The sequence below is a fragment of the Pituophis catenifer genome, unplaced genomic scaffold (genome assembly GCF_029215685.1).
Source record: "Pituophis catenifer annectens isolate HBS135680 unplaced genomic scaffold, rPitCat1.0.hap2 SCAF_15, whole genome shotgun sequence".
Classification (NCBI taxonomy): domain Eukaryota; kingdom Metazoa; phylum Chordata; class Lepidosauria; order Squamata; family Colubridae; genus Pituophis; species Pituophis catenifer.
Genome location: NW_027256895.1, coordinates 15555964 through 15627500, shown reverse-complemented (window position 1 = coordinate 15627500; position 71537 = coordinate 15555964). Strand labels below are relative to the sequence as shown.

The 71537-nt window shown below is 41.7% G+C and overlaps 5 protein-coding genes across 5 annotated transcripts in view; all 5 read left to right on the top strand.

Moving 5' to 3' along the window:
- Positions 1-380, top strand: part of LOC139324430 (vomeronasal type-2 receptor 26-like) — an 8160-nt gene extending 7780 nt beyond the window's left edge. Inside the window, exon 4 of the mRNA XM_070954142.1 lies at positions 1-380. This exon is cut by the window's left edge and continues 516 nt beyond it. Within this exon, the coding sequence (XP_070810243.1) occupies positions 1-380 (380 nt within the window).
- Positions 381-9727: 9347 nt separating this feature from the next.
- On the top strand, positions 9728-15927 carry LOC139324429 (vomeronasal type-2 receptor 26-like). Its single transcript, XM_070954141.1, has 2 exons — positions 9728-9920; positions 15176-15927. The coding sequence occupies exons 1-2, from the start codon at positions 9728-9730 to the stop codon at positions 15925-15927; spliced, it is 945 nt and encodes a 314-aa protein (XP_070810242.1).
- Positions 15928-34371: 18444 nt separating this feature from the next.
- On the top strand, positions 34372-37199 carry LOC139324427 (vomeronasal type-2 receptor 26-like). The gene is made up of 2 exons (XM_070954140.1): positions 34372-34420; positions 36298-37199. The coding sequence occupies exons 1-2, from the start codon at positions 34372-34374 to the stop codon at positions 37197-37199; spliced, it is 951 nt and encodes a 316-aa protein (XP_070810241.1).
- Positions 37200-51027: 13828 nt separating this feature from the next.
- LOC139324426 (vomeronasal type-2 receptor 26-like) lies at positions 51028-56322 on the top strand. Its single transcript, XM_070954139.1, has 4 exons — positions 51028-51630; positions 52590-52817; positions 53556-53682; positions 55421-56322. The coding sequence occupies exons 1-4, from the start codon at positions 51028-51030 to the stop codon at positions 56320-56322; spliced, it is 1860 nt and encodes a 619-aa protein (XP_070810240.1).
- Positions 56323-57029: 707 nt separating this feature from the next.
- LOC139324425 (vomeronasal type-2 receptor 26-like) lies at positions 57030-70847 on the top strand. Its single transcript, XM_070954138.1, has 6 exons — positions 57030-57193; positions 58547-58664; positions 62135-62995; positions 67147-67374; positions 68771-68897; positions 69946-70847. The coding sequence occupies exons 1-6, from the start codon at positions 57030-57032 to the stop codon at positions 70845-70847; spliced, it is 2400 nt and encodes a 799-aa protein (XP_070810239.1).
- Positions 70848-71537: the final 690 nt, after the last annotated feature.

Sequence of the window (71537 nt, the reverse complement as noted above, 5' to 3'; positions counted from 1 at the left end):
CAGATTCAGACACAAATTCTGTATCTGAAGAAATTGTTCTGGAATGTAATGAAGGTTCATCGATAATGTTTTATACTGTCCTTGGTTTTATGGGTTTCTTGACTCTTATCAGTTTTACAGTGGCTTTCCTTGCTAGGAAGCTGCCTGATAGTTTCAATGAAGCCAAATTTATCACTTTTAGCATGTTGGTGTTTTGTAGTGTCTGGATATCATTTGTTCCCACCTATTTGAGTACCAAGGGGAAATATATGGTGGCTGTGGAGATCTTCTCCATTTTGGCTTCTGCAGCTGGATTACTGGTTTGCATTTTTGCCCCTAAATGCTACATTATTGTTCTGAGGCCTGATTTGAACAGAAAGGAGCAGCTGATAAAGAAGTAAAACTGACTCTTTTAGTCCACTGCACTATAATGTCTCCACATTATGACAGAAACTTAATTTGTCTCATTAAGAGTCACTCACTAATAACTCACATAGATCATAGAAAAACTTTTGGTAAAAGGTAAACATCTAAAATGGAATGGAATGAGAAGAGGTTACATATTTGACTATTTATAAGGATAGCTTTAAGGATTGTGTTTAAACAGAGACTGAATACAATCAATTCAATGTAAGAATACAAAGAAATGCAACTAATAAACAGGAAAGTTCCAAAAAGCGTGTTTATGTACATATATTTATACACATATATCTGTGCACACATAAAATGTATGTCTTTCTGTGAAAGTATACACACACACACACATGCAAATAAAATGATAGCTCAAATGTAGAAAAGTGTTTATTAGTAGTATATGTTGGCCAATCTGTACTGAATTAATAAAAACCCTTTCCAACTCTACTTCAATACTTTTTTTTCTGTTATTTTTGTTTGTTATTATTTCTTCTTAATTAGTTGCTTTTTAATCCTGTGCTTATCAAAACTGTGAGACGGGCTCCTATAAATAAAATAAATAATGAATATATGAATAATGAATAGTGAAATAAATTATAAATAATGAAAAATAAATAAATAACTGAATTGTCTGGTTATTTTTGGAAGCATGGAAACATACCCTCAGAATTTCATCCCCAAATTTCTAATATATATCACATTTAATCTTCATTATGGATAGTATGCATTCCATTTCAGTAACTTTTACTGATGTGTAATGTTTTTGTTACGCAGAAGAAAGTAACAGAATGGGAAATAAAATAAAATAAATAAATAAATAAAATAAAATCAAAATTAGCCATTCTTCCCTCTTGACTTCCAAAATCATTGAGTTTTTCCACAATCATTGAGCTTTTCCAAATAATAATATGTTTCTAACTCTTTATCACATCTCCAAGGGATATTGATGTAATTGGCATTCAATTTGCCAATCATACCTGGGATAATCTAGTAATAGATACCACTGTTATCTACTTTTGAAATGTTACAGTAAAACTCATTCATTGATAATCCCCTTGCTGCATATCAATTATCACAGGGGTGGGTTCTAATTTTTTTTACTACTGGTTCTGTGGGCATGGCTTATTTTGTGGGTGTGGCTTGATGGTCATGTGACAATTCTTTAGGATTTAGCAGAGGTACTGGTCTACCAGGCTTTTAACTGCTTGCAGAGCTGTACCGGTCTACTCATTCATTTTTGGAGGCACTGGTCTACCCATTTATTTTTGCAGGCACCAGTCTACTCATTTATTTTTGCAGGCACCAGTCTACCCATTTATTTTTGCAGGCACCGATCTACCCATTTATTTTTGCAGGCATCGGTCTACTCATTTGTTTTCTTTTAACACTGATCACCTGTAGGGCGGCCCTTTGAAGCCCCGCGGCAAGAGTTTAAACAGTTTTTTTCCCTCTAGCTGATCAGCTGGGACTCAGGAGGCAGCAGTAGATTGAGGGTGGGGGCCAAATAAAAGGTAAGAATAATGCAGGGGGGCGGGGAATAATGCAGGGGGGGCAGAACTGGTTCGGTGATGTCATATTGTCACCGCTACCGGCTCGGCGGAACCGGGAGGAACCCACCACTGAATTGTCAGTTGTATCCTAGGTATCAAACATACACTTTTGATGAGACTTGATGAAACATACATTTCTGTTTCAGAGTAGAATTCATAAATAAAGTCTAATGAATGTCTACAGTTCTGCTTCACAATATTTTCAAATTCTGCTAAGGCTCCTATGTGCAAGATAGCTGCTCCACTCAATAAAATAATGTCTTCTTTATTGAAATACCTGCCTTCCAGAACAAAGATCCTAGTAGAGATCCATCCAGATTCGAGAACAAAGATCCTTTTAGAGATCCATTCAGGCCTACTTTGTGGCAATAAGTGTGTGAAAACATGGGGCCATTGTTTTGAGTAACTAATGTCCCTCCTGGTTAGCCAAGGCTTCTTGGGATACAACATGCGATTAGGTTCAGACAGTGGCAAATGTAATATTTAGAACATGGATGGTCCCATTGATGCAGGAAACCAAGAATAGATCCAATTGTATTTGATAATTTTTTGCCCTGTATCCAATTTTCCTTTTTAGGAAAAGGTTGTGGTGAAAACAACCAAGCTGTAACCTCAGGGAATTCTAAAAGAAATAGATTAGTTAGAATATTTTAGTGAAGTTTCAGACTTTAGTATGGAATTGAAACATTGATTATGTCTTTGGATACTCTCTGGTGGGAGCAGGATAGAGGTGGTACACCCATTCCATCTTTCCTTGATGCCTTACAAACTTTTAATACCAAGAATCATGGTATCTTTCTGGACTAGCTCAGGGGGTTTGGAATAAAGGATCCAATGACTCTATGGTTGTCACTGAAATCACAAGTGACCAGAGTCAAACTATCATAAAAAGGTAAAGGTTCCCCTCACACATATTGCTAGTCGTTCCCGACTCTAGGGGGCAGTGGTCATCTCTGTTTCAAAGCTGAAGAGCCAGTGCTGTCCAAAGATGTCTCCGTGGTCATGTGGCCAGCATGACTAAACACCAAAGGCACACGGAACACTGTTCCTTCCCACCAAAGGTGGTCCCTATTTTTCTACTTGCATTTTTTTCGTGCTCTTGAACTGCTAGGTTGGCAGAAGCCGGGACAAGTAATGGGAGCTCACCCCGTTACGCAGCACTAGGGATTCGAACCACTGAACTGCCGACCTTTCAATCGACAAACTTAGCATCTTAGCCACTGAGCCACCACATCCCAAATTAATTAAGTAAAGAGCCAACTCTCTGTAGAAGTGTTTAATGCTGGGAAAGGTAGAAGGAAAAATAAGAAGAGGACAATCAGTAGTAAAATGGATGGATACACATACAATGCTGATGAGTGCTGTATTGGGAGACTGGGAAAGAACAGTTTTGAGAAATATTGTCATGGGCAAGATCTATCAGTCCCATTGTTTCACAAAAATAGCCACTGTTGGGTTTTTGAAAACATGCCAAGTATTCTTCAACTAGATCCTAGCAACACCTTCCCCTAGCATATAATGATTATCTTTCTGCCATTATGAAAATTTCCATAATTACTTCAAGTCCCTCTGGAGACATAAGTAACAGAACAAAACAATGACATAAAACGGTAGGATATTAATATTATCTTTTTCCCCCCTGTCTTGCAATGCAAGTGGAGCTTTTTCAGTCTGATTCTTTACATGGTACATTTCACCTCAAAAAAACATCTGTTGTCTAACATGATTTTGTTCTTTGCAACTTTATTAATGTTGTTGCCTCGGATGACACATTATATTCCTCTCAGTAAATGCAATGTGGGAGACCCAGTCCTTATTAAGCATAAGAAATATCATTCAGAAGATCTGGTTATTGGTGGAATTACTTCTCAAATTTCTATGTTTTCCAGCTCCATGACGTTCATAAGGAATCCTTCAGAAGAAAAAGTTGATGATTTCATGTAATTATTACTTAATAATTTTTATTGCAAAAAAGAAAAAGAAACAAGAAGTAACATAAAGAAAAGAGGTAAAGTGGAACAAAGAATAAAGACAAAGCAAAGGGGAAAAATAAAAAAAGAAATAGAAAGAAGAAGCTTCCAAATTTTCTTACAGCAAATATAAATATACAAATATAAAATTACCTCTTGATTCATGTAGTTATTTTTTAAAGGAGTAAGATGGGGAAAAAACCCAAGGTATTTATTCTGGCAAGATATTTGTTTGGGAGATTCTCCAGAGTGAAGGCAATATATATATATATATTTAATTTGATTTATATGCCGCCCTTCTCCGGAGACTCAGGGCGGCTTACAATGTGCTAAGCAATAGCCTTCATCCTTTTATATATTTATACAAAGTCAGCTTATTGCCCCCACAACTGGGTCCTCAATTTACCTACCTTAGAAAGGATGGAAGGCTGAGTCAACCTTGAGCCTGGCGAGATTCGAACCTGCAGTAATTGCAGGCAGCTGGTCTTAATAACAGGGTGCTTTAGACCACTGTACTACCAAGGCTCTTTTTAAAATATGTATTGTGTGTTTGCATTTGTGATCATTATTTATATCATTTTTGTTTTTATTATTTGAGTTACAATCAAGTAGGTTCTCTTTCCCTATTGTAGCATCATTACATAGATATTCAAAGAGACAGATTATTTATCCTAGCTGTAAGTAGGAAATTACTCCTTCTCATCCTTCTCCTTCTCCTTCTCCTTCTCCTTCTCCTTCTCCTTCTCCTTCTCCTTCTCCTTCTCCTTCTCCTTCTCTCACCATGACCCCTGAGCTAGGATGGTTCCTCTACTCTTGCATAAAACTTCAGTTCTTTTAGTGGTGTGAAGAATCCAATTATACCTAATTTCAGGATTGGCATTCTACTGGTTCAGACCGGTTTGAGCGAACTGGTATCTCCAACGATCATCTGGGAGCGAACCGGTAGCTCCGTCAATCATCTGGGAGCAAACCGGTTCGCTCCAATGATCAGGTGGGCCCGCCCGCCCCTGCCCTTTAGTGACCAAAGCTTCCCAGCTGATACACATGGCAGACGTGATTGCCACACCTCAGCTGTGTTACTCTCCAGCAGTAACGCGGAAGGTAAATTTTCATAAAATTGTGCACATGCCCGCAGCGCGCAATCACCGAGCCGGTTATTAAATCAGCAGGATCCCACCACTGCCTAATTTGTATTTCTCTAATTTACAAAAGGGAAATATTAAACATAGGAACAAGGGTAGGAAATTCCATTTCATCGTTAAGAATCTTTGAGACAAGTTGATTCCAAACATCTGCCCTACATGATTTTCTGCTCTCAGAAAAATCTTTGGTTGGATTATTAATCTATTTAGATTTTTTTTTCTCTATTCTAGAGTGGTGAAATCATGTCTTCCAAAGTACAAGTAAAAAAATATAAATGACCATGCAGCAATATTGCTGTTCTAAACCAGAAGAAATGTAACAAAGTTTCTAACGCTTCATTTCAGAATTCATCTTCAGAATTTTCAGCATATCCTGGCCTTGGAATTTGCAATCAAAGAAATCAATGAAAATCTTTGCATTTTGCCTAATATCACACTGGGCATACATGATTTCAATAGCTATTCTCTGGCAAGGTGGATTTATGTTGCTTCCATGGAACTTCTTTCTTCAAAGGGAACATTCATCCCAAACTACAAGTGTGATCTCAAAGACAATGTAGTAACTGTTCTTGCAGGACACAATGCTTTCATTTGTCAGTTTATGTCAAACATTCTGAGCATTTACAAAATCCCACAGGTAACATCTTCTATTCCAAAAGAAGGGCATGTAAAAAATTTCGACATAGACACTAGTAAAAACAAATATAAATCTCAATTAACAATGTGAGGCTTCCCGGATTTCTTTTGTTTTCCCATAGTAATATAACTTAATTGATGAAATATTATTTCTTTTATTCATTAAACATGAAACTCAGTCAATTGAACATTTAAAAATGTATCACAAATATCATTGACTGGCGCTGATGGTTGATATGGGTTGCTGCCAGCATCTTAGGTATCAACCAAGTATCTTCTTAAAATTATTATTATTATTATTATTATTATTATTATTATTATTATTATTATTATTATTATTATTTATTGGTTAATCTTTAGTGAGATTCACAGCCTTTGAGGCTGGTTAATAGCTCAGCAGCTCGAGTCCTAACCAAGGACCTAGGAACTGTTAAGGTATCGTCGGAGGATGTAAGCTGTTCCGAGTAAGGTGGTTTTTTGTAGAGTCAAAATGTTCAAGTCCGGCAAATTTAGAATTTCTAAATAGCGGGGTAGCCCTTTGGGTATTGCTCCGAGGGCTCCAATTACAATCGGGACAACACACGATTTCTTTTTCCACAGTCGCTCAACTTCAATTTGTAAGTCCCGGTACTTTGTGATTTTTTTCTTGCTGCTTATCTTCAATTCGTGCATCACCAGGTATTGCAATGTCAATGAACCATACTTTTTTCTTTTCAACTATTGTTATGTCAGGTGTGTTGTGGACCAAGTGCCTGTCAGTCTGAATCCTAAAGTCCCACAATATGATATTATTATTATTATTATTATTATTATTATTATTATTATTATTATTATTATTATTGTTATTATTATTATTATTATTATTATTATTATTATTATTATATTAATTAATTTTAATTTAAGTATATTTCTTTGTTCCTTCTGTTACTCACTGATATAAATATAAGGACTGTCTGTACAAGATCCTATTCCACTTTGCAAATATAGCAAAAGACTACATTCATACATTCTAATTATCAAATAAAAATGCTTTCCCAGATTTCAACCTGCAAAAGTTGGTAATTCTCAGATTCTGCAAAAGCCTCCTTGTTTTTTGTGTTCAATGAATAATTCAATAAATTCTGAAAATAAAATGGATAAACCTTGAATAACAATAAAAGTAAGACCAAGATGTATTGAAAAAATTTATTTTATTGAAAATGTTCTCTACCACTATTGGAGAAGTAACCATTTATTTTCTAGTCTGATTTTTGGCTGCTTTTGGAATCCAGAAAGTTTCAGAGAACATTTCTGTGGTGTAAATCTTGCCCTCCCCTCATTTATCCTATTTGTATTTTATTTCTATTTTTCCTCTGTTTTAATGGTTGTTTTGTTGTTACCGTAGATATTTTAATCTGTATCTGTTTTGTGTAAGTCAGCAAGATTTTTTTTTTTTAATTATGGTAGCATGGAAATATGTTTGTGTGTGACAGAGAAAGGTGGGGGGGAGAAAATAAGTAAATTTTAAAACTTCTTTTAATGAATTAATTGATGGGAATTAATTCAAAGCTTTCAAGGCTATATAGCACAAACTCCTAGTGAAAATCAGATCACTAAGAAACATTTGTTTGAAAACTTCATCAGCCAATCCTAAAACAGGTATCATTCAATGCACACACATGTTCTCTAGAAAAGGCACACTGGCTAATGACATTGGAGATGGTCTCAGCTCCAGTGGCTTGAACTCTAGCTCTGCATGGCATCAGAGGTGGAATTCAGCCAGTTTGGACCAGTACAGGCGAACCGGTAGCGCCGACAATAAGTTGGCCCTTCCCACCTGCTCCCGCTCTATCCTGTTCTTTATTTCCTGCTTTATAGCTCATCTCAATCATGTGGCACAGCTGGTTTTCCCCCCCTCGCTGTTCTACTTACCATTGCTGACTTGGAAGGTAAACAGCTGAGCTTCTAAATGCTCCATTTTTAGTGCTGCGCGCAAGCCTGGATAGCTCAACAGACAGAAGCACTGTAATTTAACACCAGCTGTCTGCAATTAAAGTAAGATCGAATCTCGCCAGGCTCAAGGTTGACTCAGCCTTCCATCCTTTCTAAGGTAGGTAAATTGAGGACCCAGTTTGTGGGGGCAATAAGCTGACTTTGTATAAATATACAAAAGTATGAAGGCTATTGCTTAACACATTGTAAGCCGCCCTGAGTCTCCGGAAAAGGGCGGCATATAAATCAAATTTAAAAAAAAAAAAAAAGCTCCTTAGGCATGCTCACTGAACCAGTTGTTAAACCAGCAGCATTCCACCACTGCATCGCAGGGTCAGCTCTTGTCAGTCATTTCAGCTACTATCCACCAACTTCTATCCAATTTTTGTTCAATTCGAAAGTATGTTTTATGCAAATAGATAGCTAGGTATCACTTTGGTGGAGAGACAAGTTGGTTCTCTGTGCAGTTCAGAGCCAGATTCCTGATGGCTCTGAACTTTCCCACTTGCAATGCCCATTTGTGAGGCAGCTCCATGAATGGAGGGGGCCTTGGGTGATGCTGCAGGAAGAACCACTCATCTTTCTCTCTGGTGCAAAGCCAGCTCACCGTTTTATGGCACATCTTGGGAAGTGCGCAAGTATTTTTATACCAGGGCTGTTACTTTGGCAAGCCAAACTCTTACTCTGCAGTAGCATTGTGGTCTCCTGGCTACCGCAACAACAGCATGTTCTCTATGCTTTCCCAGACATTTAATAAACTTATAGTTTTAAAACCATTGGGACATCTGAAAGACCAGGTTAGAGAAATATTGTTACAGAGTAAATCTGTGTAATAACTAAGAGTCCATGATTTAATGACATTTATTTAGCAATCAATAGTCTTATAACACAGTCATACAAAAAAAATAAAAAAAATAAAGAAAAAGACATTCCTTTCCTTTCCTTTCCTTCCTTCTTCCTCCTTTCCTTTCCTTTCTTTTCCTTCCCTTCCCTTCTTCTATCTTCTTTTCCTCTTTTCTTCGGGTCCCGTTAGCTAAACAATGCCAGTTGATGGGCCCGTGAGGGAGGGCCTTCTCTGTGGCTGCCCCAGCTCTCTGGAACCAGTTACCTCCTGAGATCCGGAGTACCCCCACCCTATTGGCCTTCTGGAAAGCGGTGAAGACCTGGCTTTTCCAGCAGGCCTGGGGCCGTTGATCTCGCTGTTACACTCTTGCAAGATCCGGACATGAATGGTGTGTATGGACTTTTAATGTTTTTAAAATGTTTTTATAATGTTTTTTAATAATTTTCCTATGTTCTTTGTTGTATTATTTTTTGCTGTAAGCCGCCCAGAGTCCCTTGGGAGTTGGGCAGCATAGAAATTTGATAAATTAAATAAAATAAATTAAATTAATTCATTTTATATTCTGTTTTTAGAATGCGAACAGAAACGAAAGTTTTGTTTTCTTGGTGTTTTGGACAATATCTCAATATAGCAGTTGATTCTGCAGAAATCTTTATTCTTAGACACATGTTCTGTTTTAACCTTCTTTTTAAAATATTTCTTATAATTTATAATTCTTATCATTATTTTAAATTATATTAGGTGACATATGGCTCTGCTCCAGTTTTGGATGTCAGCACACAGGATATTTTCTTGCATCGGGCATTTCCAAATGAAGATCTTCAAATTAAGGCAATGATCCAATTGTTGCTCTATTTTCAATGGACATGGATTGGATTAATTGTCCAAAGTGATGAGAAACGAGACAGGTTTCTACAGAATAACCTTGCCTTGTTTTCTCAGAAAGGGATTTGCTTTGACTTTGTGGAAGAGTTACCAAAGTCATCAGTTTCCAATGAAATATATAATCTTGTGACAAATTATATAAAAGTTTACAATGTTATTATGACCAGTACTGCCAATGCTTTGATTGTCCATAGTGAAAACCAGGAGATAGTCGTTCTGAGGATGTTGCCCTATATTTCAGACTATGAGAATGTGACAGTGAAGAAAAAAGACAAAATTTGGATAATGCCAGCCCAGATGGAGTTCTCATCACTCCCTTTTCAAAGATATCGAACTATGGATTTTATTCATGGGTCCCTGTCTTTTGAAGTTTCCTCAAAGGATGTCTTGGGTTTCCAGAGGTTTCTTCAGATGAGAAAATTTACTTCTGCAGAGGAAGACAGTTTGATCAGAGTGTTTTGGGAAAATGCATTTGAGTGTTCTTTCTCCAAAGCCATGTTAGAGGAGGATGCTGTGAATGAATGCACAGGTGAGGAGCAGCTGGAAACCCTTCCTCAGTCAGTGTTTGACACCAGGATGACTGGTCAGAGTTACAGTGTCTATAATGCAGTCCATGCTGTGGCACATGCTTTGCAAGCTCTGCTTTCATCAAAATACCAGCTCAAGACAAAAGGAAATGGCTCAGAACTTAAGAGGTGGAATCGATATGCGTGGCAGGTAAGAGTAAGAGGTTTAATGCCCTTTATACATTAAGTAGGAATGATTAATACAATAGATAGATGTTCTGACCTAGGCTCCCTCACTGTTGTGGCCCACCAGCGGTCTGCACGGATCGTGGCTGATTCCGATGAGGAGGAGGCTGGTATGGTGTCGCACCAGCAGCCAGCGTGGAGGCTAAACAGGATGTGGTGCCAGAGGCAGAGACTCAGCCAGGTCCTTCAGAACCTCCAGAGGCTCCTTCAAGTGGAGAGAGTGAAGTGGAGGAGCCTCTCCTCAATGCTTGAGCACTCAGGGCTGCCAAAAGGCAGGAGTGGCTACTCAGGAGGAGGAGGAGGAGGTCTCCTCGAGAGTAAAGCTTGAGGATAATTGGCCACTGCCTTAACCTATTTAAATCACACACCATTAGTAAGTTTCTTGCTGGAAACAACTTGTAATTATCATCTGAGCATTTTTGGAAAAGTCTTATCGTATCTTGTTTTCTGGGCTGGTTGCCAACCTTTGCCAGACTTTGGTTTATTCTTACTACTTAATAAATTTGATAAGGACCATTGGTGTGTGTCAATATCCTCGGGAATCCGGAGCTGAGTGGGGCAGAACATTAACAAGCAGGAGGCAAAACTGATTCCGGCAAAACCTCTTTTATTTACACAACTGTGAACTACGTTCATTCAGTCAGCAAGGTTTGTCCAAACAGTTTTTTAAAGGAATATTTCTCAACACATCTTATCTCGTTTGGCAAGCTGCCACATAATTTGTTTCCAACCACAGTAGAAAGCAAAACCTGGCACAGAGTCTCTCAGAGTCATGGAACGAATGAGTTGTTTACTGCAAAAGCCCACTCCCTGTTTACTTCTCTTTTATTTCTTATGGGAGGGCCCAATCATCTCCAAGGTGTGGCTTTACTCCTGAGTCAATCTTGCTTTCTGAGTCGTTCTTGTTTTCTTGCAGCTCTGTGTATGCATGCACTGGGAACGGGTTCCAGCTGTTCCTCTGCCTCACTGCCATCTACCTCCCTTTTTGCCTCTGATGCAGAGCCCTCATCCAAGCTTTCCCCAGCCCTCAGAACTGGCCCAAGTTCTGCCTCACTGTCTGACTCTGCTGCCAGTTCTGCTGGCCGCCAGCAGGAGACAACAATAGCATCTTTTGCTAATATTTTTGTATGTCTTAAGCGTGACCCCCACTGATATGGGAGATGTAGAAACAATAAAGGATTTATTTCCTTAAATTTGAAGGAAATGCAGAAAGAAGAAGAAAAAAAACAAGAAAACCATGACCTGGATAACTGAGAATCTCCATAGAAACCTACCTACCTTCCTTCCTTCCTTCCTTCCTTCCTTCCTTCCTTCCTTCCTTCCTTCCTTCCTTCCTTTTATACTTATTTATGAAGTTTGTTTTCAGCCCATCACACAAGGCAACTCTGGGTAGGCAGCTTACAACATTAAAATTAAATGTATAAATATATAAAATCACATTAAAAATTACAATAAGACACATGTTATAACTAAAGATGGGGAGGAAGGGACAAGAATACAGTATATGCCTTCCTTCCTTCCTTTCTTCTTTCCTTCCAGCCTATTAACATACATGGGGATTCTGATGTACTATTTATCCATAGTTGCCAAAAAATATAAATCCTTAGTTGTTCATGATCACATTTTTTTATTACTTTTTTCCATTACTTCTCTAGCTTCATAAGCACCTGAGAACTGTTTCATTTAATAATAGTGCTGGAGAAAGGATATTCTTTGATCAAAAGGGAGAGCTAGCAATTGGCTTCGATGTGATCAACTGGGTCATTTTGCCCAACCAATCCTTTCATCGAGTCAAAGTTGGGAAGGTAGATCCATTTGGTCCCCCAAACAAGCTGCTCAAGATTTCTGCAGAGAGTATTATCTGGCCCACCATGTTTAACCAAGTAAGTTCTATGTTAATTTCAAAATTGGTGAAATCAGCATCCCATTATTTAAATAGATTCATGAGAATATTTGGTATATGTGCTTAAGTAATCGATGATATAAAGGCTGCGGTGGCTCAGTGGCTATGACATTAAGCTTGTCGATTGAAAGGTCAGCAGTTCGGCGGTTTGAATCCCTAGTGCCATGCTGCGTAACGGGGTGAGCTCCCGTTACTTGTCCCAGCTTCTGCCAACCTAGCAGCTCAAAAGCACGTAAAAAATGCAAGTAGAAAAATGTATAAAAGTAAAATCTTTGTTTAATGTCCCATCCAGAAATTGATTTCACCAACCAATCAAGCTAGATTCTGCATCAACTGAAATATCCTAAACTTCCTATGTCTAGGAAGACTAAGTGCTTTACTTCTCAGAGAATCTGGCTATTCTCTAGCTTGGTTTCTTCATCCTGGTGTAATCAGCAACTTTTTGAATATTTGTCCAAAATCATAAGGGTCTCTACAAGTTTCATGGTTCCAAATGAATGTCAATCTTGGATTAGGAATCTTACAAATGGATTGACCTGACAATCAATTTTCAGTCTATATATACCGTATTTTTCAGACTTTAAGACATTTCGGACTATAAGACGCACTTAGCTTTTGGGGAGGAAAACAAGAAAACAGCCTGGTCAGCTTCAGCACAGCCTGGTTTAGCATGAGCAGCTGATTGGTGGCTGGATCAGCCTCCTGGAATACCAACTATCAGCTGTTCCAGGCTGCGGGGATTGCACCACTTATTGCCGCTGAATGGGATATGCAGAAAATAGGATGTGTGGGGGCTGAAAATGGGGCACACAGAAGTGGCAATAGGCAACTGCAATCCCCGCAGCCTGGAACATCTGATCATTGGTATTCTGGGAGGCCAATTCAACTGCCAATCAGCTGCTCATGCTAAATCAGAGTATGCTGAAGCTTACCAGGCTGTTTGCTGTTTGCTGCAAGGAGGCAAATTGCTGGGATGCAGAGGCTGAAGCGTGGGGCCCGGCGGGTGGGTGGGGCTTCAACAACATTTGCTCTATAAGATGCATAGACATTTCCACCTACTTTTGAGGGGGGGAGTGTGTCTTATAGTCCAAAAAATATGGTATATTAGCCTATAGACCATATCAACGTACAGGTTCAAACACATATTACCAATAAAATTCTAAACCAACAATTTAAATTAAAGTAGGGTAAAATACAATAATTATAGGATAAAATACAATAATTTAATACCTAAACATGTACAATAGAATAAAACAACATAAAATTATATTTCTTTATCACCCCTGCAATCTAACCTAATCAGGCCTACATATGCCAATATTATATCCAGATAGAAATATTCAATATGAATATCAGAGCCAGGGGAATACAAAATCTTCAACTGTAACAATTCTGACTATTAAGGACAAATTCACAGATATCCCATTATTAATTATCAACAGGCACAGCCTTTTTCTGTATGCAACTACCATTGCTTTTCAGGGTATAGCAAGATAAAAAGAGAAGGAAAGCCATTTTGCTGCTATGATTGCCTTCGGTGTCCAGCAGGGGGAATTTCTAACAAGACAGGTAAGGGTAATAATAATACTATACAGAACATACCTGATATATTTCATGGAATCTCAATTGATACTTTGAGATAGTTGTTGATTACTGATAAAAGAGTTTTTTGAACTATACCAACATAGGATTCAGGGTGCAATGGAAAATCATGATTATGTCTTCCAAAGGATACAGCAATGAATATGTAGCATCCCCACTGGATGGTTTTGTTTATAAACTTCCTTTGCTATATGAAATGAAGCAACTTCCAATCTGGAACAAAATGGAGATCCATGCTAAATGCTTCCAGATAGAATAGAATAGAATAGAATAGAATAGAATAGAATAGAATAGAATAGAATAGAATAGAATAGAATAGAATAGAATAGAATAACAGAGTTGGAAGGGACCTTGGGGATCTTCTAGTCCAACCCCCTGCTTAGGGAGGAAACCCTACACCGCTTCAGACAAATGGTTATCCAACATCCAGAAAAGTGAAGAACCAATGATTAAGGAAGTAAATAAAGGTGGCCTTTTAAAGACAACTAAAACAAAAGCAGAATATAAGAAAGAAGTAATTGGACCATTCACAACTTCTGGAGGCAAGTTGTTCCATTGGTTAATTATTCTAACTGCCAGGAAATTTCTCCTTAGTTTTAAGTTGTTTCTCTCCTTGATTAGTTTCCAGCCATTGCTTCTTGTCCTACCCTAAGGTGCTTTGGAGAATAGCTTGACTCCCTCTTCTTTGGGGCAGCCCCTGAGAATAGCTTATAGTGCCATGTACATACAATCCTGCAGAATGGAATAAAAAATTTCAGTAGCAAAATTATATCAGACTTGTGACATCTGCCTCTGACTGAGCAAGAGGAATGGGGGAAAAAAAGGATTTGATTAAATGGAAGAGCTATGGGAGCAGTAGGCTGAGATGAAAAGATCTAGTCTAAACAAATGTAGTCGGATCCGGCTCTGGGGCAGTCCTGGCCTACCCAATGCAAAGAGGAAAGATCGGGCCAGTGTGGCTTCAGCCCAGTTTACCCAGTACAATGAAAGATCAGGCCAGTGTAGCGTCAGCCTGGTTTACCTGGTGTGAAGAAGAAATATCAGGCCAATATAGCTTTGGCCCAGGTTACCCAATGCGAAGAGGAAAGATCAGGCCAACATAGCTTTGGCCCGATTTACCCAGTGTGAAGAGGAAAGTTTGGGCCAGGGTGGGTGTTGGCTTGGTGGAAACATGCTAGCAGTTTTCGGAGTAGCATCAAGCTGGCTACACCAAACCAGTTGGCCATGCCCACCCAGTGTCCCGAGGTCAACCACAGCCCTGATGCAACCCTCAATAAAATTGAGTTTGACACCCCTGGTCTGTACCATATTTATCCATTCAGCAAACAACTTTGGCCATTCAAAATATATTTATCATTGTAAATATTTATTTTTCAGATGCGGATGACTGTTTTCAATGCCCAGAAGGCCAATATCCAAATGAAAGTCACAATCTTTGCATTCCCAAACGCATCATATTTTTGTCTTACAAAGAACCACTGGGTCTCACACTGACAACTGTTGCTTTATTTTTTTCCATCACTTCAGCTTTCGTGCTTAAGATCTTTATCAGTCACTGGGACACTCCTATAGTAAAAGCCAACAATAGGAATTTCACTTTTGTTCTTCTCATAGTACTTCTGCTCTCTTTTCTCTGCACTCTGCTGTTCCCTGGGCAGCCCAACCAACTGAAATGTCTCACACGATATACTTCTTTTGGCATCATCTTCTCTGTAGCCATTTCTTGTATATTAGGGAAAACAACCATTGTTGTTCTTGCCTTCATGGCCATCAAGCCAGGCTCCAAAATGAGGAGATGGGTGGGGAAAAACCTTGCTATCTCTATTGTCCTATCTTGCTCCCTGATGCAGATCACTATTTGTATAGTCTGGGTGGCTATTTCACCCCCATTCCCAGATTCTGACATGGACTCCATGCCTGAAGAAATTGTCCTGGAATGCAATGAAGGTTCAACCACAATGTTTTACCTAGTCCTTGGTTTCCTGGGTTTCCTGGCTGCTGTTAGCTTTATAGTGGCCTTCCTTGCTAGGAAGCTACCTGACAGCTTTAACGAGGCTAAATTTATCACCTTCAGCATGTTAATCTTTTGCAGTGTCTGGATATTATTTGTTCCCACTTATCTGAGCACCAAGGGAAAATACATGGTGGTTGTGGAGATCTTCTCCATTTTGGCTTCTGCAGCTGGATTACTGGGCTGCATCTTTTCCCCCAAATGCTACATTATTGTTCTGAGGCCTGATTTAAACAGAAAGGAACAACTGATAAAGAAACAAAATTGATTTCTTCCCTTCATTATACTATAATTTATCTAAGCTGTGACTGCAGACATATTTCTGTGTTTAAAACATTGTGTTCATTTTGTTTTGCTTTAATCATAAATAAAGTTGTGAAACATGCAGTTACTTTATAAGTAAGATATATTATAGGTGAATTTTTCTGAGAAATAGATAAGTGCAATGCAGCTACCATAAGAGTTATTGAAGGTTACGCTAGAGAAAAAGATTTCTACAGGAAAACAAAAAAAGCGATAAGCTAGTATGAAGAAGAAGACAATTAAAAGAAAGAAGAGGAAGAAGAGATATAAAACTTAATATATAAGACTTGAAACTTTTTCTCATGTTGCATCAAAATCTATTTATTTGCTTCAAATTCATAGACCAAAACAGGAAAAAAAAAAGATAGAAAATTAAATCTTATAAAAACCGTTGACAACAATTTCTAAGTTTAAAAGAGAACTGTGAAGTGAGGAAAAAAAGGGTGTATATGCACATATTAATTATGTGATGGGAGCAATATACCCAGATGCCATCAAGGTCTTTCATTTAAAGAATTGTCTTCTAACTAAAATTGCAGTAGTACATAACTTTATGAATTTTGTAGCAAAAATATTGGCCTGATCTTCCAGTAGAAATAACTATGATTACAGACATCGAGACGCCAGGCAGTGAGAGGCGATATCTCTAAGTATCCATATAAATTACAGATCTAACTCAGGAAAACACCTGAATAGAATCTCAACTTCTGTATTTGAACAGATTGAAAGGTTTTCTTCAAAATCGATGTTATTAAATTTCACTTCTAATAAGTGGGAAAATAGAATCTCAGACCTTCCTAATTACTTTAACAGTCTTATATTTGGGGCATGGAAATTATTAATTGTCTACTTAATTCTTCTAGCAATTTTGAAATTTACCAAATCTTCCTTGTCCATCAACAGGCATTTCATAAACAAAATAACAATAGCTAATGAATAAAAAGAGAGTTTAAAAGCAAAAAGTGGCCCAGAAGAGCCTTGGTGGTGCAGCAGACTAAAGTGCTGTTAAATAGCACCAGCTGCCTGCAATTATTACAAGTTCAAATCTCACCAGGCTCACCAGGCTCAAGGTTGACTCAGCCTTCCATCCTTTCGAGGTAGGTAAAATGAGGACCCGGATTGTGGGGGCAATAAACTGACTTTGTATTTAAAAAAAGAACACCGCTTTCGGGGGGTGAAGCCCTACTAAGCAGGTACATACAAAGTATGAAGGCTATTGCTTAACGCATTATAAGCCGCTCTGAGTCTCCAGAGAAGGGCAGCATATAAATCGAACCAATAAATAAATAAATAAATAAGTGTATGTATGAAAATACATAGTAAAACACATGAATCCATGATTTGAATGTGATAATTTTCCTGAATATTATAATCAAGAAATGTCAAGCTCTATTGAACTATTAAAGCTGTGTTATTTTTTATACTGAATAACATTATCACAATATCAGTTGCCAGACTTCAAAGAAAGGCCTCCAAGGTTCTTTCCAGCTCTATTCTGATTGATTGATCAATAGCCAGGAGCCCAGGAAAAATCTCAACTTAAAGACTCCCACACCCTCAAAGAGAAGGTCATTTCACCCAGGTTAAGATCGCAGCAGAAAAACTAAACAGCAAGTCAGACCTTCTAAGATTTACCTTCATTACTTTTCATATCCAGTTTCTCATAGTCATAGGCCACAACCAAATGACAACCACACTTGTGTTTGACATAAACATCACCTGGATAAGTTTGATCCAGTTGAGAAAGTGGGAAGGATAAAACATCATCTATCTCCAGTCTACAACATAGTCCTTTTAACAATTCCAAGAAAGGTCCACCCCATTTGCCCTACTCAGTTGACCCTGATAACACAGATAAACCTCCAGGTGGCCTTAACGACTCTCTAAAAGAATGCAAATGAACAGCTGTCTGCAAGGAGTATAAATCCTTCCATTCCCCACCTTCAGTCAGAAGCTTCTTGGATGAGAAGCAAAATCAGAGATGGTATTCAGCAGGTACTGACCAGTTCCAGAGAACCGGTAGCAAAAATTTTGAGTAGTTCAGAGAACCAGTAAATACCACCTCTGACTGGCCCCACACCCATCTATTCTCTGCCTCCTGAGTCCCAGCTGATCAGGAGGAAATGGAGATTTTACAGTATCCTTCCCCTGGAGTGGGGTGGGAATGGAGATTTTACAGTATACTTCACCTACTATGACCAGCAACCCACACCCACAGAACTGGTAGTAAAAAAATTTTAATCCCACCAATGAATGTCTTCAAAGAAAAACCAGAAAATCCAGTTGCCTCTTGAAAAAAGCATCTTTGGGACAACCATGAACTGGATGACTGAGAATCTCCATAGACATTTGATCCAGTCATTCCCTCTTGGCCCTAAGAAGAATAGAATGGAAAACCATTTCTGAAAGTATCAATACAAATTTATGGACTTCTTCCTGTAAGCACCACAAATCAAGGTTGAGTCAATCAACCATAACAACAGTATTGTCCATACATTTTGTAAAACAAATCAAGTTTACTGCCGTATTTTTCCGAGTATAAGACACACCTTTTTACCCCCCAAAAGGGGGTGAAAATCTGGGTGCATATTATAGTCTGAATGTAGCTCCACCCACCCACCGGCCCCCACCTTTGGGAGGTTGTCGGCCTCCGTGCGTCGCATTTTCCAGTGGTTTCAGGCGGTGGGAATCCTCACATTGCCAAAAATGAGCATCGCATTTTCGGTCTCCGCACGCTAGGAAATGGGTGGCGGAAACAGTTAGGGTGCTGCTTGGAATCAACTGAAAACTGCCACTGTCGCATTTTCATGAGGGCGTGCAGCTCTGCGATTTGCATCGGGGAATCGGGGAGGAAAATGCCAGAAAACACGATGCATGGAGGCTATGCTCTTGCGAAGTAGGTGCTTCTGCGTGAGAGGTGTAAGGCAAAATGGCTCCTCCCCAATTCCCCAACGCAATTCGCAAAGCCACGCACCCTCCTCCTCCTTTTCTCCAGTCTCACTTTCTCTTCCCTCCTGGCCAGATCTGTCTCCCGTGCCAGAAGCAGAAGCTGACTGCCCTCAGCCTGGGTAGTCTGGAGAAGGGGCAGACTGGGCGGCGAGCACCTTGCCTTACGCTTCTCCATGCAGAAGCGCCTATTTTGCAAGAGCATTCCCTCCATGCATCACATTTTCCGGCGTTTTCCTCCCCAATTCTCCAATGTAATTTGCAGAACCATGCATCCTCCTCCTTCTTGGTGGCTAAAGGGGAAGAAGAAAACTCTGGGCACGTTGAGAAAGCACACTCGCCTGTTGCTGGAAGGAGGTCAAAGTTGGTTCCCCCCCCTCCCTTTGCTCTCTTAAACTGAACTGCACTGCTTTTCTGACTCATTGATAAATGATCCTGGGAGAAAGCAGCAGCCGGCCACTGCAGAGGCGGCCATAATCCATTTCGGGTGGTCAAAATGCCAAGCAGCTGTGGGGATCTGAGATATTTCTCCTTCACACAGCCCCCCTCCAGCTGCTCAGTGCAGTTCAGTTTAAGAGACCAAGGGGGGGGAGCCAACCTCGACTGCGGATGGAGCCCCTCTGGGCACGAAGACCATTTGGGAGGAGAAGGTGGCTGAGGAGGGAGGAGTGTAGGCACAAGGCGCAAGGACGGGGGTGGGGGAGACTGCAGGAGAAGCAGCCCTTCTCCCCTTTTTCCAGCAACAAGAGTGTGTGTGTCCTCAACATGCCCAGAGTTTTCTTCTTCCCCTTTAGCCACCGAGAGCTCTGAGTTCCCCCAGGGTCTGCCTGGAAGCCACTCCAGCAGTTCTGACCGCTGCCTTCACAACTTGTGTGAGGACTGGAGATCCCCACTCCCTACAGCAGCAGACTTCTCCTTAACCTCCTGAGATTTCTGCCCCCATGAAAATCATCCCCCACCTCACCCTATTCACTCCAGTTAAATAGATAGGATTTGTTTTAAACTGATAAAAAGATCTGTGCTACTTGTTATCAAAATCCAAATGGAAGTGTGGATGCCGGTGATCCTGATGCTGGTAGGCAGAGGCAGATTTTTTTTTTCTTATTTTCCTCCCCCAAAATTAAGGTGCGTCTTATACTCCGGTGCATCTTATAGTCTGAAAAATATGGTATATTTCAAGGATTTTTTGCCGGAGAAGAGTAATTAACTTTTGGTCATCTAAGACTAAAACAGCTATATTCAATCAAAAAGTTTCATTATCTGGCAGAAATATTTTTGATTGAATATGGCTGCTTTCTCATTTTGGAAGCCTACTGCAAGTGCAAAACTGAATTCTAAGTCATTCCATATATACCAGTGCAAAGCTGGAAAGATTGTTCTTTTTCCTTTTAATGTTATTTATTTGAGTATTTATTTCCTTTGGTTCTCTTTATTTTTGATTGTGATCTTTTTTCCCCCTTATTACTGCTACACAGAAAGCAACAAACTACACCAAGATTAGATCAATTATTATTGCTGCAATTTCATGAAACCGTTGATCAACAGTGGTTGTGCCCTTTAATTGGCCATGTTTAATTCTACACTCCTGAACCCTAGGGAGTTACAAACAGCACAATGAATTGGAATCCAAATATGACTGATGTTATTAATAGTCTTTGTTGCTAAACATATTCAAAGATGAGGCATGAAGAGCAAGGCTGTGTGAGTCTATTTTTCCTACACTTTTCTGCCTTCAGATCATCCAAGAGAAAAAGCCAGAATGTTAGATTAACCTATATTCAGAAGCCATATCAATTATCATTTGGGCTGAGATTTGCTCTGTTGCTCTTCAGACTGTGGCTATTAATGTGGCTTCCCCAAGTTATGTGCCATGATGCTAAATGCACCAACAACCCTAGCATTAAATATAAATCTTATCATTCAGGTGATCTCATCATTGGTGGCATTATTTCGCTGATTTACGTGATATCTAACCTGATCACCTTCCAAAAAAATCCATCTGAAGAATTACTTGATGATCCTTTGTAAGTAAAAAAAAAAAAAAATTCTTAACTATACTAGCTCTGAAATGTGGTTGATTAATGGGTCAATGTATTTGGAGAAGGGCATAAATGACAACTTTCACCTCCTTTCAGTTAAACTTTCTCTACTCAGAGATTCTACTATATCACTTACATATTTTATAATAAATGGCTAGAAGCAAGTCCGTACTTGGCTTCAACTTTATAACATTTCCCAGTTGTCTTGGTCTCATTTAACAGATATATGACTTTCTCCAACCTCTCTGCTTTCTAGATTCCTTTAGCCTGGGTGCCAAACTTCAATGGCATAAAAAATCTAGCATAGCATATACCATCAGCTTTTGTCTAATTAAATCCCCTTGACAATAAAGAATTAATTTTTGAAGCTGCACATTCTTTTTATGTTTTTGATACTACTAAGTACAATAGTGGACATTTAAAAATCAGGTACTATACAAATATAAAACACTATAAAAATGTTATCTGCCAAATATCTAACTCACTATTTCACTCACTATGAAACTGAGGACAAGTATTTTCTACGCACTTTCTTTGAGGGCATAGAGCTTATTTTTGGACCTTGCTGTTAACAAATATTATTCATTTTAAATTCTATGTGTGGAAATGCAACTGTTGTGAGAGAGGCATTACCCTCCTTTGAAGTTTGTTTCTACAGAATTATCTACATATCTTATCCTTGATCTTTGCTGTGAATGAGATCAACGCAACTCCTCAGATCTTGCCAAATATCACTCTGGGCTTTGGTGTATCTAACAGCAATTTCATGGCAACATGGACGTATCTTGCTTCTATGGAGCTTCTTTCTTCACATGACAGTTTCATTCCCAACTACAGATGTAACATCCACCTAAATTTAGCATGTGTTATTGCGGGACCCAATTCTCACAGCTCTCGAGTTATGGCAGACATATTGAGCATTTACAAGATTCCACAGGTAAGACCTGCTCAAGACACCAAGTGATGTATGCCTTCCTCTTTAATGAAATTTCCTCTATTGATTGTAATTAATGAAAATCTGAACGTAAGTAAAATTTAGTCACACAACACTTTCAAATTTTCTTATCCTAATTTACAGAAAATACTCAAAGCATTTTGTGAAAAGATATCTTGTCTCCACTTTGCCTCAAAGGTGCCTTTCCAAAAGGTAACTGGACTGTTTTTTCCTTGAGGAAGAAAAAGACATCTCACTTCTCATCCAAGAAACTTCATTAGTTATAGGAAGATGGTGGGGTTGATCCGATGAGAAGCAAAACATCTTCATTTTCTTTTTCATTCCCAGTTGCCTTTTGAAAAGCACTGTGGAGACAACTATAACCTCCATAGACACTTGTTTCCACTTTACAAAATAGGAAATAGGACAAATCCTCTTGATCTTACAACAGATTTTTCAGATTTAATTTGAAATATTTCTCTGTTGGTTTCCATGAAAGTTTCATATATGGTAGAAAAACAAACTGTCTCTTGGAGTTAGGGGCATTCCATCACTGTTTTTAAGGAAAGTTGGACAACTATGTGTTTGATTTCTATCCTTGGGAAGGGATTAGAATATATCATCTCTGGGGTTCCTTCAAACCTATATTCCATGGTTCTATAAAAACAGTTTACCTAATCTAGTTGCTACTGGCTATGTAAAATGGTTATGCTTGTTTCTCAAATTTGTTTTCTTCAACCTGCATTTTTGAATGATGAATTGAAAATGATGGTGTCTCTTACCATTATTATACAGTTATGGTGGGGGGGTCTACTCTTATATAATAAACTTTGTGAAATCATGAGAGAATGAGATCTTGCAAGATATTATTAATGTAATCTTCAATATAGCTAGAGCTATCATTCATTGTTTTGCTTCTTGTATGGACTACATCAAAGGGCTAACATCAAATTAACAATTCTACAAGTATTGGTCTCGCTCCTTTCCTTTGACTCTTCTGAAAACTAGGCAGGGTCTATGGTTCTTCTAAAACACTCCGCACACTGCCTCTGCTTCAGGGGTGGATTCTACTTACTTTTACTACCGGTTCACAATGGGGCCACGCGCATGCATGCGCAGAAGCTTCCTGATGACATTGGGGTTGGTGGGCGGAGCCTCACGCCGGTTTTACTACCAGTTCTACAGAACCGGTCCAAACCGGGGGCAACCCACTACTACTCTGCTTTTGTGGATTTTGTGAAATAACATGCAAAGGTTTGCTCCCAAACGACCCTTGAAAAAAAATGCATTTCAATTTCAATTTTCTTTTTCTTCTTAGCTTACATATGGCTCTGCTCCAGTGATTGATAACATAATTCATGAAGTTTTCTTCCATCATATGTTTCCAAATGAACATCTCCAAATTATGGGAATTCTCCAATTGCTGCTGCATTTTAGGTGGATTTGGATTGGGATAGTTTTTCAGGAAAATGAGATTAGTGAAAGATTTCTGAGGGAAGAGCTCATTATGTTTTCACAGAATGGAATCTGTTTTGATTACGTTAAAGAGTTTCCAACAGAATTTTTTTCAGATGAGATGGGAGAACTACTGGATAATTTTATTGAAATATACAAAGTCATTAAGACAAGTACCTCCAATGTTGTCCTTTTATATTCAGAAAATCAATTGATGGCATTTTTCAGAATGGTCTCCTCTGTTTCAGAAATTGCAGATACAGCTGTGGAGAAAAAAGACAAAGTTTGGATTTTGCCAGCCCAAATGGAATACACTTCTGTTCCATTTCAAAGAGACAGAAGTATGGACTTCATCCATGGTGCTCTTTCCTTTGCAGTTTCATCAAAAGAATTATTGGGATTCAATAGATTTCTTCAGATGAGAAAAAATGTTCCAGAAGAGAAAGACAGTCTTTCAAGGATCTTTTGGGAACAAGCCTTTGAATGTTCTTTCTCAAAATCTATTTTGAACCGAGAGTCGGTGAAAAGCTGCACTGGGGAAGAGAAGCTGGAGACTCTTCCAGACTCTGTTTTTGAATTGAGCATGACAGGGCAAAGCTACAGTATCTACAATGCAATCTACGTTGTGGCACATGCTCTCCAAGACATGCTTACTTCCTACTCCAAACACAGAGCAATGGCTAGTACCGGTATTAGGAAAAGGAAGTTTCTCAATCATCAAGTATGGCAGGTAATCTCCTGCATTTCTTAATTTAGGAAGTGATTTTGCTTCCATATTTACAAATCAGTGGTGGGTTTCTACTAGTTCGCCCCGGTTCGGACAACCCGGTAGTGGAGGTGGCGGGAGGCTCCACCCACCCACCCGGATATCATCACAGACCCTGTGCATGTGCTCCCGGTTCTGAACCGGTAGCAAAGGTAAGAGGAACCCACTACTGCTACCACTGTACACAGAGTATTTACATATAAGGTGGAAAAATGACCTAGATGGATCAGAATGTGCACATCTCCCCATCTTATATCAAGTGGTTGATTTCTCCCAGAATGTTTCTTTATGTGTGACCAGATATTTTATTACTGTTACATTCATGTTTTCATGTGGTCTTTCTATAATATTATAAATACAGTAAGTGGTACTAGTTCTGGTTTATAAATTTACAATTACTGTAATATCTGCTGATCAAAATGGGTATGCCTTCTCCCTGGCATTGTTTAATTATATTCTAATTAATCAACTTAATTGTAATTTAATGTAATTAAGTTTATTGATTACAATGCATTGAAGTAAAAAAGGATTCCTAAATTTTAGGAACAGCGGGAGAAGTTCTCCCTCCTTGGAAAAATTAAGGGAAATGATACACACACTTTTTCTCTTAAAACATAGAGAATTTTGAAAAGACATCACTAACCCTGCAATATTGCAAGCTAACTCATTGCTCATAGCCAGGAGTTCAATCCTAACCAACTCAAGGTTGACTAAACCTTCCATCCTTCCAAGGTCGGTAAAATGAGGATCCAGATTGTTTGGCGCAATATATCTCATATTAAGAATTACCTAGTGGCGATAAGAGTAGAGAAGAGTAACTACTTTTCTACTCTTATTGCATCATCAGATAATCGCCCAGCCGCCCTGTTTAGGGTGACCCGCTCTCTGTTCCATCAAGAGACGCGGGAAGACCCCTTGGAGGGTAGAGCTGAGGATTTTGTACAATATCTGTATGACAAAATTGCTCAGATTCGTGAACAGCTAGACTCTGACTGGATTGATCCAGAGGAGATGACAGGGGCAGGTCCTGAGAATATTATTTGGGAAGAGTTTGATCCTGTGACTCCCGAAAGCGTGGACAGGATACTGAACAGACTAAAGGCGACCACATGTTTATTGGACCCGTGTCCATCCTGGTTGGTACTGGCCTCCCGGGAGGTGACACGAGGCTGGCTCCAGGAGATTATAAATGCTTCTTTGAGTGAGGGTGTCTTTCCCACCGTCTTGAAAGAGGCGGTGGTGAGGCCCCTCCTCAAGAAGCCCTCCCTGGATCCAGCTGTATTAGCAAATTATCGTCCTGTCTCCAACCTTCGCTTTGTTGCAAAGGTTGTTGAGAGTGTGGTTGCATGACAACTGCCTCAGTACCTGGATGAATCGAATTATCTAGATCCGTTCCAGTCGGGATTCAGGCCCGGGTACAGCACAGAGACAGCATTGGTCGCATTGGTTGATGATCTCTGGAGGGCTCGGGACAGGGGTTGCTCCTCAGTCCTTGTCCTATTAGACTTCTCAGCGGCTTTTGATACCATCGATCATGATATCATGCTGCACCGGTTGGAAGGGTTGGGGGTGGGGGGCACTGTTCTACAGTGGTTCTCCTCCTTTCTCTCTAACCGGTCGCAGTCTGTGTTGACAGGGGGGCAGAGGTCGACCCCGAGGCCCCTTATATGTGGGGTGCCACAAGGATCGGTCCTCTTGCCCCGTCTATTCAACATTTATGTGAAGCCGCTGGGTGAGATCATCCGTGGTTTTGGGGTGAAGTACCATCAGTACGCTGATGACACCCAGCTGTACATCTCCACCCCAGACCACCCCAATGATGCCCTCGAGGTGATGTCCCGGTGCCTGGAGGCCGTATGGATCTGGATGGGGAGGAACAAACTCAGACTCAACCCATCCAAGACCGAGTGGCTGTGGTTTCCGTCATCCCGATATAGTCAGTTGGCGCCATCTCTGACTATTGGGGGCGAGTCGTTGGCCCCCATAGATGGGGTTCGCAACTTGGGCATCCTCCTGGACTCACGGCTGTCTTTTGAAGAGCATATGACAGCCGTAGCCAGGAGGACTTTTTATCAGGTTTGCCTGATTCGCCAGTTGCAACCCTTTCTGGATCGGGACTCATTACGCACAGTCACTCATGCCCTTGTCACCTCACGCCTGGATTATTGTAATGCTCTCTACATGGGGCTCCCCTTGAGAAGCACCCGAAGGCTCCAACTGGTCCAGAATGCGGCCGCGCGGGTGGTAATGGGAGCAATGTGGTGCTCTCATGTAACCCCCCTCCTGCGCGAGCTGCACTGGCTCCCAGTGGTCTTCCGGGTGCGCTTCAAGGTTTTGGTTACTATCTTTAGAGCGCTCCATGGCTCAGGACCAGGGTACTTACGAGACCGCCTCCTGCCACCAATAGCCTCTCACCGACCAGTTCGCTCCCATAGAGAGGGACTCCTCAGGGTGCCGTCGGCCAAACAATGTCGACTGACGGCCCCCAGGGGGAGAGCCTTTTCTGTGGGGGCACCTACCATCTGGAACGGGCTTCCCCCGGAGTTACAAAACATCCAAGACTTACGCATATTCCGCCGTGCCCTGAAAACATTTCTATTCCAACAAGCTGGTCTGGCCTAACTCTCCCTTTTTAATTGGCTTTTAAACTGGCTTTTAAATTGGGTTTTAAACCTCTTTAGATAAATTTGGATGTTTTTTAATCTTTGAGCCTAAATTACTTAATCTGTTTCTTAATAGTTTTTAACTTCTATATGTATTTGTATTTATTATGGCTGTTCACCGCCCTGAATCCTTCGGGAGTAGGGCGGTATACAAATATGAAAAATAAATAAATAAATAAATAAAATATTGACCCTGTAAATCACTTAGAGAGTGCTGTAAAGCACTATGAAGTGGTATACAAGTCTAAGTGCTAGTTGAAGTTAGAGGCATAATTATGAGAGAGAAGAACAAGACAAAATGTTGGCAGTTTCAGCCTCTGAGAATGAAAATTGCGGGTAATGGATGCATGTATCTTTAGCTGATTTTTTAAAAAATGAAACTAGGGTTGTTAATACTTCCCTGACTCTTTTGATACTTCTTCCGGCTGCTGTGGATGGAGCTGATGGATCAGCACCATCATTTAAGAGTGCAACAATATCTTTTGAAATAGCATTGCTGTTTATTTTTGCCATTCCTGCATATTAACTTCAGTGATGTTCTTCCCTTGAGCTTCATCACCACCTAAGAAAAGTCTCATTTAACAACAGTGCTGGAGAAAACATTTTCTTTGACCAGAATGGGAAGGTTGCAACTGGCTTTGACATTATCAACTGGGTCACCTTCCCAAATCAATCCTTTCTTAGGATCAAAGTTGGAAAAGTAAATCCATCAGCTCAACTGGAAAGCCTCCTCTCTCTATCAGCAGAGAACATTGTCTGGGCCAACCTTTTTAATCAGGTATGTTCTATTCATTTTTCAAGGGTTGCATTGATGCTGCATCTATGTCTGAATAGTTTTTTGAATACTTGAACAAATCAATAAATAAGCTAAATTAAAAGCAATATTTTTGATGCAGAGGACTTTGAAGAGAATTTTTTGTAAGAAATAATAACTCAATGAACTCCAAACTCTGTGCTAGGTAGGCCTAATCTTTGGGAGCTATGTGCAGAATAAGATAATTTTCCATTTACATGACTCATTATGCTAGTATGATATTCTATGAAATAAAAGCAGTCCTGCACTCTAGAATGTAAGGTTTCAAAACTCTTAATACAAAAATGAAAGGGCAGATTCCTTGAAGGTTATAATTTCTTAGATTAATGCTTACATTCTAAATGTATTTTACTTTCTTTTAGAATTTAGAATAAATGAGTTGGAAGGGACCTTGGAGGTCTTCTAGTTCAACCCCCTGCTTAGGCAGGGAACCCTAGACCATTTCAGACAAAATGGTTATCCAATCTCTTCTTAAAAACTTCCAGTGTTGGAGCATTTACAACTTCTGGAGGCAAGTTGTTCCACTGATCAATTGTTCTAACTGTCAGGAAATTTCTCCTTAGTTCTAAGTTGCTTCTCTCCTTGATCAGTTTCTACCCACTGCTTCTTGTCCTTCAGGTACTTTGGAGAATAGCTTGACTCTTTCATTTATTAACAGACTCAACCTCTTTCTTCGTGCAATGATCATTGCTCCTTGGGGTACAGCAAGATCACAATAGAAGGGAAGCCATTTTGCTGTTATAAATGCCTTCGTTGCCCAGAAGGGAAAATTGCCAACCAGACAGGTAAAAGATACCATGCAAGAATTGTTGATGTCTATTAACTCTGAACAGGGATGTGGTGGCTCAGTGGCTAAGATGCTGAGCTTGTTGATCAAAAGATCAGTGGTTCAAATCCCTAGTGCCGCGTAATGGGGTGAGCTTGTCCCAGCTTCTGCCAACCTTGCAGTTCAAAAGCACATAAAAAATGCAAGTAGAAAAATAGGGACCACCTTTGGTGGGAAGGTAACAGCGTTCCATGTGCAATTGGTGTTTAGTCATGACAGCCGCATGACCATGGAGACGTCTTCGGACAGTGTTGGCTCTTCAGCTTTGAAACGGAGATGAGTCAGGAACGACTAGCACATATGTGTGAGGGGAACCTTTACCTTATTAACTCTGAAGGTCAATATTTTTCTTTTAGGATGGAAAATTCAACAGCAAAACTAAGAAATAACTTTGAAAACTCATTTTGTAATAGGAAATATCAAAAATGTGTAAATTTATTTTTTAAAAGATGATTCTATTTCCATATTTTTTTCAATGAATGTGAAAGACTGTGGATCATATGGCACCTTTTGTACAAGAAACTTAAATGAGTCACATAAAAGGACATAAGTCAGTTTTTCAAAAATAAATAAATATAAAGGCATTTTTTTTTGGAAATAAAGGACTGCCCTTTATACTAAAGTATTCATAATCACTGTATATATATATACATATATACATATATACATATATATATATATATTGCTTTGATACACTGTACAAGTAGTCCTCAATTTACAGTCATTTGTTTAGTCACAATTGAAAGTAACAACACTGAAAAAAGTGACTTATGACCATTTTTCACACTTATGACCCCATGGTCACATTATCAAAATTTGGATGCTTGACGACTGGCATGTATTTATGGTGGTTGCAATGTCCCAGGGTCAGGTGACCATGTTTTCAGACCTTCTGACAAGCAAAGACTACAGGGAAGTCAGATACATTTAACAACTGTGTTACTAATTTAACAACTACAATGACTCACTTAACAACTATGGCAAGAAGGTCATAAAATGGGCAAAACTCACTTGACAATTATCTGTAATATGCTTTACATAGGGCCTTCTCTTGAAAAGTATCTGGTTTGTTCATAGGAAGAGCTGAGTCTTAAATATGATGGTCCACATGGTTTTATGGAAGTCTACATTCACACATGTGTCAGTCCTTTTTGGGAGATCCATTGATTACCAATTTGCTTCCAGATCCAAGGTGCTGGTTATCACTTTAAAACCCTAGTCAGTTAAAAAAAAAAAAAAAAGACTGGAAGGCAGGATTTGTTATGGCTTCCCCACCTATTAAGGATGTCCATCCAGTTGGATGAAAATAAAGAGCCTTTCTATAGTGGCTCATTCCTTGAGGAACATCATTATGGTATAGGTATGATTGGTTCCCATTGTGATGCTTTCTTGAAATGCTGTGAAGACACTTCTTTTCAGAAACCCTAGGGATCCAGGCTGATGCAGAGGACATCAAGTGGTTTGTCTGAATATTTTCCCCAGGGGGATGGAATGGAATGACTTTTTTATATGGGGCCTTATCTTTGGAAGATACCCAGCATCACCATGTTCTGACCAAGGCTTCCTGAGACAGTAACAATCACATACTTAGTCCCAAAAACCCTCTTTTTATTTCAATGGCTGTGAATTATGTTCATTTACAGGCCGTAATGAGTCCCAAGCAGTTTGTGAATAGTCTAACCGAAGTCTGCCACAGTCTTTCGAGATAAGGCTGATAAGCACCCACCTTTATCTCTCTTGAAACACTGCCAAATACCTAATTGCCAATTAACTTTGCAAGGCCAAACGGAGCACAAAGTCAAAATGGAGCTTCAGAGTTTAAACCAACCAGAAAGAACAAAGTTGCTTCCTACAAAGCCTCATGTCCCTTTGCTCCACCTTTATGTCTTATGGGAGGGGCAATCATCTCCAAGCCTTACTCCCAAGTCGACCCTTTTGTCTTAACTGTTCTTGCCTTCTGGAAGCTCTGCGCATGCACGCACTGGGAACAGGCTCCCACTTTTCCTCTGCCTCACTGATGTCAGAATCTGGAGGCTCCAGAGTCAGCACATAACTCCCAGATGGCCCTGACCCAATCTCTGCCTCCAATGCAGAACCCTTGTCTGAGCCTTCCCCAGGCTCCAGGACTGGCCCATGTTCCTCCACAGCCTCCTCACTGTCCGACTCTGCGGCCAGCTCTGCAGGCCGGTGGCAGACCACAACACACCATGAGTTAGGCAGCAATATGAATCTTTGATCAATAACTTACTAAGTAAAGTCAGAGTAATTACTATGCTACTTTTCTTACCCAATTTAGTTATAGAAATTTCCTGGTCTACAACCTTTCATATAGATATCAAATCCAAAGTTTGGAAATTCTAGGCACTGAAATTGATCTGTCCCTGTCCACACACACACACAAACACAGCCAGCTGAGGGTTAAGGAAACACTTTGGAACGCACCCAGGTCTTATCTCTAACTTGGCAGCGATTTACACACTGTCTGCCAAGTGCCTTTATTTTTACAGAAAAACAGAAAGACAAATACTCAGCTTCCAAATGTCCGACAACAATAAATCTTTCTCTCTGCAGTTCCGAATGAGGCTTTAGTGACTATCCAAGGTTAGTTTTGTTCGTCACAAGGATCACTGACCACTACCCTCTATTATATAGTCTCTGGGGTGTGATCCAGTGACTCAGTTCTAATCCCTAGCACGCCTTCTGAGCTGCTGCAATCGTTTATCACACATTCGGAGGCGTGCGTCCAGGAATGATGTTTCTCCGTCACTCTGATCCAAGCCACCTGTCTCCCTGCTAATCTCCTCTCCCTCGGCCGGCACCTGAGACAATGCCAGAGGGGAGGGGCCTGGAGAGGGAGGCCTGGCTGACTCCTCTTCCTCATGCTTGGAGCTTTCTTCCTCCGATGGGACAGGCTCAGAGGGCGGGGCCACAACACTATTCTCCACCGCAGGGCCCTACCCCCGGGTCTGACGGTCGGGACGGGAACTGTTCGTGGAAAGCCCGCACCAGATCAGGGGCCTGAACAGCAGACGCGTCCACCCAGGTGAAATCCTCGGGCCCGTACCCCTTCCAGGCAATGAGGTTTTGGAAGCGCCCCTTCAGCCAACGGGAGTCCCGGATACTGTCCACCTCGTACGTCGAGGCATCATCCTTGTCGGCTGTGGCTGGGGGGGCAGGCGTCGGCGGGCGGCGGAGATGGCTCGCGGGGGTCTCAGGGACCAGGAGGGACCGATGAAAAACAGGGTGGAGCCACATGGAGCGGGGTAGAGTCAACCGGTAGGCCACCGGATTGATGACCGCCTCGATAGGAAAGGGACCGATAAAGCGGTGGGCCAGTTTCCTCACCGGCCGGTCCGTGGGGAGGTGTTTGGTGGACAACCACACCCGATCTCCTACTTCCAGTGGTGGCGTCGCCCAGCGGGCGCGATCGGCGAACCGTTTATAATACTCTTTCGCACCAGTCACTGCACCGCCTGCAGCTCCGAGAGGAAGTCCCGGGTCTCGGGAACAGGGGAGTCCATGATGGTCAACGGGAAAAGCCGTGGATGGTATCCGACATTGGCATGGAACGGGGTCATCTGGGTGGAGGTGTGTTGGGAGTTATTAAAAGCGAACTCCGCCAGGGGAAGGTACTCGGCCCAGTTGTCCTGCTGCTGGTTGACAAAACAGCGGAGGTACTGCTCCAGTATGCCGATGACCTTCTCCATGCCCCCGTCAGTCTCCGGATGGTGCGACGACGACAGGCACACCTGCACCTCCAGCGCGGCCATCAGGCTTTTCCAGAAGCGGGCCGTGAACTGGGCCCCACGGTCCAAAACCACCCGGTCCGGCAGGCCGTGGAGGTGGAAGATATGTTGCAGGAAAAGGCGAGCCGTGGTGCGGTCCGAGGGCAGGCTGTGGCATGGGATGAAATGTGCCATCTTCGTGAGCGCATCCACCACCACGAGGATGGTCGTGTATGTAGCAGACAGGGGCAGGTCTGTCAGGAAGTCCATGGAGATGGCTCCCCACGGTCTCTCCGGTGTCGGCAGCGGCTGGAGGAGTCCAGGAGGGAGGCCGGACGCGGCTTTGGCCTGTCGGCACGTCACACAGGACGTCACGTAGGCATGCACGTTGTGCCGTACCCGAGGCCACCAAAAAGTCCGTGTCACCAAGTTCAAAGTCTTAAAGAAGCCGAAGTGCCCCGCCGCGGGGTTGTCATGGCACTGGTTCATGATGAGGGCTCGGAGCGGACTCGTGGGCACGTACAGCCGACCCCGGTGTCTGAGCAAGCCCTCCTCCATGGTCCATGGGGACGCGGGGCCGACATCCGCTCTCAGCTGCTGCGACCAGTCGTCCCATCGCTGCACTTCCAGCACCTGAGCCCTCAGGTCTACCGGTTCCTGGACCGCGGCCAAGGAGTCCGCTGGCAGCACCGTCCGGGGGGGAAGAGAGTCCTTGGGGCAAAAGTATTCCGGCTTACGGGATAGCGCGTCCGCCCTCTGGTTGAGGTTGCTCGGAATGTATGTGACGTGGAAGTTGAACCGGGCGAAAAACAATGACCACCGGATCTGCCGCTGGTTCAACTTCCTGGCCGTGGTGAGGTGCTCCAGGTTCCGATGGTCCGTCCGCACCTTCACCTGGTGTCGGGCCCCCTCGAGGTGATGTCGCCAAGCCTCGAACGCAGCCTTGATGGCCAGCAACTCCTTTTCCCAGATGGTGTAGTTGCGCTCGGAAGGGTTGAGTTTCCGGGAGTAGTATGCGCAGGGAAAAAGAGTGCCGCCATCCACCGGAGCCTGTAGCAGCACCGCCCCAATTGCCAGGTTGGACGCGTCCATCTCCACCATGAACGGACGGTGTGGATTGGGGTGCCTCAGGACTGGCTCCATGAGGAAGGCCTGCTTGAGGACCTCGAAGGCCTGCTGCTGTGGGGGCCCCCACTGGAACGGGACCTTCTTCCGAAGGAGCTGGGTCAATGGCAAGGTCAGGGTGGCGAAGCCCGGGATGAAGGTCTGATAGTAGTTGGCGAATCCCAACAGACCCTGGACGTCCTTCACCCGACGCAGGGGTTCCCAACTGCGCAAGGCCTCCACCTTGCGCGGGTCCAGTCTGGAAGAAGTAGCATTTCTCCAACTTCGCATAGAGCTGGTGCTCCCGCAGGCGCTGCAGGACCTGCTGGAGGTGACTTTTCAGGGTCCAGGAATAGATCAAAATGTCATCCAAGTAGATCACCACGAACCGATCCAGCATGTCCCGGAACACGTCGTTCATCAAGTGCTGGAAGACCATGGGGGCGTTGGTCAACCCGAACGGCATGACGGTATACTCGAAGTGTCCGTACCGACACTTCGAACGCTGTCTTCCACTCGTCCCCCTCTCGCACGTGCACCAGGTTGTAGGCCCCTCGGAGATCGAGCTTAGTGAAGATCGAGGCCTCCCGCAACCCCTCCATCAGCTCTGGGATCAGCGGCAGGGGATAGCGATTTCGCACTGTGATGGCATTCAAGCACTGGTAGTCGCAACACAGGCATAAGTCCTCCATCTTCTTTTTCATGAAGAGGACCGGGGCCGAGAGCGGGGAGGTCGAAGGCCGGATGAACCTACGGGCCAGGTTCTTTTCCAGAAAGTCCCATAAGGCGGCTAGCTCGGGCTCCGAAATGGAGTACAGGCGTCCCAAGGGCAGGGGCGCGTTGGGCATCAGGTCCACCGCGCAGTCGTAGGGTCGGTGCAGGGGCAAGCGGTCCGCCTCCTTCTCGCTGAACATGTCGGCGAAGGGCGTCAGCTCCGGAGGCAAGGAGACGTTCGGGGCAGAGACGTCCTGGCCGGCACAGGTGTGGCGAAGGTGGTCGACACACTGCAGGCTCGGGAACGAGATGGCGTTTCTCGACCACGCCACCTGAGGGTCGTGAAGCCAGGCCATCCCCAGGACCAAGGGAAAGTGCAGATCCGCCGTTACGTAAAACTGGATCGCCTCCTCGTGGTTCCCAATGGCGAGGCGCAAGGGCTGGGTAGCGAATTTGATGGGCCCCGCCACGAGTTCCGGCCCATCAATAGTCTCGACCCTCAACGGAGGGTCCACTGGAACCAAGGGGACTTTGTAATGGGCCACAAAGGCCTGGTCCATAAAGTTTGTGGTGGCCCCCGAGTCCACCAGCGCGTGCGCCTGGAGCCCCTCCGACCGGTTAGCCAACAACACCCGGGTGTTCAAAATCAGGTGCCGAGGGGGCTCACAGTCCACAGCCGCCGACTCCGGCGGGGCATGGTCACGTGCCTGACCCAGAGTTTCCCCTAGGCCAGGCCTGGCCCATTTCCCGGCTGGTCACACCGAGACTCCGGAACAGGCTTGAGCGGTCCATTCCGCTTCTGGGGACACGAGGCGGCAAAATGTCCTGCCTCGCCGCAATAGAGGCACAACCCCCCTTGACGTCTCCGCATCCGCTCCTGGGCTGTTAGTTGAGGTCTGGCTGCTCCGAGCTCCATGGGCTCCTCAGCCGTCGCCACAAAACGCTGTGCGGTCCGGAGCACTGTCGGTGCGAAACGCGTGGGTGCTGATGCTGTCGGTGGTTCCGGAAGAGCCCGACGGGGCCGTCGCCGTTGCAGGCGGGTGTCGATGCGCAGGCATTGGGTCACCAGCGCATCGAGGGTCGGTGGTGCCTCCACATGAACCAGCTCATCCTGCATCTCGTCGGAAAGGCCGTCCTGGAAGGCGTCCATCAGCACCACCTCATTCCAAGCCGAATCCTGGCCTAGCAGTCGGAACTCTGCAATATAGTCCTGCAGGGGGCGCTTGCCTTGGCGGAGGTCCTTGATGCGCCTCGCTGCCGTCTACACCCGGAGGGGGTCCTCAAACATGATGTGCAGGTGTTGTAAAAAGCCCTGAAAGTCCAGGAGCAAGGGGCTATCTTGCAACAACAGGGGCGTGGCCCATCAGGCGGCAGTGCCAGAGAGGGAGCTGATAACAAATGCCACCCGAGCCTGGTCATCCGGAAAATCCTCCGGCCTCATTGCCATGAACAGTTGGCATTGTCCCAAGAAGGCCGGGAACATTTCCTGCTGCCCAGAAAACCTATCTGGCACGTTCACTGGGCATCTCGGATGGGGAGGGGGAGGAGGGGGAGCTGCAGGAGCATTTCCCAAAGCAAGTTGGGCAGTTAGCTGTGCTACTTGCTGTTGCAGAAGCTGATTGGCCTGCAGTATCTGCTGTAACTGCTGCTGCAGCTGTTGGTCCATAGTGGGTTAACGATGGAGTATGGTGTGACGAACAAGATGATCTGTCCCCGTCCACACACACACACAAACACAGCCAGCCGAGGGTTAAGGAAACACTTTGGAACACACCCAGGTCTTATCTCCAACTTGGCAGCGATTTACACACCGTCTGCCAAGTGCCTTTATTTTCACAGAAAAACAGAAAGACAAATACTCAGCTTCCAAATGTCCGAAAACAATAAATCTTTCTCTCCGCAGTTCCGAATGAGGCTTTAGTGACTATCCAAGGTTAGTTTTGTTCGTCACAAGAATCACTGACCACTATCCTCTATTATATAGTCTCTGGGGTGTGGTCCAGTGACTCAGTTCTAATCCCTAGCACGCCTTCTGAGCTGCTGCAATAGTTTATCACGCCTTCGGAGGCGTGCGTCCAGGAATGATGTTTCTCCGTCACTCTGATCCGAGCCACCTGTCTCCCTGCTAATCTCCTCTCCCTCGGCCGGCACCTGAGACAATGCCAGAGGGGAGGGGCCTGAAGAAGGAGGCCTGGCTGACTCCTCTTCCTCATGCTCGGAGCTTTCTTCCTCCGATGGGACAGGCTCAGAGGGCAGGGCCACAACAGAAATAGACTTCATCTGAAAGTTGGGAAAGGCTGAGCTAACTCTGAATTCTTATCTGTAAGACAACTCTATTTCCTCTTCCAGATTCAGATGACTGTTTCCCATGTCCGGAAGAAAACTATCCTAACAAGGACCAGGTGCTTTGCATTAAAAAACATACGACCTTCTTGTCTTACAAAGAACCCTTGGGAATCACCTTGACAAGCGTGGCTTTCTTCTTTTCTTTAATCTCAACCATGGTACTGGGGATATTCATTAAACAGCGGGACACTCCCATTGTCAAAGCTAATAACAGGAACCTGACCTATAGTCTTCTAGTTGTTCTCCTCCTCTCCTTCCTTTGTACTTTACTTTTTATTGGACAACCTGACCAAGTAAAATGTCTCATGCGACAAATTGCTTTTGGCATCATCTTCTCTGTAGCTCTTTCTTGTATATTGGCAAAAACAGCCATTGTGGTCCTTGCTTTCATGGCCACCAAACCAGGCTCCCAAATTAGAAAATGGGTGGGGAAACGGCTGGCCAACACAATTGTCCTATCTTGCACTTTGGTGCAAATAACTATTTGTAGTGTGTGGCTGGCAATTTCTCCCCCATTCCCAGATTCAGACATTCACTCCATGCCTGAAGAAATTGTCCTGGAATGTAACGAAGGCTCAGGTATCATGTTTTACATTGTCCTTGGCTTTATGGGATTCTTGGCAGCCATCAGCTTCACGGTGGCCTTTCTAGCCAGGAAATTGCCTGATAGCTTTAATGAAGCCAAATTTATCACCTTCAGCATGTTGGTCTTTTGCAGTGTCTGGGTTTCATTTGTTCCCACCTATCTGAGCACCAAGGGAAAGTACATGGTGGCTGTGGAGATCTTCTCCATTTTGGCTTCTGCAGCTGGATTACTCAGCTTCATCTTTTTCCCCAAATGCTATATTATTGTCATGAGGCCTGATTTGAACAGAAAGGGAAAGCTGATAAAGAAACAAAACTGAACTCCTTCTTATTTATTTATTTAGTAAGCTTCACTCTTTAGTTCAAACTTCATTCTGCGTTCAATTTGGTAAAGTTAGTTCAGAATCAATCCTTCTTCCCCAAATAATCATGAGTAACTTATGCACTCCATAAGAAAGACAACTTCATTCTTTATTTCAGAGATAGAGTAGTTTGCTTTTAAAAAGCAGGAAGAGCCATATATATATTTCTTGAGTTACTTGTTTTTTTATGCCAAATATTCAGTATCAAAATGTTATGTTATGTAGAAAAGACCAATTTTCAGCAAAACCTGATTTCTAGTCCAACAGCATACAACAACAGACATGTGAATATTTTGATGGAATTCTGAAAGGTGTTTTTCAAAAGGCAACTGGACTTTCTTTCTTTCTTTTTTCTTGAAGTCCAGTTGCCTTTTGAAAAAGCACTTTTCAGGCAACCATGACCAGGATTATTGAGAATCACCACAGACATTGTGGTGGAACGGCTTTTTTAAAAAATTGGAATAATTGGAATAATTAGACCAGGGATGTCAAACTTGATTTCATCAGGGTAGTGTTTGATCTCGGGGGACCAGGATGGGTGTGGTCAGCTCAACATCACTCCTGTTGGGGGCACCTGTGGCGGCCCGAGTGCTCTGCCAGCAAAAACAGGCTCCTGAGCTCCATTTTCAGTTGTGTTGGTGACCTGCAACCCTCTGTCAGCAAAAATGGAGATCAGGAGGGTCACCTGCGGCTTTCCCAAGCTTCATTTCCCAAGCTTCCCAGTCCTTTGCTTTTTTCCAGGGCAGCTGGATCCGCACCCCGGGCTTTGAGATTGACACCCCTATTCTAGACCATATTTATCCATTCAGCAAACATATGCATCTTTTTACCACCCCTATGGCCAAAAATTGCCATTTGAAATATATATCATTGTAATTATTTATTTTTCAGATCCAGATCAATGTTTTCAATACTCAGAAGGCCAATATCCAAATGAAGCTCACAATCTTTGCATTCCCAAATGCATCGTATTTTTGTCTTACAAAGAACCACTTGGTCTCACACTGACTATTGCTTTATTTTTTTCCATCACTTCAGCTTTTGTGCTTAAGATCTTTATCAGTCACTGGGACACTCCTATAGTAAAAGCCAACAATAGGAACTTCACTTTTGTTCTTCTCATAGTTCTTCTCCTTTCTTTTCTCTGCACTCTGCTGTTCCCTGGGCAGCTCAACCAACTGAAATGTCTCACACGACAAACTTCTTTTGGCATCATCTTCTCTGTAGCCATTTCTTGTATATTAGGGAAAACAACCATAGTTTTTCTTGCCTTCATGGCCATCAAGCCAGGCTCCAAAATGAGGAGGTGGGTGGGGAAAAACCTTGCTCTCTCTATTGTCCTATCTTGCTCCCTGATGCAGATCACCATTTGTATAGTCTGGGTGGCTATTTCACTCCCATTCCCAGATTCTGACATGGACTCCATGCCTGAAGAAATTGTCCTGGAATGCAATGAAGGTTCAAACACAATGTTTTACCTAGTCCTTGGTTTCATGGGTTTCCTGGCTGCTATTAGCTTTATAGTGGCCTTCCTTGCTAGGAAGCTACCTGATAGCTTTAACGAGGCTAAGTTTATCACCTTCAGCATGTTAGTCTTTTGCAGTGTCTGGATATTATTCATTCCCACCTATCTGAGCACCAGGGGAAAATACATGGTGGCTGTGGAGATCTTCTCCATTTTGGCTTCTGCAGCTGGATTACTGGGCTGCATCTTTTCCCCCAAATGCTACATTATTGTTCTGAGGCCTGATTTAAACAGAAAGGAACAACTGATAAAGAAACAAAATTGATTTCTTCCCTTCATTATACTATAACTTATCTAACCTGTGGCTTCAGACATATTTCTGTGGTTAAGACCCTGCATTCATTTTGTTTTGCTTTAATCATAAATAAAATTGTAAAACATGCAGTTACTTTATAAGTAAGATATATTATAGGTGAATTTTTCTGAGAAATAAAAAGTGCAATGCAGCTACCATAAGAGTTATTGAAGGTTACACTAGAGAAAAAGATTTCTACAGGAAAACAAAAAAAGTGATAAACTAGTGTGAAGAAGAAGACAATTAAAAGAAAGAAGAGGAAGAAGAGATATAAAACTTAATATATAAGATTTGAAACTTTTTCTCAAGTTGCATCAAAATCTATTTATTTACTTCAAATTCATAGACCAAAACCGGGGGGAAAAAATGCTGGGCCATGTCTAACCACACTGGCTCAGTGACATGTGTGGCCAGCACTCCCCCCACCAGGGACCCATTAATCTGCTCAAACCGAATGGGGTTAACCAATTTCCTGACCTGTACCCATAGATCATTGGCTACCACTCAGTTTATCAGGCATTGGGTACACCCTGGGTCTATCAGCACCTTATATCTACCATCCCAACCCAACTATAGGTGAACCACAACTATAGGTGAACTAAAGGCATTAATGTTTGCTGACAAATAATGACTTCTTAATTTAATAATGTTCTTTTCTCATTATGGAAGTCTAGTCAAAGTGCCTGACTTCTGTGTCATACCATCTTATCATACCATTACAAAGCTGGCAAACTTGTTCTTTTTCACTATGTTGTTTACTTACATTCCTTAGATATTATCCCTTTGACTGCAATCCATTTCTTCTCTTGTTGCTACATAGAAATGGCAAATTGTTTTCTCCTAGATGAGATCAATTATCTTCTTCTGCAATACCAAAAGAACAAGAGATATTGTGCCCTATAATTGACATTGTTTAATTCTACTCCTCTGGTCTCTAGGGAGTTCCAAAGAGCAGAGCAAAACAGACTGATGTTATTAATATTTCTTGTTCCTAACACATTCAAATATGAGGTTTAAAGAGCAAGGCTCTGTGATTCTGATTGTTTCTGCTATACATTTCTGCATTCAAGTCATCTGAAAGAAAGAGGCAAAATGTTAGATTGTCCTATATTCAAAAGCCATATCAATCAAATATGGAGCAAGGTTGATTCTGATTGCTTTCCCTATACATTTCTGCATTTCAATGATCCCTGAGAAGAAATGTTAGATTGTCGTATACTCAGAATCCATATCAATGATCATTTGGGCAACAAACATCCGTGATTTGCTATGTTACTTTTCAGGCTGTGGGTGATAAAACTGCTTTCTCAGGTCATATGCCATGGTGCTAAATCCACTATCAACAACCCTAGTATTAAGACTAGTATTAAATACAAGTCTTACCATTCAGGTGATCTCATCATTGGTGGCATTATTTCTCTGATCTACATGATGTCTAACCTAATCACCTTCAAAACAATTCCATCTGAAGAACTGCTTGATGATCCCTTGTACGTAGTTATTATTCTTAACTATATCAGTTCCCAAATCTGGTTGGATAAATAGTTAATCTATTTTGGGGATGGCATAAATGATTGAACTATAAATTTTATTTCCTTTCAGTTAACTTCCTGTGCTCAGAGATTGTACAGTACATAGTTCATAATAATTGGGTTAACAGTAAAACAGAGCTTTTTCCCCTCGCTTTGTTTCACCTTTATAAAATTTTTACCACTATACTTGGTCTTGCTTAACAGATATCCTTGAGTTTTCCTCAATGTTCTGATTTCTAGTTTCCCAGTGCTTCTGTCCAAAACACCAATTCCACTATAGTATTGTATGTGTGTAACTGCTCAGATCACATTCTGCACAGAAAAGAAATTTCTATAAGGTAAAACCAAAGTTTATTTGGAGACTAAATATGCATTCTAGACAGAAGCATTTCTACTATTTCTATTATTGGGATATGATTCTATTCTTTTGTTCCATGTCACTTTTTCCTTGATTGATTAAGTCTGGCAGAAATTCATCAGTGAAGAATAGAAGTAGAAGTAGAAATAGAATGCAAAACTGCATTCAGTTTTGGTCACCACGATGTAAAACAGATGTTGAGAATCTAGAAAGAGTGCAGAGAAGAGCAACAAAGATGATTAGGGGACTGGAGGCTAAAACATGAAGAACGGTTGCAGGAACTGGTATGTCTAATTTAATGAAAAGAAGGACTAGGGGAGATATGATAGCAGTTTTCCAATATCTCAGGGGTTGCCACAAAGAAGAGGGAGTCAAGCTATTCTCCAAGCACCTGAGGGCAGGACAAGAAGCAATGGGTGGAAACTAATCAAAGAGAGAAACAATTTAGAACTAAGGAGAAATTTCCTGACAGTTACAACAATTAATCAGTGAATAACTTGCCTCCAGAAGTTGTGAATACTCCAACACTGGAAGTTTTTAAGAAGATGTTGGATAACCATTTGTCTGAAGTGGTATAGGGTTTCCTGCCTAAGCAGGGGGTTGGACTAGAAGACCTCCAAGTCTGTTATTCTATTCTATTCTAATTACACATATGGGTTAGATTGTTAAACTGCTAAGGGGAAATTCATGAAATTAAGACTGCTATCATGTCTCCCCTTAGCCCTTCTTTTCATCAAATTAGGCATACCCAATTCCAGCAACCGTTCTTTATATGTTTTGGCCTCCAGTCCCCTACTCATCTTTGTTGCTCTTCTCTGCACTCTTTCTAATTCTTTTTCTCTAATTCAACTTCTTTGACATCACAGAAAGGATTTCTTAGGAAATGTTGCTTTCCAGATTTTAAGATATTGCAATTTCTAATGTGTCACAATATACATTACTTCATCTTTCAAAATGAGATAGAAACATCACGATGCTATAAAAACATTTTAAAAGAGATATGTAATTTAGATAACTGAAAGATAGGGATACCCTATCTTGGATACCCATCCAAGACCGAGTGGCTGTGGTTTCCGACGTCCCGATATAGTCAGTTGACGCCATCTCTGACTATTGGGAGCGAATCACTGGCCCCCACGGAGAGGGCTCGCAACTTGGGCGTCCTCCTGGATTCACGGCTGTCTTTAGAAGACCACTTGACGGCCGTGACCGGGAGGATTTTCTATCAGGTTCGCCTGATTCTCCAGTTGCGTCCCTTTCTGGATCGGGACTCATTACACACAGTCACTCATGCCCTCGTCACCTCCCGCCTGGACTATTGTAATGCTCTCTACATGGGGCTCCCCTTGAGGAGCACCCGGAGGCTCCAACTGGCGCAGAGTGCGGCCGCGCGGGTGGTGATGGGAGCGTCATGGTGCTCCCATGTGACACCTCTCCTGCGTGAGCTGCACTGGCTCCCAGTGGTCTTCCGAGTGCGCTTCAAGGTTTTGGTTACCACCTTTAAAGCGCTCCATGGCTTAGGACCTGGTTATCTATGGGACCGCCTACTACCACCAATAGCCTCCCACCGGCCAGTACGCTCGCATAGAGAGGGACTCCTCCGGGTGCCATCAGCCAAACAATGTCAGCTGGCGACCCCTAGGGGGAGAGCCTTCTCTGTGGGGGCACCTACCGTCTGGAATGAGCTCCCCCCAGAGATACGGAGGATCCCGGATCTGCGCACCTTCCGCCGCGCTGTGAAGACTCTTTTATTCCATCAAGCAGGCTTGGCCTAATCTCCTCCCTCTTTTAATATATAAATTTTAAATCTGTTCTTAAATTATTGGGGTGTTTTAATTTGTCTGGGCCAAAATGATTTAATTTGATTTTAACTGGTTTTTTAAATTTTTGTATTTATGTATTTTATTGCTTGGCTGTTCACCGCCCTGAGTCCTTCGGGAGTAGGGCGGTATACAAATCAAATAAAACAAAACAAACAAACAAACCAAAGAGTCTATCTGCTAAATAGTTGATTTTATACTATTTTTGTGGTAAAGAGAGGACAAGTATTTTCTACAGGCAGTCTGGTTTTTTCTTTCTTTCTTTCTTTCTTTTTTTGGAATTGTTAAAAAAGATTATAAAATTGAAATGCAACAAATTGTGCGGAAATTCCATTGTTGTGACCTAGGCACTGCCCTCCCTTAAAGTTTGTTTTTACAGACATACCAGCATATCTTGTCCTTGATCTTTGCTGTAAAGGAAATCAATGAAAATCCCCAGATCTTGCCAAACATCACTTTGGGCTTTGGTATATATAACAGTTATTTCATGGCAACGTGGACCTACCTTGCTTCTATGGAGCTCCTTTCTTCACATGACAGATTTGTTCCCAACTATAAATGCAGCATCGACCAAAACTCAATTTGTGTTATTGCAGGACCCAATTCTCATATCTCTCAGGTTATGGCCGACATTCTGAGCATTTACAAGATTCCTCAGGTATTTATTTATTTATTTATTTATTTATTTATTTATTTTGTTTGTTTGTTTGTTTGTTTGTTTGTTTTTTATTTTATTTATCAAACATGTACAAGATAGCAGGTTTATGTTTAGTATGTTTATGTTTATGTATAAACATAAACATAAACATAAACAAAGGAAGTAAGTACAGATAAATGGGGACAGTAAAACAGGGATGGCAGGCATGTTGGTGCGCTTATGCATGCCCCCTTTACAGACCTTTTAGGAATGGGGTGATTCCACGGTAGACAGTTTGAGGTTGAAGCTGTGAGGGTTTGAGGCTGTAACAATGGAGTCAGGTAGAGCATTCCAGGCATTGACCACTCTGTTGCTGAAGTTGTATTTTCTGCAATCGAGTTTGGAGTGGTTTACCTTGAGTTTGTATCAATTGTTTGCCCATGTATTATTGTGGTTGAAGCTGAAGAAGTCGTTGACAGGTAAGACGTTGTAGCAGACAATTTTGTGTACTATGCTTACATCTGACCACAGGCGGTGCAGTTCCAGATTGTCCAAGGCCAGAATTTCAAGTCTGGTGGTATAAGGGATTCTAAGGTTCGCCTGATACGCCAGTTGCGCCCCTTTCTGGATCGGGACTCCCTATGCATGGTCACTCATGCCCTCGTTACTTCCCGCCTCGACTACTGTAACGCTCTCTACATGGGGCTCCCCTTGAGGAGCACTCGGAGGCTCCAACTGGTGCAGAATGCGGCCGCGCGGGTACTTATGGGGGCGACATGGCGCTCCCACGTGACACCTCTCCTGCGCGAGCTGCATTGGCTTCCAGTGGTCTTCCGAGTGCGCTTCAAGGTGTTGGTTCTCATCTTCAAAGCGCTCCATGGCTTAGGACCCAGTTATTTACGAGACCACCTTCTGCCTCCGATAACCTCCCACCGGCCAACACGCTCCCACAGAGAGGGTCTCCTCAGGGTGCCGTCTGTCAGGCAATGTCGGCTGGCGACCCCCCCCGGGGAAGAGCCTTCTCTGTGGGGGCACCCGCCCTCTGGAATGAGCTACCCCCAGGGATACGACTAATCCCGGACCTCCGGACCTTCCGCCGGGCCCTGAAGACTTTTTTATTTCAGCAAGCCGGGCTGGGTTAAAATTTTTAATTGGGTGAATTTTATGGGTAACGGGGTTTTAAATTGGAGAAGCCTAAGATAATTTAATTTTGTTTTAATATATTTTAATATTTGTATTGTGTGTTTTAATTCTGGCTGTTCACCGCCCCGAGTCCTTCGGGAGAGGGGGCGGTATAAAAATTTAATAAATAAATAAATAAAAATAAATAAGGTAAGACCTGCTCAAGTAAAAATCAATAGAACTATTGATATGTGAATTCCTCTTTCATAAAATTCTCTCTCTTTTTTGGTTGTAATAAATCACAACCAACAAATAAATAAAGTCTGGCTAGACATTACTTTCATATTTTCCAGTTCTGATTTACTGAAAATTGTGCTAAATTAGAGGATCTTGTCTCCAATTCGAAATAAAAAGAAAGGAGATGCTCTCTCTTGCTCTTAAAAGATTTTTTTTTTCATTTTGAAATATTTTCTGCTACTTTCCATTGAAGTTCCATAGCAATTAAAGTGATAACTTTAATAAAGTGAAAATAATAAGAAAAGTAAAACATATTATATGTCTGGACAATCAAAGTAGTGAATTTATAACAAAGAAACAAGATATGATTGAACAATGATTTATCCTACAAATACTTCAAAATAGTCTTTTGGTTCGTATGCAGACAAGTATGGAAACAGCTCTTCTATTCAGGCTAGAAAGCTTTCCCTTGTTCATTGGTCTTCCTTTCTTTCAGTAGCATCTGGAGCAGGAGCTTAATTGAGAAGGTGGTTCGAAATTTCACTTAGAAGGCAATTATAATTATTCCAAAGATACAAAAGTTACATAGACCAGTTATAATAATGGAGTATATTAATGGATGGAAGCTTAACAAAGAGAGATTCAACCTTGAACTAAGGAGAAATTTCCTGACAGTGAGAACAATTAATTCAGTGGAATGGCTTGCCTTCAGTGGAATGACTTGCCTTCCAAACTGCAGTTGAGCAGTTCAAATCTCACCAGGTTCAAGGTTGACTCAGCCTTCCATCCTTCCAAGGTGGGTAAAATGTGGACCCAAATTGTTGGGGGCAATATGATGACTCCGTAAACTGCTTAGAGGGGGTGATAAAGCACTGTAAAGCAGTATAGTAGTCTAAGTGCTATTGCTATTGCCTCCAGAAGTTGTGAGTACTCTATCACTGGAGGTTTTTGAGAAGAGATTGGACAGCCATTTGTCTGGAATGGAATAAGGTCTACTACTTGAGCAGGGAGATGGACTAGAAGACCTCTAGTATTCCTTCTAACTCTATTATTCTGTATTCAGTATTACTGCCATGCCAAATCTCTTTGGCAGATAACTAGTAATAATCTAATACATATAATTGTAGCTCACATAATCTCAGTCACAATAGTTTCTTCACACACACACACACACACACACACACACACACACACACATTAACAGACATTCTGCAAACTCCAGAACTAAAATAATTAAAATTTTATTCTACTAAGCTTTTGTCAGCCACCTGCTGACATTGTCAGAGTATTAAACTACCATTACAGAGATCTCTGCCTTTATATGTCATCAAACAATTTGGCCATTATGCGTATAATAGGCCCTTCCAGCCATCTCCCTCTTGTAATTAGCTGTGTTGTTTTTGCTGTCATCATGCTGTTTGATGGAGGCTTAATTCTTACTGTTTCCTCCCTCCTAGCCTGCTTATTTGTAAGGGATGATGTTAGCTTGTCAACCCCAAATGACCTCCTCCACCTGTTGAATTTCTGTCTTAGGACCTAGAACAGGGGTGAAATCTAAATATTTTCACTACCGGTTCTGTGGGCGTGGCTTAATTAATGGGTGGGGCTTGGTGGTCAGGTGATTGGGTAGGCATGGCTTGTTGGTCAGGTGGGCGTGGCCAAGTCGACATCACTTCATTGCCCTTTTTTAACCTACAAAACACAACACAACACAACACAACTGGCTCACCCACAATGTAAAAACAGCTGTGCCAGACCCAAAATGGCCCCTGCAACAAGCAGGAACCTCACACAGCCACAAAAAGCCCAAAAAACCAACACTTTACACACACACAACACAACACAACACAACACAACACAACACAACTGGCTCACCCACAATGTAAAAGCAGCTTTGCTAGACCCAAAATGGCCCCTGAAACAAGCAGTAACCTCACACAGCCACAAAAAGCCGAAAAAACCAACTTTCACACTTTACACACACAAAATTCCACATACAGCTTTGTATGTGGATTTGTGAGATTTTGTGTGTTTGTGTAGTTAGAGTGAAACACTACAGAAACACACAAAATCTCAGAAAGCTGCACAAATATTATTTTATTTTATTTTCATTTTTATATAAAAGCAGCTAAATTTAAAACTTCCTAAACTTTAAATGGCTAGGTCTAAAAAAATAACAACTAAAAAAACCCCAATTAACTATTTTTTTAAAGCTCCCAAAGGGGAAAAAAACTTACAGGCAGGCAGGCAGGCAGATAGAGCTGCTCACCGATGAGCTTGATTGCAGGCAGGGAGATTCAGTTGCTTGTTGATGAAATGGATTGCAGGGATTACAGCAAGTGAAGCAAGGCAGGCGTTGTGACCAGCAGCTAAGGTAAGCAAGCTGGAGGCCGGGGGCGGGGGGGGAAGGGATTTTTGCTACCGGTTCTCTGAACTGCCTGCTGCCATCGCTACCTACTCGCCCAAGACGGTCTGAACCGGAAGCATTTCACCCCTGACCTACAACAATCTGGGTCCTCAATTTACTCACTTTGGAAGGATGGAAGTCTGAGTCAACCTTGAGCCGGTGAGATTTGAATTGCCAAACTGCAGCTAGCAGTCAGCAGAAGTATCCTGCAGTGCTGCACTCTAACCACTGCACCACCTTGGCTCTCTAATGCTTTCCCCCACCTATTCTCTAGACTTAGCTACCTTTTGTCATACCACTGCCTAAACTGTGGGGTTTCCTCATGTCTTCTCATATACCATACCAAGTCCTCGATTTAGAATTATTCTGTAATCTGCCGCTAGAGGAAAAAATGTCAGAGCTAAAAAAGTATGTATCTTCAAAGTTGTTAAGGAGTTGAAAGAGCCTGCCTCTTGGACTTCAAAACACTCCATAATTGGAGGTTTTCAAGGAAAGGTTGGAAAACTATCTGTCAGAGAAGGTATGATATTTCCTATCTTGGCCTATGATCCATAATTTTATAAGGAAAATAAATCTAAGCAGGTTGGCACCAGTCACTATAATAATGTTTATTTGATCTTTTTTTTTATTATTCTTAAACTTGAACATTTAGTTCAAAGTTATCTTATAAATATGTTTGTGTTCTTTAGGAATCTTTAAAAAAATGTGTTAGTGAAATCTTACAAGTTTTTTTTTTCAAATCATAAGAGAATAATAAAACAGTGCACTAAGATATCGTTACGTTCTTAAATAATGGAAATTCTATCACAAAAACCTCAATAAGAAGTTACATAGATCATCAAATTCTACCAATGGAATAGTTTGCTATCCATTTATATTTCAATTTCTTCTGGATAAATATGTACCCATATGTACCCATTGTTATATCCATCAGAATCAGCTACGCTGTGGGAAACTTCACAGAAAACTACTTACTAATTGGTTCAATTAATATTTTTTCTCTATACCCAAATTAGATGGAAACTAGTTTTTTAATGGTCCCAAGTACATTGATGGTAGAAAAGTAGTAAAAACATTACATCAATCCCGAAAGTCAATGGTCTCACTAGATTAAACTTCTCTGATGCACCATATAAAGAGGTTTTCTATATTTTTACTCTTTTCCCAAACCTCATGCATTCCATCTGCACTGAAGGTGATCATATCATTTTTAGAAACAATATCATTTTTAGAAACAATAGATTTCCAATCAGTTTAGTGCCATTAACTTCATAGAAATTAAAGTAAGATCTTCAAGGAGTTAGGAATAAGCCTTGAAAATCAAACCAACAATATGGATCAGTGATATTAACCATTTTTCAATTATGCAGAAAAATGCAGAAAAAACAATTACTACCAACCTGCCTTCCATTGAGGACCTGTATACTGCACAATTTAAAAAGAGGGCTGTGAAAATATTTACAGACCCCTCGCATCCTGGACATAAATTGTTTCAACTCCTACCCTCAAAACGATGCTATAGGGCAGTGGTCACCAATCACTGGTGGTCTGCAAGAAAATTTTGGTGGTCCGCAGAGAAATTTTCGTATTTTTGCATTTTTGCAGGTGGTGCAATATGGAAAAAGGAGTGCAGCCCTCACTGTCTGGAATGAATGGTGCTGTTGTGGCGGCAGGGAAGGGGGTGGCACAAGTGGGAAGAAGATGTATTTGCGATGGCTGGAAGCTGTGAGAGCGAAGCACTACTTTCATTTGCACAGCAACAGCATTCAGCCTTGGTATATTTGCGCCAGCCAGTGGCGCAAAGCAGCCCTTGTCTCCTGCTGCTTGGGACTCAGAGTGGTAAATGGCATCTGGTCCGTAGAGCAGCCGGATTTTGCTCTCCATTGCAGATGCCAGATCGGCCCCTCTCATCTCGAGGAGCACTCCCTGAAGCGGAGCTGGAAACTTTGATAAGGCTCCTTGAGAGATGAGAGCTTGCAGGGAGCCGATCTGGCATCCGCAATGGAGAGCAAAATCTGGTTGCTCCCCGAACCAGGCGCTGTTTATCACTCCGAGTCCCAAGCGGCAGGAAACGAGGGCTGCCTTGTGCCACAAATATACCAAGGTGAATGCTCATGCCATGTAAATTCAACTAGTGCTTTGCTCCCACACTTCTTCTGGCCCTTGTTGGTGCTCCGCGCACCTCGGTCTCTCAGGGAGATGCTTGACTTCCTCTCAGCCCCAAGACACTGGCTGGCCCATGAGGAGAGAGAGAGAGGGGGGGGGGAGAGAGAATCAGAATGAGACAGAGAGAGAAAGAGACAAAGAATGAAAGAGAGGGAAAGACAGAATGAAAGAGAGAGAATGAAAGGGAGAATGAGAGAGAGAGAGAAAGAGACAGAGAGAATCAGAGAGAGAGTGAGAGAGAGAGAATCAGAGACAGAGAAAGAGAGAATGAAAGAGAGAGAATCAGAGAATCAGAGAAAGAATGAGAGAGAGAGAGACAAAATGAAAGAGAATCAGAGAGAGAGAGAATCAGAATGAGAGAATCAGAATGAGAGAGAGTGGGGGAGAGAGAGAGAGGAGAGAGAAAGAGATAATGGGGGAGAGAGAGAAAGAGGGGGGAGAATGAGAGAGAGAGTGGGGGAAAGAGAGGGAATGAGGGGGGAGAGAATGAGAGAGAGAATGGGGGAGAGAGAAAGAAAGAATGAGAGAGAAAGAGTGGGGGAGAGAGAAAGAGAGAGGGGGGATGAGAGAGAAAGAGGGAATGAGACAGAAAGAGTGGGAGAGAGAGAAAGAGAGAGGAGAGAGAGAGAAAGGGAGAATGAGAGAGAGAGAGTGGGGGGAGAGAGAGAGGGAGGGAGAGAGAAAGAGAGAAAGAGAGAGAAAGAGTGGTAGAGAGAGAGAGAGAGAGAGAGAGAGAGAGAGAGAGAGAGAGAGAGGAGGGAGAGTGCCTGAAGGACCCCATCCCGTCACTGGGAGTCCAGGTGCTTCAGCAAGCGGTGCGCTGGATTCGTATTAGTGGTCCGCAAAATTTAAAATTATGAACTTGGTGGTCCTTGAGGTCCAAAAGATTGGGGACCCCTGCTATAGAGTACTGCACACCAGAACAACTAGACACAAGAACAGTTTTTTCCTGAATTCCATCACTCTGCTAAACAAATAATTCCCTCAACGCTGTCAAACTCTTCCCTAAAGCTGCATTACTATTACTATTAGTCTTCTCATCGTTCCTATCAACCATCTCTTCCCACTTATGACCATAACTTTGTTGCTTGTATCCTTACAATTTATATGTAGTATGATTTGATTGCTTATTTGTACCCTATGACTATCATTAAGTGTTGTATCTTATGATTCTTGACAAATATATCTTGTCTTTTTATGTATACCGAGAGCATATGCACCAAAGACAAATTCCTTGTGTGTCCAATCACACTTGGCCAATAAAGAATTCTATTCTATTCTATTCTATTCTGTTCTGTTCTGTTCTGTTCTGTTCTGTTCTGTTCTGTTCTATTCCGTCCGTTCCGTTCCGTTCCGTTCCATTCCATTCTGTTCTATTCTATAATTCTATTCTAATTATATCAAATATATACACATTCCTCTTATACTTTGATTTTTCCCCCTCCTAAGCTCACATATGGCTCTGCTCTAGTGATGGATAACATGATTCATACAGCTTTCATCTATCAGATGTATCCCGATGAACATCTTCACATTATGGGGATTCTCCAGTTGCTGCTTCATTTTAATTGGACATGGATTGGGATAATATTTCAAGAAAATGAGGGAAGCGCTTCTCATCTTATCTCAAAATGGAATCTGCTTTGATTACATTGAAGAGCTGCCAACAGTTGCTTTTTCAAACGAGATGGGAGAACAAGTCCTTGCTTTTGTCGAAGTGTGCAAAGTCATTATGAGAAGTACCTCCAGTGTTGCGATTGTCTATTCTGAAAACCAGGCCATGGCAGCTTTCAGGACGATCTCCTATGTATCAGATTATTGGGACACAACAGTGGAGATAAACGATAAAGTTTGGATTTTCCCAGCCCAGATGCAATACACTTCAGTTCCATTTCAAAGAGACTGGAGTATGGATTTTATCCATGGCGCTCTTTCTTTCGCCATGTCATCAAAAGAATTATTAGGATTCAATAGATTTCTTCAGATGAGAAACAGTGTTCCAGAAAACATAGACAGTTTTTCAAGGGTCTTTTGGGAACAAGCCTTTGAATGTTCTTTCTCAAATTCCACTTTAAACCCAGAGGCAGAGAAAAGCTGCACTGGGGAAGAGAAGCTGGAGGCTCTTCCAGACTCTGTTTTTGAATTGAGCATGACTGGGCAAAGCTATAGTATCTACAATGCAGTCTATGCCATGGCACATGCTCTCCAAGCCATGCTTACATCCCACTACAAACAAAGAGTAATGGCCGGTAGTGGGAAACAGAAGCTTCTCAATCATCCAGTGTGGCAGGTAAGATCCTACTCTATATTTACTGATGTAGCAGATAATATTGCTTCCATATCTATAGCTGTTCACAAATTATACAGAAACCATTTTAATGCTGGAGGAATGTTTTGGGTAGATCAGAACCTATCTATCCCAGCTTTTTTTTTAATTTGAAAAAGTGTAAGTTTTATGAATACTTAATAATGAATATTGGTTCATTATTTGATCACCAGGTACAGCAGCATAGTTAAAGGATTTTTCTCCTCTCCCTCCCTCTTTCAGATTCACTATATTACATTCACTATACTATATTCAGATTCACTATATAAAGAGCTGTGGTGGCGCAGTGGTTAGAGTGCAGTACTGCAGGCTACTTCTACTGACTGCCAGCTGCCTGCAATTTGGCAGTTCAAATCTCACCAGGCTCAAGGTTGACTCAGCCTTCCATCCTTCCGAGGTCGGTAAAATGAGGACCCCGATTGTTGGGGGCAATAGGCTGACTCTGTAAACTGCTTAAAGAGGGCTGTAAAGCACTATGAAGCAGTATATAAGTCTAAGTGCTATTGCTTTTGTCTACTTTAAAGAAGCCATTCTTGGATCTAGTTGAGTTAGATAAATTGTCTCCAATCTCCAATCTTTTCCCTTTGAAATGAAAATTATATTAGGGGAAAGAGAGAGTCAATGGTGAGGAGGAAGATAAAAGAGATTGTGTGGTTGCCAAATAACAGAAAGGAGGAGAACATGCAGCTGGTGATTGTGACATACAGTATAGTTCTAGATTATGGCCATGAAAACAGAGTTGTTAGCTCTGCTTAGAACTTCTCTGCCTCTCCTGGTAATTATTCCTGGGCCTGCTGATGGACCTGATGAATTAATGCTACTATTATATTAGGGGGCATAACAATATCTTCTGAAATAATATTGCTATATATTTTGCCATCAATGTAGATCTTTATTAATTATTGTCATATTCTTCCCTTGAGCTTCATCCCTACTTAAGAAAAGTCACATTTAACAACAGTGCTGGAGAAAATATTTTCTTTGATCAAAATGGGAAGGTCTCGTCTGGCTTTGATATTATCAATTGGGTCACCTTCCCAAATCAATCCTTTCTTAGGGTCAAAATTGGAAAAGTAAATCCATCTGCTCAACTAGAAAATCTTTTCTTTCTATTGACAAATAACATGGTCTGGCCCATCTTTTTTAACCAGGTAACTTTTATTCATTTTTTAAAGTGGTGGTTAACAACTCATATTGCAGCTGATGTCCAAATAGCTTGCTTGAACAGCTGCACAAATTAATGAAACAAGCACAGGAAAAGCAATATTTTTGATAAAGGATTTTGAAGATTTTGTATAAGAAACTCAATGTATTCTTAATTCTAAGTTAATTAGCCCTAATCCTTGACATCTATCAGAGGAATAAAGAGTTTTCCATTGATATCACTCATTATTCTAGAAGGATAAGGTATAAGACATGTCTTGTAACTGGCCTCAGTGGTGGGATTCAAATAATTTAACAACCGGTTCTCAGCCCTATTGACCATCTGGGTGGGCATGTGACACCCCCCCAGAGCAAAACCAGACCACAGGGGGATGTGCCACCCCCCGCACCCCATTTTGGGCCTAGTAGGTCTCCTTGCAGCCTCCTGGGAGTGAAAATGGGCCACGGGAGTGGGGGTTGTGCTGCATTCCCCCCATGCCTCATTTTGGGCCTAGGAGGCTTCCCTGCACTTACCTGGGTGTGTGGGGACTCCTGGAAGGGGTGGGGCCAGTCAGCAATTTAACTACCGGTTTGCCCGAACTGGCCCAAACTGGCTGAATCCCACCACTGGCATGGAATGTTTCATAATTCTAAACAAAAAAGAAAGGAAAGATTCCTCAGAGATGGTGATTTCTAGATTATTAATGTTTAAATTCTAAATATGTTGCCCTTTCATTTATTAACAGACACAACCTCTTTCTTTGTGCAATGATTATTGCTCCTTGGGTTACAGCAAGATCAAAATAGAAGGGAAGCCATTTTGCTGTTACAAATGCCTTCGTTGCCCAAAAGGGAAAATTGCCAACCAGACAGGTAGGAGATGACATTCAAGAAGAATTGGTGTCTATTAGCTCTGAAGATCAATAGGTTCAAAGTACTACCCAGGCTTCTGAGATTTGTCTGTGTATATATTTATTTATTCACTTTTTGTAGCTGTCCATCTTAGTCAATAACTCTGGGCCTCTTACAATTCAAAAAAGTATTACAATCAAAATACTAAAAATATTTTAAAACAACTATATAAATATATCTATATTTTATATAGAGAGAGATCAAGGGTCATTTATCCCTACAGATTCTGAGAATAGAGATTGTTACCATAATAACCATAGAATTTTCCCAAGCAAACATTACTCCACCTCACAAAAGGACAAAGGACACCTGAATTAGTTTTTACCTCAGAACCACTAGAATGTATTCTGAACTTTTCCAGGATTACGGTTAGGATGGTTGAAGTGTAGATCATGGGAGTGTGACATGTGGTTTTTGACCTACTCGCCTTCCCTTATTTTTTCTTATATATATTCCCATTTTATTGTTTCATATTAATTCTGTTTGCATGCTATACACCTAGGGTCATTTAGAATCAGACAATGATGAAATAAAACAAAATATATAAATGGTAAACAATAAATAAAAGACATCAAATATCATTGACATTGTCAGATTCCTGTCCAGTCACCATGAGTTGCCCTACCAATCCCATCGAGAAGGAGAATGGACCTAAAAATGTGTCCACCCCAGACATTTATGAATACATATGACTACCAACATGGAAATTTGCTTTGTGCTTAGTCCATCCAACTAAAGAAGTGCAGGCCAGCTCTGAATTGGTTACTGTATCCCTAAAGGTCAGGTGATTTAGCCCTTGTCAAATAATGGTTAGCCTACCATGATTTCTTTCAATAGAAGAAATATATGCAGGTGAGGATTGAACTGTGGAGTCAGTGGTGCTCTCTGAGCTTGGTCAGTGTAGTTTATCTCTATTGTCCCAACAGGTAGAACTCCACAGTGTAAAGCAACAATCTACTCAATATAAATTGAGAGATTTTTGCAATAATAATCTCTATTAATATCTTCCTGCACAGTGAGCATAGAATACAGATTAATGTTTCCAATTCAGGAGAACCTTATCAAGAATGGTCTTCTTCTTCTTCTTCTTCTTCTTCTTCTTCTTCTTCTTCTTCTTCTTCTTCTTCTTCTTCTTCTTCTTCTTCTTCTTCTTCTTCTTCTTCTTCTTCTTCTCCTCCTCCTCCTCCTCCTCCTCCTCCTCCTCCTCCTCCTCCTCCTCCTCCTCCTCCTCTCTCACTTTAAAGGAAGGAAGAGTTGGAGGTATCCTTTTGATAGTGCTCTTTTCAGAGAGCATATGCATTGGATTCAGAATTGAGCTAATTGCCTTTATTCATATCTCTCTCTCTTTTTTTTTTTACACCAAAATATACTTTTAACAGAGGGAAGGCAATTATTATAAACACTGTTCACAGAGTGTATGACTTGTTTCTTATAGGCAATAATGTGAGTGGGGATGTTATCCAATTTCAAATATAATTGAATAGTATGAACTAAATCAAATAATTCTCAAGGATCTGTCCTCAGAAAATCCTGCCCTAGAGCCTTCCTGATAAATTGGATTTCAAATTCCCTAAATTTCTCAGATTTTATGATGAATTACTGGAAATTTGAGGCACTGAAATATTGTATTTCTGAAAATTAGGAAAGGCAGAGCTAACCCTGAAGTTTTATCTCTTAATAAGTCTATTCCCTTTTTCAGGTTTAGAGGACTGTTTCCCGTGCCCTGAAGCATACTATCCTAACAAGAACCAGGATCAGTGCATTAAAAAACTCAGAACTTTCTTGTCTTACAAAGAACCCTTGGGAATCACCTTGACCAGTGTTGCTTTCCTCTTCTCTTTCATCTCAGTTGTAGTGTTGGGAATCTTTGTTAAACACCAGGATACTCCCATAGTCAAAGCCAACAACAGGAACCTCACCTACATTCTTCTCATTGCCCTCCTGTTCTCTTTCCTTTGCAGTTTGCTCTTCATTGGGCAACCTGATCAAGCAAAATGTCTCATGCGACAAACTGCTTTTGGCATCATCTTCTCTGTAGCCCTTTCTTGTATTCTGGGGAAAACAACCATAGTGGTTCTTGCTTTCATGGCCACCAAGCCTGGTTCCAAAATCAGGAAATGGGTTGGGAAAAGGCTGGCTTATACTATTGTCTTGTCCTGCTCCCTGGTTCAAGTCACAATTTGTAGTGTGTGGCTGGCAATTTCTCCTCCATTCCCAGATTCTGACATCCACTCAATGACTGAAGAAATTGTCCTGGAATGTAATGAAGGTTCCGCCATCATGTTTTATACCGCCCTTGGTTTTCTGGGGTTCTTGACTGCTATCAGTTTCATGGTGGCTTTCCTTGCTAGGAAACTACCTGACAGTTTTAATGAAGCCAAATTTATCACTTTCAGCATGTTGGTCTTTTGTAGTGTCTGGATGTCATTTGTTCCAACCTATCTGAGCACCAAGGGGAAATACATGGTGGCTGTGGAGATCTTCTCCATTTTGGCTTCTGCAGCAGGATTACTGGGCTGCATCTTTACCCCCAAATGCTACATTATTGTTCTGAGGCCCGAATTAAACAAAAAGGAGCAATTAACCAAGAAACAAAAGTAAAACTATTTTTCTCTGCAATTTTTGAAGTGCTGCATCTGCTTCTTCATAGTGCCTATGAGGCTAAAGATAGGCAGAATACATGCAAATTTAGAAATTTGTTGTTCTTAGTTGCGAAGTCATGTCTGACCCATCACGACCCCACGGACAACGCACTTCCAAGCTTTCCTGCATAGTTGTGCATAGTTAAAAGCTTTGCAAAAATAGAAATATGGCTTTTGCAGAAATAGAAGCTCTCTTGAAAAATACAATTTGTATATTATCTATTAAGAACTCATTCAGATAATCAATAGAGGGAGAAAAGACCTGGAAAAAAAATCCCCACAAACCATTTACACCTGGGTGATATCAATTATTTTCTTCTGCAATATCAGAAGAGCAAGATATAATTGACCTTGATTTAATTTTACTCCTCTGGACTCTCGGGAGTTTCATAGAGCAGAGCAAAACAGACACCCAACCAAGACTGAGTGATATTATTAATATTTCTTGTTCCTAAACACATTCAAATATAAGGCTTAAAGAGCAAGGTTCTGTGATTCTGATTGTTTTTGCTATGCATTTCTGCATTCAGAAATGCAGAAAAAAGAGGTAAAATGTTAGATTGTCCTATATTCAGAAGCCATATCAATGATCACTTGGGCAACACACATCTTTAATTTGCTATGTTATTCTTCAGACTGTGCATGCTAATATGGCTTTCTCAGGCGATGTGCTATGATGCTAAATGCACCATCGACAACCCTAGTATTAAATACAAGTCTTACCATTCAGGTGATCTCATCATTGGTGGCATTATTTCTCTGATCTACATGATGTCTAATCTAGTCACCTTCAAAACAATTCCATCTGAAGAACTTCTTGATGATCCCATGTATGTAGTTGTCCTTCTTAATTCTGTTAGCTACCAAATTTTCTGGATAATTAGTCAATGTATTTTGGGGAAGGAGTAAATGATTGAAACTTAACTTTTACCCCCTTTCAGCTATCCTTCCTCTGCTCCAAGATTCTACTATGTTTCTTACATACTTTATAATAAGGGGGTTAACAGTTTTTTTCCTACTTTATGTTTTATCTTCATAAAGTATATGCATGGTCTTGCTTAACAGATATCTGTGTTTTACTCAAGTCTCAAGATAGTACTATATGTATAATACTATCTTGTACATATACACCACACACACACACACACACACACACACACACACACACACACAGTTATATATGTGTGTAACTGATCAGATCACATTCTGCAAAGAAGAGACATTTCTATGAGGTCAAAGTAAAGTTAAACATTTCATTTTGGAGGCTAAATTCTCATTCTATGCAGAAGACTTTTTACTGTTTTCATTATGTGGATGTGGTTATACTTTCTGGTTCCATGCCGCCTACTTCTTGATTGATTGAAGCTGGATAGAATTCATTAGTGAAGAATAGGAATGGATATTATACTTGACCAACCAACTTGTTTTCAATAGGAGAAAGTTTCTATTGTGGTTTATGGCAACCTAACATCTAACTATACTTTTACCTCATAAACGTTTCCAGTCTTCATCCCTTTTCTTCAGATATATGGAGTACAGTCCTAAGAGAGATTTGGGGTGTAGGGGTGGAAATAGAGGATGATGCAGAAGAATGATCTAGAAGAGGTCTTAAATGATGTCTGTGGAGATTCTCAGTCATCCAGGACATGGTTGATCCCAAAGGTGCTTTTTCAAAAGGCAACTGGTCTTTCTTTGTTTTTCCTTGAAGAGGAACTAAAGAAGTTTCTTGGAGGAGCAGTGAAACATCTTCAAGGAAAAACAATGAAAGTCCAGTTGCCTGGAAAAAAATGCATTTGGGGAAATTCCTGAAGAAGGTTTTCAGAAAGGAGAGATCATTGATTCAGAGGTGAGAAACAAGCAGGATTATTTTACATAATGATTGTAAGAAAAGTAGTAGCACAAATTGCAAATGAGTTGAGTCAATCTTTTATAAATATAACTTGGACCTACCTTCCATCATCCATCCATCCATCCATCCATCCATCCATCCATCCATCCATCCCTTAAAGTTTGTTTCTACAGACATACCAGCATATCTTGTCCTTGATCTTTGCTGTAAAGGAAATCAATGAAAATCCCCAGATCTTGCCAAACATCACTCTGGGCTTTGGGATATCTAACAGTTATTTCATGGCAACATGGACCTACCTTGCTTCTATGGAGTTTCTTTCTTCACATGACAGATTTGTTCCCAACTATAAATGCAGCATCGACCAAAATTCAGTTTGTGTTGTTGCTGGACCCAACTCTCATAATTCTCAGGTTATGGCTGACATTTTGAGCATTTACAAGATTCCTCAGGTAAGACCTTCTCAAGTAAAAAAATAACAGAACTATTGATATGTGACTTTCTCTTTAATGACATTTTCTGGATTTGTGATAAACTAATGTCAATCAAAATGTAACTGACATATGAATAGACAATGTTTTCATATTTTCCAGCCCTGATTTACTGAAAATTGTGCTGATTTGGGGTCTCCAATTTTTTAAAAAATGGAAATAAGATTATTTCTCTTGCTCTTAATAGAGATTTCCATTGAAGTTCCATAGCAGTAAAATAACAAGCAAATAATAAGAATATGAAAGCATATTATATGGTATATCTGGAAGATCAAAGTGATGCATTCATAATAAAGAAAGATAGAACATATGACTGATAAGTGATTTATTTATTCCTAAAATAATTCAAAATAGCATTTTTTTGTTTATTTGCGGACAAGTATTGTAGTAGTTGTTCTATTGAAGCTAGGAGGTTTTTTCCTGATTTGTTGTCTTCCCTTTCCTTCAATGGAATCTTGAACAGGAGTTCATCTGAGAAGATGATATCTTCTGTTGATAAAAAGTAATAATCTAATATAGATAATTATACCTTAGATAACCTCAATTAATAGTTTCTTCCATGAAAAAAAATGTGATCAGTTTAAGCAGTGCATTCATTCCATAGTATTTCTATATTCAAGAATACAGCTGCATTGATATTCGAAGGAAGGAAGGAAGGAAGGAAGGAAGGAAGGAAGGAAGGAAGGAAGGAAGGAAGGAAGGCTCAGCCTCGTTAGTCATTTGAGACGAACAGACATGGTTACATTAAACAGAACCTTGGATAACTAAAAGTATTTCTCCCCACCTCACTTTTTAGTCTCTGGAAAAGTAGGAAGGCTCCTGTCTGGGAGACAGGATGCTAATGCAGGTCCAAATAGTCAAGGGATTGATAAGAAAACACCTATGTATGATATATATATATATATATGCATATTCTTTCTAGCCAGGTTTTACCTACGTAAACTTAGTTATTCTACAGCTAGGTTCTGTGAAATCTCATTCACAAGTTTCTGGGCCTTTTTTCTGCTGACAAACTGCAACTCTGTGTTGCTCTCTGGGAGAGCAGATATATATATATATGTAGGTCTTTGGTTATTCGGGTCTTCTCCCACATAAAATTGGAAGTGTCTTGGCAACGTTTCGACGAAGTCTCATTCGTCATCTTCAGGCTGGTGTTCTCGGCTTCGTGCTTCCAGGAGCAATGTGATTGGACCAGGGAAGAAGTTGGTTCCTCTTTTCTGACTGAGTTCTTGTGTTCTTCTATGCGTGCATTTATTCGTCTGTTGGTTTGTCCAATGTATGTAGTGGGGCAGGCGGTGCATGGGATTTCATATACTCCTTGATTTTCTAGAAACCAACTTCTTCCCTGGTCCAACACCTTAAAGCCACAGGACATGATATTGACTTTAAAAAGACCAGAACTATCGCCAAAACTGAACACTTTAACAACAGAATAATCAGAGAAGCCATCGAGATAGAAAAACGCCCACACAGCATGAACAAACGAGACGATACCTCCCGCCTACCAGCCATTTGGAAACCCGCCCTTATTGACAAACGAGTCCCTAACACGACAAATGACACCAGACCCACACTCACGAGAGCCACACAGGATGTCACCACCACACATCCACGCAGAAAGCAGACTCAAACCCACACTGATAATGAGCCACGACCAAGGACCAGAAGCCAGACCGCAGCTGCATCATTAGCCACTTTAAACCCCTCCAATCCATACATGAAGCAGACTGACACCCACCATGAAGAGCTCGCACGGCCACAAACACGAAGCCAAACAACAACAACGCAGCTCACCAGCTCAAATCCCCCGGCAAAAAAAAAAAAAAAAAGTGGATCCAGGAAACGACAGACCAGTTAGCTTGACATCAGTATCTGGGAAAATCCTGGAAAAGATAATCAAGCAACAAGTTTGTGAGCATCTAGAAATGAGCAAGGTGATTACTGGAAGCCAACATGGGTTCATTAAAAGCAAACCATGCAAGACAAACATAATTGCCTTCTTTGATAAAGTGATTAAATTAGTGGAGATGCTGTAGGAAATGCTTTGGTTGCAATAAGGTATTTGATAAAGTAGACCACTGCTTATTTCTTGATAAGATAGAACAAGGTGGAATAGACAGTACCATCACCAAATGTATTCGCAATTAGCTGACCAAACACACTCAGCATATAGTCCTCAATGGAGTTATGTCTACCTAGAGGAAAGCATACAGTATAATAGGGTACCTCAAGGTTATGTCTTGGGCCCAATTCTCTTCAACTTCTTGAGGGGATAGAAGGGCAACTCATCAAATTTGCAGATGACACTAAGATGAGGGGATTTGGCAAAACTTTGGAAGATAAAAGGCTCTTGACAGATATGAGCATTGGGCTCTTTTCAACAAGGTGCAGTTCAGTGGTGAGAAAAGTACGGTCCTGCACTTAGGAAGGAAAAACCAGATGGATAGGTATAGCACAGGAAGTACCTGGTTCAGCAGTAGTAACTTGAGAGGGATCTAGCTGTCCTGGTGGATCACTGCTTAAGTATGAATCAGCAGTATGCTGCAGCTGCCAAAAAAAGGCCAATGCAGTTCTACAGAAGGATAACATCAAAATCTCAGGCAGTAATAGTATTGGTTTTTCCTGCAATGGTGAAACCACACTTGGAATACTGCATCCAGTTCTGGTCACCATGATACAAAAAAGATGCTGAGGCCCTAGAAAGAGTGCAAAGAAGAGCAACAAAGATAATAATGGACTTGGAGGCTAAATCATATGATAAATGGCTACTGGAACTAAGTATTCTGCAAATTGAATCTTATACTAATAATTTAAAACTCCACTTTATTCTGTATAAATATGCAGCAAGGTTGCACCCATTAGATTCAACTATGGGAGGATAATTGACAGAGAACTAGGTACTAAATGGTTCAATTAGGCTTTTGTTACTATATCCAAAATAGATAAAAATCATTTTTTCAAAGGTCCCAAGTACTCCATTGGTGGTAGTAAAAATATCCTGAATATCTAATGTATCAATAGTTTAGACTTCTCTGATGTGCTGTAGAGGTTATCTACATAATATTTTACTATTTCCCAAACCTTATATATTATAGCCAGATTGAATATGGTCAAGTTGCATCATAACATTTCCAAAAATGGTGACAGTTTACTTCCATTAACTTCATAGAAATTAAAGGAAGATCTTCAATGAGTTATGAATAAGCCCTGAAAAATCAAAGCAACAAAATAAAGCAGTCAAATTTAACCGGGGCATATGCGGAGGGGCATGCGTGCATGCTCAGGGGGGCGGATCATGTGTGGGTGATGGTGGTGCAGGCATTGCATTTTGAGAGCTTGGGCACTTTGGGCAGTCAGTCTGGAAAAGGATAGCCATCACTGACTTATATCAAACATATATACATACATTTTGCATTTTCTTTTTTCCTAAGCTCACGTACGGCTCTGCTCCAGCGATGGATAACATGATTCATACAGCTTTCTTCTATCAAATGTACCCAAATGAACATCTTCATGTTATGGGGATTCTCCAGTTGCTGCTTCATTTTAAGTGGACCTGGATTGGGATAATTTTTCAAGAAAATGAGATCGGTGAACGATTTCTGAGGGAAGTGCTTCTCGTCTTATCTCAAAATGGCATCTGCTTTGATTACATTGCAGTGCTTCCAACTGTAGCTTTTTCAGATGGGATAGGAGAACAAATCAATACTTTCATTAAACTATGCAAAGTCATTATGAAAAGTACCTCCAGTGTTGCGATTGTCTACTCTGAAAACCAGGCCATGGCAGGTTTCAGGACGATCTCCTATGTTTCGGAATATTTGGACACAACAGTGGAGAGAAAAGACAAAGTTTGGATTTTCCCAGCCCAGATGCAATACACTTCAGTTCCTTTTCAAAAAGACTGGAGTATGGATTTTATCCATGGCGCTCTTTCTTTCGCCATGTCATCAAAAGAATTATTAGGATTCAATAGATTTCTTCAAATGAGAAACAGTGCTCCAGAAAACATAGACAGTTTTTCAAGGGTCTTTTGGGAACAAGCCTTTGAATGTTCTTTCTCAAAATCCACTTTAAACCCAGAGGCAGAGAAAAGCTGCACTGGGGAAGAGAAGCTGGAGGCTCTTCCAGACTCTGTTTTTGAATTGAGCATGACTGGGCAAAGCTATAGTATCTACAATGCAGTCTATGCCATGGCACATGCTCTCCAAGCCATGCTTACATCCCACTACAAACAAAGAGTAATGGCCGGTAGTGGGAAACAGAAGCTTCTCAATCATCAAGTGTGGCAGGTAATCTTCTATTTTTATTAATGTAGCAGGGCTTATTTTTAGATTTAGTTTTAGTTTTATTTGATTTATATACCACCCTACTCCCGAAGGACTCAGGGCGGTGAACAGCCACAAGATAAAACACATAAATACAAAATTTAAAAGCAGAATAAAACCGAATTAAATAATTTGGCCAAAGACAGATTTAAAACACCCCAATAATTAAGAACAGATTAAAATTTGCATTTTTAAAAAGGGAAAAAAGGGAAAAAATTAGGCCAGGCCAGCCTGATGGAATAAAAAGGTCTTGAGAGTGCAGCGGAAGGTGCGTAGATCCGGGATCCTCTGTATCTCCCGGGGGGAGCTCATTCCAGGTAGTAGGTGCCCCCACAGAGAAGGCTCTCCCCCTGGGGGCTGCCAGTCGACATTGTTTGGCCGACAGCACCCGGAGGAGCCCCTCTCTATGAGAGTGTACCGGCCGGTGGGAGGCTACTGGTGGCAGCAGGTGGTCCCGTAGATAACCAGGTCCTAAGCCATGGAGCGCTCTAAAGGTGGTAACCAAAACCTTGAAGTGCACACAGAAGACCACCGGGAGCCAGTGCAGCTCGCTTAGGAGAGGTGTTACATGGGAACGCCATGTCGCTCCCATAACCACCCGCGCGGCCGCACTCTGCGCCAGTTGGAGCCTCCGGGTGCTCCTCAAGGGGAGCCCCATGTAGAGAGTGTTGCAGTAGTCCAGGCTGGAAGTGACGAAGGCATGAGTGACCATGTGTAAGGAATCCCGATCCAGAAACAGACGCAACTGTTGAATCAGGCGAACCTGATGAAAAATCCTCCCGGTCACGGCCGTCAAGTGCTCTTCTAAAGACAGCCGTGAATCCAGGAGGATGTCCAATAGGCGCTGGCCCCCATGAGCCCTCTCCGTGGGGGCCAGCGATTCACCCCCAATAGTCAGTGATGGCACCAACTGACTATATCGGGACATCGGAAACCACAGCCACTCGGTCTTGGATGGGTTGAGCCTGAGCCTGTTTCTCTCCATCCAGATCCGCATGGCCTCCAGGCACTGGGACATCACTTCAAGGGCATTGTTGGGGTGGTCCGGGGTGGAGATGTACAGCTGAGTATCATCAGCATACTGATGGTACTTCACTCCAAAACCATGGATGATCTCGCCCAGCGGCTTTACATAAATGTTGAACAGAAAGGGCGAGAGAACCAACCCTTGTGGCACCCCACATATGAGGAGCCTCGGGGTCGACCTCTGCCCCCCTGCCAACACAGACTGTGACCGGTCAGAGAGAAAGGAGGAGAACCACCACAACACAGTGCCCCCCAACCCCTAACTCTTCCAACCGGTACAGCATGATACCATGGTCGATGGTATCAAAAGCCGTTGAGAGATCTAATAGGACCAGGACAGAGCCCTCCGGAGATCATCAACTAACATGACTAATGCCGTTTCCGTGCTGTACCCAGGCCTGAAGCCCGACTGGAATGGATCCAGATACACCGTTTCATCCAGGTGCTGGGGCAGCTGTCGCACAACCACACTCTCAACAATCTTTGCCACAAAGCGAAGGTTGGAGACCGGATGATAATTAGACAACACTGCCGGGTCCAGGGAAGGCTTCTTGAGGAGAGGCCTCACCACCGCCTCTTTCAAGGCGGCGGGGAAGTCACCCTCACTCAATGAAGCATTTATAATCCCCTGGAGCCAGCCTCACGTCACCCCCTGAAAAGCCAGCACTAACCAGGAGGGACACGGGTCCAACAAACATGTGGTCACGTTCAGTCTACCCAGAATCCTGTCCACGTCATCAGGAGTCATAGGATCAAACTCATCCCAGATAACGTTCTCAAGACCTGCCTCAGTCATCCCCCCTGAAACTACCCAGTCGGAGTCCAGACCTTCCCGAATCTGAGTGATTTTGTCATGCAGATACTGTACAAAGTCCTTGGCTCTACCCTCCAAGGGGTTTTGCTTCTGTATCTACAATTCAGTGGTGGGTTCCTCCCAGTTCGGCCGAGCTGGTAGCAGTGACGATATGACATCACCGAACCGGTTCTCTTTGTTCGGGAGCTGGGTCCTTCCCCCCACCCCACATTATTCTTACCTTTTATTTGGCCCTGCCCCCAATCTATTCGCTGCCTCCCGAGTCCCAGCTGATCGGCTAGAAGGAAAAAAACTGTTTAAACTCTTGCCACAGGACTTGAAAGGGCTGCCCTATAGCTGATCAGTGTTAAAAGGCAGTGTGGTGGTAGACCAGTGCGTTCGGAAAACAAATGGGTAGACCGGTGCCTCCAAAAATAAATGAGTAGATCGGTGCCTCCAAAAACAAATGAGTAGACAAGTGTCTCCAAAAACAAATGAGTTGACCGGTGCCTCCAAAAGCAAATGAGTAGACAAGTGCCTCCAAAAACAAATGAGTAGACTGGTGCCTCCAAAAATAAATGGGTAGACCGGAACGCTCCAAGAACAAATGGGTAGACCGGTACAGCTCTGCAAGCAGATAAAAGCCTAGTAGACCAGTACCTCTGCGAAATCCTATAGAATTGTCACATGACCATCAAATCACACCCACAAAATAAGCCACACCCACAGAACCGGTAGTAAAAAAATTTAGAATCCACCCCTGCTACAATTGTCCAAAAGTTATATAGAAACCAATTTAAACATAATGCTGGAGAAATTACTTAGGTGGATGGGAATGTCTGCACATTTCTATTCCAGCTTTTTTAATTGCAAAAAGGTTACTTTCTATCAATATTTAATGTTGAATATTGGAATAATTGGGCCATTATGTACAGCATCATAGTGAAAGTTTCTTTCCTCTCTCCCTCACTCCTTCTTCAGATTCACTGTATTGGGAGAGTTCTTCCTAACAAGAAAGGAGAGTTCAGTATCTCCTAGGTTGATGAGAGAGCAATTGATGCTCCAGGTTGGACGTACTATATTTTCATAGGAAAACTTTAAAAACATTCCTATGGTCCATTGGATTCTAGTATTGACATCTTTCCAAATAAAGTACAATTGAGATAGGCTATATCTCCTAATGAAATAAAATACAAGAATGATAGTCTACATCATAGTCACCAGAGGTGGTATTCAGCCGGTTCAGACCAATTCACCCAAACCGGTAGCGGCAACTGCGGGTGGGCTGCCCACCTGCCCATACGTTATGCTGTCCTATTTAGCCATGTTTTCAAGGCTGGGTGCATGTGCGGAAGGCTTGCGTGTGAGCAAAGCACATGCACGGAACGCCGGGTGTATGCATGGAAGGCTCACGAGAGAGAGCAAAGCAAGCTTGCATGCAAACTGATGGTAAGAATTTGTGAAACCCACCGCTGATAGTCACCAGTGAAATAAACCCTGAAACTCCATGTACAAATTGCTGACAATAAAGACTCTTTCTACTGCTGTTCACTTGCCTTCCTCCCTGTAGTGTAGTTGCATCCCTGACTTTACTGTTGGACTCTGTCTGAGCTGCAGGTGGGTGGAGATCCCCAGGCTGGGAAATTTAGACCTGTTCTCTCTACTCTGAAGTTTCAGGGAACATGCGAGTTCATAGCCACCATGGCAGCAATATACCTAATTCAAAGTATTCATGGCCCAACTCACACATACAGGTCTCACTCTTTGGATCTGTTATTTGCCTGGCATGATTGCCAAATGACAGGAAGGAAGAGAACATGCTGATGATGGTGGTAGCAGTACTTCTGGGTGATAGGCATGAAAACAGGGCTGTTAGCAATAGCACTTAAGACTTATATATCACTTTACAATGCTTTACAGCCTTCTCTAAGCAGTTTATAGAGTCAGTCTATTGCCCCCAACAATTTGGGTCCTCATTTTACCCACCTCGGAAGGATGGAAGGCTGAGTCAACCTTGAGCCTGGTGAGATTCAAACTGCTAAATTGTAGGCAGCCAGCAGTCAGCAGAAGTAGCCTGCAATACTGCACTCTTACCACTGCGCCACTGTGGTTCATAGGTTAGCCTATCATTAGTTGTTTTTTGTCCCTCATGGAGAGTCTTCTGCTGCTCGCTGATAGAAGTGACAAATTAAGGTTATTATCATGATACTGTATATTGGAACTGAAACAATATCTTCTGAAATAATTTGCCATTATTGTACACCTTTATTAATTACTCTCATGTTCTTCTCTTGAGCTTCATCACTACCTGAGAAAAGTCTCATTTAACAACAGTGCTGGGGAAAACATTTTCTTTGACCAGAATGGGAAGATTGCATCTGGCTTTGATATCATCAACTGGATCACCTTCCCAAATCAATCCTTTCTTAGGATTAAAGTTGGAAAAGTAAATCCATCAGCTTTATTTGAAAACCTTCTCTCTCTATCGACAGATAATATTGTCTGGCCTAACATTTTTAACCAGGTAACTTTTAGTCATTTTTAAGGGATGGTTCAGTGATCATGCTGCAGTTAACATCTTTGAACAGTTGCACAAATTAATGAACCAAGTACACGAAAAGCAATATTCTTGATGCACAGGATTTTGAAGAGGGTTTTGGACAAGGAAAGTTACCTTAATGTACTTTAACAGATTAACAGAGTTGGAAGGGACCTTGTAGATCGTCTTGTCCAACCCATCCCATCCAAGCAGGAGACCCTACACCATTTCTGACAAATGGCAGTCCAATCTCTTCTTGAAAGCTTCCAGCAATGAAGCACCACAACTTCAGAAGGCAACTTCTGTTCCATTGGTTAATTGTTCTCACTGTCAGAAAAATTCTCCTTATTTCCAGGTTGAATTTCTCCTTGATCATTTTCCATCCATTATTCCTTGTCTGGCTTTTGGGTGCCTTGGAAAATAGGTTGACCTCTTCCTCTCTGTGGCAGTCACTCAAATATGGGAACACTGCTATCATGTTTCTCCTGGTCATTCTCTTCACTAGATTAGCCATGCCCAGTTCCTGCAACTGTTCATCATATATTTTAGCCTCCAGCCCTCTAATCATCTTGGTTGCGTTTCTCTGCACCCTTTCTAGAGTCTCAACATCTTTTTTATAGTGTGGTGACAAAAACTGGATGCAGTATTCTAGATGTGATCTTACTAAGGCTTTATAGAGTGGTATTAGTACCTCATTTGATCTTGATCAGGGATGTCAAACTTAAGGCCCGGGGGCTGGATCTGGCCCCCGGGGGTGGATAGATCTGGCCTGCAGGCCTGCCCTGGAAACAGCAAAGGACTGGCCTGTGGTGCCTCTACTAGAAAAAGTGGAGTTTTCACTGTCAGAGGGTTGCAGGAGGCAGTTGCAGCCGAAAATGGAACTCAGGAGCCCATTTTCTCTGGCAGAGCATTCAGGCCAGTTGGACATGCCCACTTTAGCTACACCCACTCCTGCCCCCAAGGTCAAACACAACCCTGATGTGACCCTCAATGAAATCAACTTTAACACTCCTGATCTTGATTGTATCCCTTTGTTAATGCAATTTAGGATTCCATGGCTTGTTCGGCTGCCGCCGCACACTTCTGAACTTCTGAATTAAGTGGTCCTAATTTTTGATGTCTAGCAGATGAATAGAAGATTTTTTCCATTAACATGGTTTATGGTATCAGAAGGATATTTTAAGGAATAAGCCAGGTCTTGTACTCTAGCACAGAATGTTTGATACCTCTAATCAAAAACTGCTCAGAAAGTTAACAACCGGTTCGCCCGAAGTGGTGCAAACTGGCTGAATCCCACCACTGCAAATACCCACTAACATGTTAATTTCTTAGATTCTTAATGTTTAAATTCTAAATATGTTGCCCTTTCACTTATTGACAGACACAACCTCTTTCTTTGTGCAATGCTCATTGCTCCTTGGGGCACAGCAAGATCAAAATAGAAGGGAAGCAATTTTGCTGTTACCAATGCCACCGTTGCCCAGAAGGGAAAATTGCCAACCAGACAGGTAAGAGATGTCATTCAAAAAGAATTGGTTTCTGTTAGCTCTGAAGGTCAATAAATTCAAAGCATTACCCAGGATTTTGATGTTGGGGCTTTTATCCCTGCAGATGCTGAGAAGAATGATTGTAACCACAACAACCATGGTATTGTTCCAAATCTAGTCCCAATTTACACATGGTCAATGGCACCTGAACTAGTTTTTATAAATAAGTCTATATATAAGTCTAAATGCTATTGCTATTTTAGAACCACTAGAATGTCATCTAAATTTTTCCAGGATTAGGGTTAGGATGATTGGAGTGTAAGGCGTGGAAGTATGTCATTGTTTTTGTTGAACAGATTTCACCATCCTTCTCTTATTTTCTCTTCTATACTTCCTTTTTTCATTTCATATTTATTCTGTTTTCATGCTCTATGCCTGTGATGGTGAACCTATGGCATGAGTGCCACAGGTGGTACGCAGCACCCTCCCTGTGGACACGCGAGCTGTCACCCCAGTTCAGCTCCATCACACATGCACATGTGCCTCCCACTGGCCAGCTGGTCATCGGGTCTCTGCCACGCATGCATGGGGAGCGGGGGAAGATTGGGAGTGGTGGAATTCAAATTTTTTTACTACCGGTTTTGTGGGTGTGGCTTGGTGAATGTGGCACAGATTGGTGGGCATGGCTTGGTGGGCATGGCAGGGGAAAGATACTATAAAATCTCCATTCCTATCCTACTCCTGGGAGAAGATTACTCCAAAATCCCTATTCTCTCTCCACCCCACTAACTTGCTTTCCAGCTCTGTTCTCCCGTCCAGGACAACAAAAGAAGACCCAGCAGATCAGCTGTGACTCAGGAGGCAGCAAATAGATGGGGGCGGGGCCAGTCAGAGGTGATATTGGCCAGTTCTCTGAACTACTCAAAATTTCCGCTACCGGTTCTCCAGAACTGGTCAGAACCCGCTGAATACCACCTCTGCTCATTGGTGAAATTCAGGCACTAAAATACATTGCTTCTGAAAGTTGCAGATGATAGAATTAACCTGACAGCATTGTTTCCTCTTCCAGGTTTAGATGACTGCTTCCCATGTCCCAAAGAAAACTACCCTAACAAGAACCAGACTCTGTGCATTAAGAAACATACAACGTTCTTATCTTACAAAGAACCCTTGGGGACCACTTTAACCAGTATTGCTTTCTTCTTTTCTTTCATCTCAGTTGTGGTGCTGGGGATCTTCATTAAAAACCAGGACACTCCCATTGTCAAAGCCAACAATAGGAACCTCACCTACATTCTTCTCATTGCCCTCCTGTTCTCTTTCCTTTGCAGTTTGCTCTTCATTGGGCAACCTGACCAAGTAAAATGCCTCATGAGACAAACTGCTTTTGGCATCATCTTCTCTGTAGCCCTTTCTTGTATCCTGGGGAAAACAACCATAGTGGTTCTTGCTTTCATGGCCACCAAGCCAGGTTCCAAAACCAGGAAATGGGTTGGGAAAAGGCTGGCTTATACTATTGTCTTGTCTTGCTCCCTGATTCAACTCACAATTTGTAGTGTGTGGCTGGCAATTTCTCCTCCATTCCCAGATTCTGACATCCACTCAATGACTGAAGAAATTGTCCTAGAATGTAATGAAGGTTCCGCCATCATGTTTTATACCGCCCTTGGTTTTCTGGGGTTCTTGACTGCTATCAGTTTCATGGTGGCTTTCCTTGCTAGGAAACTACCTGACAGTTTTAACGAAGCCAAATTTATCACTTTCAGTATGTTGGTCTTTTGTAGTGTCTGGATGTCATTTGTTCCAACCTATCTGAGCACCAAGGGGAAGTACATGGTGGCTGTGGAGATCTTCTCCATTTTGGCTTCTGCAGCAGGATTACTGGGCTGCATCTTTACCCCCAAATGCTACATTATTGTTCTGAGGCCCGAATTAAACAAAAAGGAGCAATTAACCAAGAAACAAAAGTAAAACTATTTTTCTCTGAGTTTTATAAAATGCTGTACTTGCCTCTATGAGACTAAAGATAGGCAGTTATCTGGTTTTTTAATTTTTGAAATTTCTTCTTTCTATTTCTGTTGTGTCCAACTCTTTTCTTTTTTCTTTTTTCTTTTTAATTTTTTTATTGAAATTTATTATAATACAATACAATACAATCAGTCAGACAGTGTTACTTTTCTACACAGGTTAGATTGATTCTTCTTTTACATTTCATCGTAGTGTAACGTAATTTACATATGCATCTTAAAATTTATATTAACTTTTATCTATTCTTTATTCGATTGTCAATCCACCTGTACCAATCATCCCACACCGTATAATATTCTGAGTCTTCTTTCTCATTTAATTCTAAAGTTAATTTGTTCATTTCAGCACATTCTAGAACCTTCTGAATTATATGTTCCTGTGGTGATGTATACTTTCCTTTCCAATATTGGGCATAGGCTATTCTTGCTGCACTGAGTATATGTATGATTAAATATCTATTTTTTTCCCGATATTTCATCTTCAGTATTCCCAGGAGAAATGTTTCAGATATCAATTCATTTTTTTCATTAGTTGATTCTTATAGCCAATTTTGAATTTTTCTCCAATACCTCATTGCTTTGGGACAGGACCACCACATATGAAAGAAGGTACCTTGGTGACATCCACACTTCC

Excerpts from the sequence above, each read along its gene's own strand:
- LOC139324429 (XM_070954141.1), top strand. The coding sequence starts at position 9,728 with ATGGATTTTATTCATGGGTCCCTGTCTTTTGAAGTTTCCTCAAAGGAT. Across the intron at positions 9,921-15,175 it reads TGCTGTGAATGAATGCACAG|CTTTCGTGCTTAAGATCTTT; the intron begins GTGAGGAGCAGC and ends CCATCACTTCAG.
- LOC139324427 (XM_070954140.1), top strand. The coding sequence starts at position 34,372 with ATGGCGAGGCGCAAGGGCTGGGTAGCGAATTTGATGGGCCCCGCCACG. Across the intron at positions 34,421-36,297 it reads TTTGATGGGCCCCGCCACGA|ATTCAGATGACTGTTTCCCA; the intron begins GTTCCGGCCCAT and ends TTCCTCTTCCAG.
- LOC139324426 (XM_070954139.1), top strand. The coding sequence starts at position 51,028 with ATGGGAGAACAAGTCCTTGCTTTTGTCGAAGTGTGCAAAGTCATTATG. Across the intron at positions 51,631-52,589 it reads TCAATCATCCAGTGTGGCAG|CTTCATCCCTACTTAAGAAA; the intron begins GTAAGATCCTAC and ends TCTTCCCTTGAG. Across the intron at positions 52,818-53,555 it reads GGCCCATCTTTTTTAACCAG|ACACAACCTCTTTCTTTGTG; the intron begins GTAACTTTTATT and ends ATTTATTAACAG.
- LOC139324425 (XM_070954138.1), top strand. The coding sequence starts at position 57,030 with ATGTGCTATGATGCTAAATGCACCATCGACAACCCTAGTATTAAATAC. Across the intron at positions 58,665-62,134 it reads GCATTTACAAGATTCCTCAG|CTCACGTACGGCTCTGCTCC; the intron begins GTAAGACCTTCT and ends TTTTTTCCTAAG. Across the intron at positions 67,375-68,770 it reads GGCCTAACATTTTTAACCAG|ACACAACCTCTTTCTTTGTG; the intron begins GTAACTTTTAGT and ends ACTTATTGACAG.